Source organism: Anopheles marshallii, chromosome X (genome assembly GCF_943734725.1).
Source record: "Anopheles marshallii chromosome X, idAnoMarsDA_429_01, whole genome shotgun sequence".
Lineage (NCBI taxonomy): Eukaryota > Metazoa > Arthropoda > Insecta > Diptera > Culicidae > Anopheles > Anopheles marshallii.
In genome coordinates, this window is record NC_071325.1 from 5,620,442 (window position 1) to 5,684,153 (window position 63,712).

Consider the following 63,712-nt stretch of genomic DNA (forward strand, 5'->3'; position numbering starts at 1 on the left):
TACACATAAAACCCAAAAATAGGAATCAGCAAAGTTTCCTCACTGCACAGTATTTGTAATCGTATGCGTGTTAGCACACAAAGAAAAAGAGTACACCAGTAAAACAAACGATACCAGCACCGGTGAATTCTTGCAAAAAGCTCATTTACATATTCTGCCAGATGGGACATTTGCTCTCCTAGAAATGTGCCATTTGGAAGCTTTTGGTAAATAAAAACACTCCTCCCATTCCCTCCTCCTCCTCTTCCCTTCCCTTTTGCTACCGCCCCATAACTGCCACCGGAATGGTTTGCAACAGTTCGCAGGAAACTGAAACCACCAATCAATCCAATAACGTTTGCGTGATGTGTTTTCGGTCGGCAACAAACAAACCCACAGCGTAATGATTAGTTTGTTTGTTTGGCTTTCGCCGAAATTATCGGCTACAAATTTTAAACCAGATCGCAGGCAGGCAGGCAGCAGGCAAAGTGGCGCAGGGTGCACAATTAGCAGTTAGCGAGAGTTGTTAAACACAATTGATTTTAATTTAATTGCTATGATAGCGCTGTAATCTATTCCGGCAGGCTGTGTATAGTGGTGCTTTTATTTCCTTTTTCGATTGATTATTGATTCATTATTAGTTTGATTGCCTGCACGTGACCATACGGTTCGGTCGATCGCACGCTCATTTGTTATTTCACTCAAACGGTTAAGCGCGTGCCATTGCAATATAAACAGCACAAATCGCCCTTGGGCACAAACACGGGAGCTGCTTTTTGCTGGTAGCAATAAACCGTAAAGATCAATGCAGCGCCAGTATATGACCAGCACCAACTGCTTTAAAGCAATATTATGCATGACATTATAATCCACATCACTTGCATGCGTACTCAGCATCAAATGCACTCCGCAGGCACAGTGTACAGTAGCGTCCCCTGGATGTTTGAAGCGAAATGCATTTTATTGCAAAAACCGCTCCCCGGTTTTGGGTGCATTTAAAAGTCACTGCTGGAAAGCACTGCTTGATGAAATTAAATACAAAAAAGAGTGTTTAGAAAACAATTATATCAATTTTGCTTTTCTTTGCATACGCCTAAATGTATGCAATGCACATTGCAAAAAGTGATTACTTACTTAGCAGCACACGGAAAAACCTAATTCAATCTACGTTCGGTAGTAAATTGATTATAAAAAGAATAACCCACTTTTCTCGCTACGGTTCGACCGGGCGTACTGTTCCAGAAGGGTGGGAAACCCTGACGGGACTAACTTCAAACGAACCAGTAACTATAGTTTGACAAGGTGTTAATGCTGTACCGTTCGTCTGCCGCTCTCAACGCACATGCCTGCCTGCTGACGCTAGTTTGATCATGTTCTGCTGCGTTTGAAAATTGCCCTTCGGCTTTTCCACCCCCACCAAAACACACCAAAACCTAACACGTTCACCCACACGCATACACGGGGGTGTCGTGGTGTGATGATTTATAATTTAATTATCGCTGAATTCGAACGCAACTAAATCATGCGACGGGAGATTTGTGCGGCTGCGAAGCTGAATCAAAACAAAAAAAAAGGAACATTGAAGCACCGAAAGCAACAAACAAAAAACCAACCCCGCATGCTCACGCGGGGTGGGAAATAAGCTGGGGGGTTTTTTCTCTTTTGTGTTGAATTGTCGACGAAAGGGGTGGCAAATGGCATTTCTGTCCCTTCACACCCCGCACAGTGGGTGCAAAAGCAATCGGAAAGGTGTCACTTTTTTACGCGCTTTCAACTTTTCCAACCACGCGCACCGCTAGCGGGTGGGACGGACGGTTTTGGGGGGCCGATTCGAGATGATTAGTGACTTTTATGAGCTTTGCTTTTGCTGTCCCAGGTTCCGGCAGCTGAAGGAAAGATAATAGGATAGCATTCGCAAACAGCGCAACGGAGCAAAAAGCCAACATTCTTCGGCCCGTTGTGCGAATGTATGTTTTACAGGATGCTCAACGGTGTCGTTGTGGTGTACCGGGGCCGATGTGTGTACCGGTGCCGTCGCCAGAAGGTGGAAGAAAGACGCCGTAAAAGGATATGTTCCGTGCTACGAGGTGCACTTCATTAGAGCGACCGCCGAGCCGTCGCCCGCGTGCCCGCGTGCAACGGCCGGCACAAGCCCCGCGAAACGAGCGTGCGAATGTCGTTGAGAGTAATTATCAATTATTCAGAGAAAATGGTGTTTTTGTGTGTGTCTGTGTGTGGGTTTTGCTGGGTCGGGTGCGACCGTACACTATTGGTGCGGGGATGCTTCAACCGGGAATTGAAGTAGCTGCTGCAAGAAAGCAACCACGACCCACCAGTACCCTGATGGGCGGATAAATGAACAAAACCATAATGAAACAGCCCCGGCTGTGGGCAAGAATGAAGCGGAGACGCCGGGACAGGTGAGGAGAAAGAAGCAGAAGGAAAGCCCGGTGTGAACGATGATAATGATCATGATGGTTTCTGCTCGGGTTGTGCTGGATGGTGTCCGGTACACGCGCGGTACCGCCGATTGTTCCGAGGCGCTCGAGTTTTAATGGGAATTGTTTGTAAAGATGATTACCAGAAGCCTTGCGGCCGTTCATTCCCCTTTTTTGTTCGGCACAACCCTTCAGAAAAGGACAGCTCGGTGTCTTGTCCTTTCTTCCACCTTTCCCCCTCCCCTCCCCCCCCCCCCTCCCCTTATGCCACTACCGCTCAATCCTTTATCAATATCTACTGCGAGCAAGTTGAAGTAATGAAGCGCACCGAAAACCTTTCTTAAAAACATCACGACGTAAATAGGGAGGCCAAGGTTTTTGGTGTTGGTATCGGAAACAGCAAAACAAAAAACTAAAGCAAAAGCGTGTGTTCGGGCAGCCTTCCTGTTCTGGTTGGACACTGCCAGATGCTCTTATACGCAAATATAAGAAAGCAACACACAAAAAAAAACAACAACTACAAACAAACCTCGAGAAAAGTTAGCGTGCTGAGATAAGAGGAAGTGTTTTACTCATCGTTTTCTCCATCCCTTGTTTTTCATTTGTTTCTATCCAGCCTACTTTTGCTTCCCTTTGACATTCTGAACAGCTGCGCGCATTGTGGGAGGGAGGGCGACTTGGAGGTGATCAGAAAATCACTGTTGGCGAAGGCTTTGATTGGAAACAGCTACTGAGCTGGATGGAAATTTCATTTGCACTCACACCCACCCCAAAACAACCCCTTCGCGAGTGATACTTGTTACCTTAGTGGCGTTTCTCGCCATTGCCGTACGGGCAGAGGGATAAGAATTTCCGATGAATTTTGTTGCGCAGCAGGTTGTTTGCGTTTTCGGGGTAGAAGGTAAAGATGTTTCCATCCCACCATTTGCCGACCGCTTCCGTTCGTTGCGTCTACTAGAGCAGCAGACGGTAGCGAGACCAATAAAAAAAACGCAACAACCCGAGTGGCAACATGTCAAATTATTAATTTTCGTCCGAGACGTATGATGCCATTAGCGCGCACGGCAGTTGCTTCCATTATGGGGCGAGAAAATTAAATCAGTATCACCATTTCCTTTCGACCTGCTAGCGCCATTCTACCATGACATGTCAAGTAGATCGACATCCGATCTTTCGTGGTTATGTTTTTTTTTTGTTTATGTTAATTGGTCCAAAAATAGCAACCCGTCGTGGTACCCAGTACAAAAACGTAATGGAATACAAACCGTATACCGTGTTGCCCTGTTTGCGACCTAATGGGTTCGGTGTGTTCGTGTGTGGGAGGAGACCCGTAATAGATGGCAGCATCCAGCAGAACCAGCGTCCTAAATGACGTTAACGTGTAGTGCGAATAGCCTATTTTCAGGCGCACTGTAATAATATTACCTAAAATGCTCTGGCGCTGCATATATTTAGGCGCCACCACATTAGCTTATGAAATAATTTTCCAACGAACGCTTGCTGCGGGGGGAAAGTGCCATACCTGTGTCACACCTTTAAAGTTAGTTCAATGGTATTGAAAGGTTTGGGCAAATAGTTTACCCTTAACCAGGCAGATGAACTTACCAAGATTGAGAGCTTTAAAGACAATCCACTCTCCACCTACCCCCCTCCCCAGAATCTGTAAAGGAAAACAAACACACACACAATAACATACACAAACAGATCCACACTTTTCAACATGTCACCTAGCGCCCTTTCGGATGTTTCAGTACCACTGTCGGTACTCATCAGCGCACCGGCATCATCAGCCCTGGCCTGATACCGAGAAGATGGCCACTTTTGTGCCACTCCCGGTGCCTTGCCGCGTTCCGACTCCCCCCGAACGCAACAGCTGCCCGGGCACATTTCTTGACAACTTGTTGAAGCACCCGCCATTGCGAGGCTAACGCCGGTTTGGTGCCCCGGGGGCGCAACAGAAACGGGGCGGCCCGGTACGCGGTAGGAGATAATAGTGTAAATATTTGCACAAGCTCGATCCATTTATGTATGGCAACGGTTCTCGGTCCCTTTTTCTAAGGTTGTAACGCGCGCACAAGACGGCAAAAACTCGAGCTCCCATCATCGCTACCCCTTACCCACCCCCAACCATCGAAAACGCCCACCCCCAACCATCGAAACGCGAAACAGAACGTAGGCAGTAGGTAGTTACAATGGTGGGTAGGCTAAATTTATTCATTCGTATTTTGTTCCATCTCCCAGATCCGCTCCCACCATCCACCCTTCAAACAATCCCACCTCGGTATTTTGCTTTGTCTTTTTCGAGGCTTACGGTTCTTGGTTTTGTGTATTTCTTTCGCCTTCTTTTTATGTTTTCGCTCACCGCACGGAACGCAACCGGTACTTCCATCAAACGTGCCCCATCGGGGTGATTTTAAAGTTTGGCGCGTCCCCCCTTCCCTCGCCCCCTTCCCCCCTTCGCGATAAGGGCCCGCTCGGCTCATCTCCTGGCCCGGCCACCCAAACACACACACCGCTCGGGGGTGGCGTTCGGTGAACCTGGCCCTCCGCTAAACAACCCGGGCAAGTAGCAAATCGCCGACTTTCATTCTAACTTCATAATGTAAGGTGGTTGGCAAAAGTCAGCCTTGGCAGGCCGGATTTTCCACTTTATAAACCATGGTTCATGCGCTAGCAGACGAAAAAAAGGGTATAAAACGAAACGACAAATTTGAATGGTAAGATTAACATATTTATTTTTAATTTCCGCTGCTGTCTGGTAATATGACAAAAAAAACGAAAGAACAGTGGCTAAACGCTACATTTCCTACATTTTCGCACTGTAAAGAAGATTTTCACGCAGTGTCTTGGGAGTTGCCTAAATTTAGGAGCGCAAGTTCATCTGTGTTCAGATTGGTTCACAAAGGCGCCTGCAAGTAGGCAATCAGCCGCGCTAAATCATTTTCTTATCATGCGGCAGTACGCTAACCGTCCACGGTAAATTAAATTAATGTTTTCATAGTTTTCGTGTGTTTGTTAAAATTTGGTTCCAGCAAACCTTGTTAAATATTCAACTCGTAATTGGAAGGTAAATAATTGGACGACACGCGGTTTAATTTTATATCGCGCCATCCCCATCCCGGTGGCAATTAAGTTGAAAATGGTCGTTTAAAAAATTACCGCACGGTACGGTCTTTAAATTATCATTCCCCAACGTAAGCATAAAGAACCAATTTTAAAGACGGGACCGGTGTGTATAAAAAAGGGTTAGTATTTCAGGATTAGCCAAAAAGCCCGTCGTACCGACCGTTTGCCGGACGGCGTGCCCGCGCGCTAAACGTATTAATTTTCATTTGCAGTCGATCGCACACTCAACGGAATTAAATTAAAAAAAAAAGAAAAACGCGCCACAAAATTAAGTGGATTTCGGCACGGTCCAGAACGCGAAGGTTCTGGACCCCGGGAGGGGTAGGAGGAGACCCGGTGAAAGGTAGTCAGAAAACCCGGTCGCGACTAATTCCGCTCACCTAACGCTTTGTCCGGATTTTTGGAGGAAGGAAAATTAATCGAGTTTTCCGACGCGTCGCACCGCAACAAGTAAGTTGTTGAGCTTTCCCGGTTGGATCGGTTGGTCGAACGGAGTACCGCACGTTAGACAACAAGTGCTGCATGAGAACCATATCGCCACGGTTTTGCCACAAACCATCCCAAAGACACACGCATACATATAATCTTTCTTATTGCATCTCTTTCATTCCCTTCCCTTTCCCTTTCGCTTCCCATCTAAACGTTCCCCCAAACCCGGTCGCCCATTAGGGCGAAAGATCGATGAAAAGTAAGGCAACCCATCCCGTTTCGCTGACCCTGGCTGCCTGTAAATGAGAAAACTTTGCATAATCCGTACCATCATTCGACCCTCATAGATCTACTGAGTGTATTATAAGACACTGCTCGCCGTGAATGGTGGATCGGATGCTTTTCCTTCTTATTTTGGTTTTCTCGCACGCGTCTCCTTCTATTCTTCTTGCTTGATTGTGTGCCACCATTGTGCGGCAAAATAAAGTTTCTGCACCGAAGCATTGCTTCGCTAGTATCGGCTGTTGCGCGCTAATGTTTACGTGGCTTTCACCACCAAGCAGGAAAATCCGCTCCATTTGACCGTTTTCACACGCCACCGCGCAAATATGTGTGTGTGTGTGTGTGTGTTTATGTTTGTGTAAGTCTCTCATACATCTTTTACCATTTAGCCTTGCGTTTTTTTTTTCTTCTCCTTGCTATTACGACAATGAACCGTCCAGCCACTGATGAAAAGCTTCAGGCACACGAGAAAAAACACATTTTTCGGTCAAAATTTCCCCCGACAATGGGCTGCTGCGTGAATGGAGGGGAGAGGGGGAGGGAGGAGAAAGAGAAAAAAAACTCTAACAACAGCAGCAGCTTTTCTACTCTCGTCTATTTTACCGCCTCTTAGTGTGCTGTCCTCCCCCACTACCCAACCCCCTCTCCCCCTTTCATCCGCTTCCCATCCCTCCGCATCCTTTTATCTTCCTGGCGGCATCATCACTCCGGTCGATCACTTGTTGTTTGGTTGAAGAGAAAATCAAGAAATATATCTTTCCACTTGAGCGCCTCACTGAAAGGCGGTACGATGTGCTGGTTGGGTTTGGGAGCCTCGGGCTGAAGCCCAGTAAACAACGCACGTGCTTCGGCCGGGTGAAGCAAAAAAAACAGAAACACAGTGTTTACTCATTGACAGTGTGCTCTTTTCCTCGTCCGCAACATTATCCGCCGCTACCCTTTCGTAGCGTTTTCCTAACTGGTTTTTCCCTTTCTCCACCTCCTGCCGTACCACACCAATCCCCGCCCTACCCCCCTTCTACCGCAAACCAATCGATTATTGTGATAAATGGAAAGTTTCTATGCCTTCGAGTGTCAATTTCGGATGCTTCCTTATCTCTCGAACGTGAACAAGCGGCTTTTCGAACCCGTGGCGCTTGGGAAAAGTGTGCTTCAACCAGCAACCTTTCACTTATCCTTATACCCCTTCCCCCTCCAGCAAACACACCGGATGCTTACAATTCCGATTCCAGGTTTCGGTTCGTTTGATTTGAAATTAGTTCTGTTTGTACGGTACGGCTGTGTGGGATAGTGCTTTTCCGAAACGAAATTCAAGCAGCGACACCCGGGCGGTGGCTGTGCTGCGGATTGCCACCCTGTCCAGGCGCAGCACGCAGCCGAACGCACCGTTTCTGGGTGAGCCGCGTCAAAAACCGCGTCAGCGGCACGAATCTCGCCCAACCAGGCGCGCGTGTGCCTTGTTTTGCTTTCGATCCCACCTGGTGCGCACACCGCACGATTTTCCGACCAATTGTGCAGAGACAACTCTGCCCACGGCCCCCGTGTTTACTCCACACTCAAGCCCGTGTCGACAGTACCTTAATTCCGGTATCAAAACGCATCACGGTCGCGTCATGAGTGACTTTTTTGTTTTGGTTTGTGTGTGTGTATATTTGTTTTTTTTTGTTTTCACCCAACACAACAGGTTAGATCTAGCGTATGTTGATGTGTTGATGTTTACGTTGAAATTTGGTCTGCTATAAGGGAATGAATGGGGAAATCTATCCGAGCTTCGGTGCAATGAATATAGATGATGTAAACCAGAATAGCGAGCGATTTTTTACCATCTCTCCTGCCTATTGCTGTCATTCAAATCCGATTTTCAAACATTTAAACTTAAGCGCCTAAATGTATACTTTTTTTTAATTTAATAAAACCCCTTAAAGTATGCAATCCGCACAACAAATTCGTCGTTTCTAGTATAATTCTGTACTTGAAACAGATAGACCCAGATAGAGACCCATTTCATTAATTTTTACCAAGTTTTTCGTTGTATTAGCATTGAATTCACAGTAAATTAATTCGCACGCTCGCTCTCTCTCTCTTTTGCTTACCTCACGATCAAATATTTACCTATTCGAACAAATTTACTAGTAACACTTCAAAGCGAATTCAATATGCATCGCTTACTGTTTGTCAGTGTAATAGACACTGTTTCGGAATAGAAAAGCAGCGCTGGGTTTTGCGTTTGCGCTGGTTATGAGCAGTAGATGTAAAACCTTGGTAACGACCTCGGTTGGTCAAACCGAATCCAAAACCGCAATGTTCGACCAAAGAAACACAATTACCTCAATTAAACCAGAGGGCGTCCGAATCGTTTGCTTTAACTGTTGCTGTAGATGGGGTTTCTGTTCATACCGCATCCAAAGTTTGAAACAATTGTATTACAACGCTGTGGTAATTGTCTTTTTTTTTTGTTGCTGCAAAGGATAAGAAAATAGATCAACTTCTTACACGCGCTTTGATGTTAAGGGTGGCTACCGAACGAATCGTTCTCAGCAAAAATTGTAACTAATTCATTACGCTTCAAATTGCATACTCATTAGGCGCTGTTTTTTTCCCCCGAAACTCGATTTTCAAAGCCGCTCGAATTCGCTCTCCCGTCCCGAAGCGCGGGCTGCGAGCGGGTTTCAAATTGAAACCATCAACACACCGTTCCGTTGCCCGCTATACACCAAACCATTGTTTGCGTGACTGATTTCATTTGCGCTTCCAGTTTTCCGATCCGTTCTGGGGGTTGCGTTGCGCGTCATAAAACAATCACCCATTTCGGGTGCAAAGCATTCGTGGCGAGACAATTCATGCACCTTTCCCTGCTCAACCGGCTGCTCTCGCACACACGCACACTTCGCAAACACACACAAAAAAATGAAATCAACACACTTTAACGTGTAATTTGCAGCAAACAATACCACGACAAAACACGTGTTTGTTTAGTAACGTCGAGTGCAGCACACAGCCAATGGGAGGCGATTTTTTGTGTTGCTTTCTGGCTGTGTGTCAAACTTTCATAAGCTTAACTTTTCTGAGGTGTTGTAATTGACATTACAGCTCGTGCAAATGTTCCGATGGTTTTTTTTCTTGGTTCGTGGAAATAAAACTTAAATGAAATTCTACACACCATTGCTTTTCGCGCTATTTCATACATGCTCTTGACCAATCATTCATGGATACGATTAACTTCTCATCAACTATTTAGGGTACATGCTAATAGAAAAGCAATCATTTTTGTTCTAACTTTAAATCGCCATTTCAATTTCCAACTATGCTCTCCATCCAAAGCATCCCCATCTCAACCGCCTACAAATGCGTTTCGATTAACGGCGGCATACCACTTAGCCGGTGAAGTATTTGCCTAAAAATTACCGTCATGGAAGTTCATTGCAGCCAAGGCATTTGAAACCAGATACGAACAGCACTGCTACACTCTCGCCAGCCTTGTAAAAGCACGCGTTTGGGAATAGTATTTGGGAATTATTAGCAGTGTGCGTACGGGAGTTGTACACCGCCGACAACGTTTATTGGAAGTGGGAATACGATGATTGAGGTTAAGGTTGTTTGTTGTTGTCGTTGTTTCCTTTTTTTTGTTGCTGTTTTCGCTGGCGTCGCTCTCGGGAAATTCTTACCGATGTCTGTCGATAAGAACACCGGGGTTTGCACGGTGTACGAAACTTCGTTAACATGTACGTCTAATCATCATCGCACTTCCAGTAACGGTGCCGGTACACTCACATCCACTCACAACCGTCTAGGGTCTAGCGTACGCCTCAAGGTTGCGACGAAAGTTGAAAAGTTCCATTCGCATAATCCCTACGTCAATACACTGTCAGTTGATTGACAGTTACAACGAAAGAGCAACTTTAAGGGGTGGGGAAGGAGGAGGGAAAAAACGGAAGCATTGTTTTCGGTACGCAGTACATGTTTTGATTGAGTTTTGTTTTCTTTTTTTAGCACCCTTTCTTTTGTTTGTGTCGATTCCGTATTGTTCTGCTGATAAAGAAAGCCTTCCGCAATTATTTATTCAATCGATCACTTCCCAAAGGCAGATAGACAAACAAGCTTTTCACACGGTCATAAAAATACATTTTTGCCACGTGTGTTGCATAAGTTTAGGCGCTTTGTTGTGCGCATTGCCATCATTCGAGGCGGCTTAACTTCAACGCCAGTAAAGTAGGCAATCTGCACGCAATGGTGCTAGAAGAAAATACTCTTTGTTTTTGGTTCTTGCTGACTTATTATTATTCATAATTTGGTTTTCGGCGTAATCTTTAGCTTGTTTTACAGTATTACTTTCGTTTGTTTTGCGAGCACAAAATTTCATGCGCATCTCCACAATGGGGTTAAAAATTAAAACAAAATAAACAGCAGCTTCGCTAACAATCTTACTGCTTCATTCATACACTGCGCTCTATTAAGCATCCGCAGTACTGTAGCTCTATTTGGCAGAAAAGTTGCTTTGAAAAGTAACCCACCCACGGCACTAACCTATATTCTCATTTACACCCCTCCCATCCCCCCTTTTCTACCGCCTTTCCTTTATCCCCCCAGAAGCACATCTGATCTGCCGTGATTAAAAATTCCTTCTTCAAGAAATTACCGATTATCATACCGAAACCATCCGCAACAATGGCTGCAAACACGAACGCAACGAATTCACCTTCTGACCGCAGGTCATTTTCATTTCATTTTTCCTTGCTCCGGTTTACCGCCGCTAGCACGGCTGTTCCGACCCTTGTTCACCGCCCCCCTCCCTTCCTTCACTTTCCTAGCCGAAGGGGAACAATTTTCGCTCCACAGCAGACGCAGAAAACTCTGAGACCCCCATGTCCCGGAAGAGCGCCCAAGACCGAAAAGTTTTTAATTAGGAATGCCAACATCCAGGCACGCTGGGCTCGGAGCAAAACTTGCCCGGCACCATTCGGGGCACTAACTTGCCCCGTTGCGCCAACCCCTTGCCCACGATATCCCTCCCACCGATCCATGGCTTTTTTGGTGGGTTTCATAATTTCAAGCCCCAAGCACTAATTGAGTGATAATTGCCGATAATGTGAAATACTTTCCCGAACTTGAGAACGAAGCAGCCGGGTACCGGTCGAGCGAATGCTGCCGAAAACCTTTTCTCGCACCGGGTTTTCACTGGGTGCCGGGACACTTTGCTACGAGCGAAGGCCTCCGCTGAGAGTGTGACAGTTTAGACTTCCTTTCTTTTTGTGTCCTTGCCTTAATTACGATGATCCCCCGGCGCTTGTTGTGGCAGTTTATAGGCCTCGATCGATTTATGACCGTGCCGAACCGTTCCGTCACAAACACCGTGCCGGGGGAAGCGAAGATGGGAAAACCACCACCGTGTCCGTAGAAGCTGTCATCTTTTCTTCGGCATCGCGGCAAACTTGGGATTGAGCACAGTATTGTTGCACCTGGATCGAAGTAGCACACCCGCCAACGGTTAATGAAATTCTCGCTCGAATGGCACATTCCACTTCGGCCGTTCATCCCCGGCCGAAAAGGGAGGATATTGTATTTATGCTGCAATATTGGTCGGGTCAGGTTTTTGGGGCCTTTCTTAACACTCGAGTTAAGGGCTTCCGATGTATCCTTGGGGTTGGCTTCAAACGTCCGCATCTGAAGAGGGTATTGCTTCAAGCTCGTTTGAGTGTTAGAAGGGGAAAACTTCGCCTTCGTGCTGTTATGTCGGTGAAAGTGACACAACCGAAGAAACGTTACAATTTTAGGACTAAAGCTGCAAGAGTGTTAAGGCACGTAATGGTTTCGAGTTAACACCAGCAACAAAAACAAAAATGTCGTATGAAGTTTTCAAAGCATTTAGCAGATTATTAAATGTCTAATAAAAGTCATGCTTTAATTTGTGAGAAAAGTTCCAAAACTGAGCCATTTTTTAACCAAGTTTCGGTACTACTTCAAACGTATCAATTTAATACGCCAAAGTTATGCAATGTTTATTTAAAGCATTTGCCATAAATTAAAGTTCCCTTCACGTCGGTATTGCATAACTTTGTGTCTTGGGCATATAGGCCTGAAAGTATGCAATACAATAGTTTTTTTCATCACTTTCTAACATTTACAAAACACACATCTAAAACATTTACACCCTATTTGCGCCTAAAAGTATGCATCGTGCACCACAAAAATGTCTCTTTAAGACTAAAACTTAAGTTTTCTTTCCTTCCGCAGTGTGAATGAAACTGATCTGAAGCTCCAGCTGATGTTTTTCCCCCTTTTCGCAGCCTTACCTTCCTTTAGTCCTTCCTGTCATTTTCTTTATGCAGCAAAGTTACATCGATTCTCGTCCTCTGCTCCGTGATCACTGCTTTGACCATTTCCTTCACTATGGCTCTCTAAACCCGCTTCGAGACTAATTGAAATCGTGATCCGGGCTTTCACTTACCAGCGCACCAATCCCACCAAAAATCCACCCCCGGAGGGAACAGCAACAAAAAGCTGCCCACCCGCACATGTTGCTCGTTGGGCAACCTTCCGGCCAACGGTTTCCAATTATTAGCCCGCCCAACCCCCGCCGGGGCGGCAGATTGCTTTTGGTGAAAGCGAAAGGGATCGAGGGTTTATATCGACGATGGTTCACACCGAGGCGCGCACAATGAAGCTGCTGGCTGGCGCCCGCTCGGTGTTTGACTGTCCAGGCAGGCGCAAACACCCGTGAAAGTGAATTTTTGCCCGCACAAAAAAAAACAATACCGTACCCGTTCCACGTGCCCGATGGCAATGGTTGTGGCATGAGTACTAAAACCACGTCGATGACGGTACGACGGTACGATGGTGGCAGATAACGCTGCGACGGTTCAATGGTTTGTAAGGCGTTCGGATAATAATCGCACTTATAGGGTGGACCGGTTGTGTTGAAGAGGGGGCGGATACCCTAGATACGGCTACGGGAGCCGATAAGGGCAAAAAGTTGTGGCGTTGCATAAACAGGTGGCATTGCCTTCGGTACTAGGACGCCGGACTCCGGATGGACGGTATCGGCAGCGAGGGGGGGTGGAAATAAATGGCTTTCTGATGCAGTTGCAGCACACTTTGCCCACTCAAGATGGGATCTTTTTTGTGTGTGGTCTTCTCCCCGTGGCTTACTGTAGTTCAGAAACATGCGACCATGGGTTGCTCAGTTGTCTAGTTACTCCGATGGCAGTATCAGGTTCCGTCCCATCGATTAAACAACACACTATGATACACCCTTAAACAGGCGGTAAAAAAAAAGATAAAAAAGCTCCCCTTCACTCCCTCCCCATGACTACCTCTGCCCCTCTTCCCCAATCACTACCTTCCTTATCCCACCTGCCACGATCCCTGGAGCATCCCACCGACCCGTTTCGCATAATGGCGGCGATAAACGGAACCAAAGTACTCGGAACACACACACACACCCCCCACCACACCGCACCGCACTGCAGGCACACTTACAAGCCGGAGTATAACGTGGGAAAGTTGTGTAGAATTACGATTTTTATTTCCCCACCGGCGACAACTTCCCAACAAAATCCTGAATGCGCTGTGGGTTAGCAGGAAATATGGCAGGAAGCTGGTGGCCCGCACAAATGTTACCAGCACCCGGCCCAACTTCAACTCCTTTTTGGAGTTGGGAGTTGGGGGGAAACAAAAAACTCTCCCTACACACAAACACAACATTCTTTACACGATCTTAACGAACCTGCTCCACCGTGTGTGGGCGCAAGGTAAGGGAGGTTTTTTTTTGTTTGCGGGTTAGCTTTTCACGGGTTTTTCCTCTTCTAACCTCCACGCTCTGTGTGTGTGTGTGTGTGTGTCGGGATTTACCATTGCTGCCATCCTGATGGGTTTGGTGGAGTAAAACAACACGAGCAACAAAAAATGCCACAACACGAGAAACATCAATTGAGACGAAATGGAAAAAATATCACACTCTGCGTTTTCCCTTCTCCGGTTTTCCAGTCCAAAAAAAAAAAAAAAACCTCCCCCGAAATGCAAACGTGGAAAAGTGGAAAAGTTTCCCACATATGTGTATGTATGTTTTGTTTTCTACTTTTTCTGCTTTTTTTTGTGTTTTGTGGTGGATTCTACCTGGGTGAATTATTTTCTCCACTGTTCATTTCCCTCCAACTACCCTTACATTCGTTTTTCGAATCGCAGCTCTCTGTCTTTTTCCCATCGTCTAGGTCCTTCTTTCGACTTGTTTCTTTTAGAATTATCCCTTTTCTGCCTCCTCGTTTCGGTTTGCTCGCCGTTGTAACTGCCGAGATTTTGTTTTGCTGCTCAGTTGCTATCAGTTTTGGTGGGTGAAAGGTGTGGGAGGGGGTGGGGGGAGGATCAAAAGGAAGAAGAAGAAGATCGTTTTTACTCCCTGTTTTTTTCGTTTTATCTTGTTGTGCCATTTTTCCTGCCCACGCTTTTCAATGTTTTTTTTTTGTTGTATTTTCCAACATCAAGTCGACAGCTGCCCGGGTCCTCGTGTCGTGCCCCAAAAGTTGAATAGTTTCAGTCTCATTAGGTTCACCCGCCCCTCCCCAACCCCATTTGCTACCGTTCGCCACCAACGCATGGGACACTTTTGCTTTACTGTGGCACGGCAAACCATTTTCCGAAAGCCGTGTGTCGATAACACCCTGCCGACACGGTAGACTTGTGTGGACAAACTTTACAGACTTGTTTTGCCACGTTTTTCTTTCCACCGCGTTTAGCCCCCTGCCTCCCCGTTACGATGCTGGGAAACTATTTCGCAAACTCGCAACCGGCTTTGCCCTCGCCCTGGAAGGATTGATAATTTGACGCACCGTACAACGTGCGCATCGCACAGCAAAGCAGCGAACGTGCTGGAGCGGTTGGCACAGGTACATTGACACAGCACATCCCCACAGAAGAATAGTTTAATATCGCTTCGATTCGGTGAAACATCGTGCTGTGGGGAGCAAACAGGGTGAAGCCGAAGGGACGTCGGCGGCCATTTTACAAACCAGGTCGAACACGAAATGATCAAAGTGGCATAGTTTGGACATGCCGTTTAGTTGGTCGCCGCGCAAACCCATTTGTGGTTTTGCCTGGGAATCCCCCCCCCTCGGGAAGCTGTCGAGCACACGTTTGATGATAATTCCGCACCAACAATCAATGACACACACACACACACCAACGCTGCTCGTTGTGCGAGTGTGTGGTGCCTTTTTTGCGGTGTGCTCCATTTACCTTTTGCTCAGTTTTGGGCGGTGGTGCACGTGACTCACCAACTCGTTCACTCAATTTGTCAAGATACACCCAGCGATACGTCAGCTAGGCGAGTAGAATTGTTTTGCCGTACCGTTTGCCTCTTTTTTTTGTCACTGAGAAACTGCCCGAATGCATGTTGTCGAGTCGAGCTTTTAACGAATTTCTACATGAATATTAGAAATCATCCGGAGTTAAATGAACCGCATCGCACAACCACGTCGCACCGAAAAAAAACCCCCCTGAATAACCTGGACAATCAATAAAGAGACGTATCCTTGGCAGAACGTGGAAGGACGACTTTTGCACCTTTGCTGTGGAAGCATCATAATAGAGTAATGATACACACTGGTCAGGATGTCTGGCACTTACGTAAAGCTGCTGCTAAGCGGTTTAAGAGTTAGGTAGACGACCAAATGTTGAAGATTAACAAGAAACTTCTTGCGTCGTTCGACTTCATTTGGTTCGTCTCTTTTGATGGACTTTTTGTTAGGTTAGGTTTTCTCGCTATAAACATTGTTTAACGCTGGGTTTTTGGTGATGTCTTCTTGGAAAGGGTGCGTGGTGAGACTTTTGTTGGGCGTAGCTTAAGCAGTCCACCAAGAGGTGTTGGAACACTTCCAAAAGATGTTAGATCCACAGATATTACCGAAGACAGGATATGGATAGGGTGTTTTGTCTGGAGGTTATCTTGGTACATTGTATAAGACACTGTCAGACAGTGAGTAATAAGACTAAAGCCAAGTCTCTGAGAGATCCATCCCTGTGAGAGGTATTGGATGTAACCTTGATACTATGAGATACGTTAAGAATTCCATTACTTCTGGGTCAGGAGTTTACAGATACCCTTTCCTCCAAAAAGACATTAAAATCTCAGATTTATTATCATTTATTTTTCTTTGAGATCAGTTCCTGATCTTTTGATGTTGTATTCTTATTAGGATCTTTGAGATTTTGAGCAATTTGAGCTCATAGATCACATGATATACAACCTTAGTCCTTGGGCTAAATCTTTATAGGCATTCAAATAAGTAAACTGAAGTCCGTGAGTTACATATCGCAAGAAGCGCACGCAATCGTCAGTATTAATTTCAATTTCACCTCACTAAATCTGGCTCTTTTGCATCACTCCACCTTCACTAAACATCACAGACACCGTACGGCGCAGAGCGATATTCTGAAGAGTTGATGTAACTGTCCGTTGAAAAGTTGATTCTCCAAACAAAAAAAAGGAAAGCAACATAAATACTTGATATGCCTCGTTCAATTAAGCTACTCCTTGAATTTAGCTCTACGTTTACCTTTACCGGTTACCAGCGTACACAGCTCACGGGCTGTGCAAACTTACCCAAAGAAAACAGTCGCTTCAAAACAGTGAGGAAAAACACCCATCCTCAAGGAACATTAGCAGAAATCCCAGTCAAGTTGTAAATCTACTCTTCCCGGTAGCGGTACAAACCGCTCCGACAAGTTGTAGCTCTTCTATAACCTTCACTTAAAAGTTGGACGTATTACGCCAAGATGTACATAAACCAAAGCGCACAAGGCGGGAGAGGAACCAAAAAAACGGCGAAAGCAAAAAGACAATCTCCCACAGCAGTGGTAACTTAGCAAGTGGAACTAAAATGCTATAACTACCCATTGCAAAATGCATTCCCGTGAGTCGAATCACATTGGGTGTCATTTATTTCTCCCTTTTGCTTTCTATTTCCTTACAGCCGCCCGCCGCGTCTACCCGCAATCTCAGCAACCGCGCACCAGGGATTGGCTCGGGCGCTCCGGGAGGTGCGAGGGTAAATCGTTAGAAACCGTACCGTTACGGAAGTCGGTATGCCGGGAGGCGTGCCAGGGATGGGTAATAATTGTTTATTGCTATGTGGTTCGTACATTTCACTTTGCTGGCTGGGAAATCGAAAAATATTGCTTATTTGGGTAGGACCTTTAAACCCCCGGACTCGCAAAAAGCGAACGTCACACACACCATCACACGTGCAATCTGCGGGCGCACCCTGGTGGCTGATGCCCCAAACAAAAAAAAACCCCGTGGCAGCCACCGTGAGGGGGTGAAAAATAAAAATAAATCTCAAGTGGAGAAATTTTACGCGAAAGTAATGGCATCACATCACCGCCGAAAACAATCGGAAATGGGCCGCTTTTGTCGAAATGCTGCCCCGTGGAGAATTGGCCAGAGTTACCGTGCACATCCCGCACGCGTGTGCGTGGATATCCCGAAGCTCCCGTCCGCCTCGGCTGCGCTCGGGCGAAAGTAAATCCAAGTGCCCAAGAAATGAAACTCAACGCTATATCAAATTAATATTAGGCAGTTGAAGGGAACCGAACGGACCGGGGGCGAAGAGAAGGGGACCGGAGTACTAGGTAGATACCGTACCGTGCGTACCGCAAAACGAACATAACTCCCTACCATCCCCTTCAACCTCTCCCTTCCCGGCCAACCAAAACCCATCGCCCACGTACGGGTACCAACCCCCCACGGGGGTCGGGTCCCCGGAGGGTGGTTGGAGTTGATAAAAAACGAGCCAAATTAAATTACTGCTCATCTAAGCATTAAGATTTATGGCCCCAGCAAGGGTTTTGAAGCGTTTGGAGCGATTTCATACAAGCGTGGGCAAGGGCAAAGGGATACCTTTCGCTTTATTTTTTGCACCACCCCACCACCCCTTTTTCCTAAACCCACCATGTTCGACTGCTTCGTTTCATTTCACTTTACTTGTTGTTGTTTTTTTTTATGCTTCCTTTGGCTGTATTTTGGTTTGGTTTTAGACCATCCGTATATAACCGCCACCGGACGATAAGATGCCCCAAATCGCACTATACCCCTGCAAATAGCAGATGGTGATCGTTTGGTTCGAAACAGCGAGAGAAAAACAAGGGGTAGCAACAAACAAAAAAAAACCAGCCCGGTAGAGGTGGTGCCAGAAGGCGGTAGTGGAAAATCCTACCTTTCATTACCCGTGCGCACAAAACAAAGCGAAATATAATTCACCTTGTCTGTGGCTACTTCCTGGCCCGGTTTCGCAGTGCGTTCGGTCCAATAAAGCGGAACGTACTAAATAAATGAATTTTAGCCTTCCATCTGTTTGGCTCGGTCCGGGTGAACGGTCGGTGCGCTACAATGATTGATGGTCACGAGCATCGGCTTCGGACGTAAAGGGGGGTGAGAAATCGTCAAGGGAAGATGGTGGCGAGAGCCCTCACTGATTAATTTCCAATCAGACTAATCTCCTCCAAACGCGGGAGTTGGGGTCTCAAAACACACCAAGTAAAAAAAAAGCTCCCCTTCGTCGTTACCATCATTCACTACTACTAGGAAAAAAACACACACACAGAGCATCAACGTAGAGGAGGTCCTTCCAACGCTTCAACCAAATTAATCTTTCCTTCACTTCGCACACCTTCTGCTCAGTGTGCTCGGTCTTGGTGGGGAAGAAAATTGGAGCAGTGAAACCGCGCGATAATAGCTTAACTCCCCCAACCCCCCGATTTTTCCGTACCGAACCGATAATATACGCACCCGAAGGATTCGCCCGCCTTTCGGATGGTTGGGGGCGTTGAAGCGTCGGAGAATTAGTTTGCGGTGCGAAAGAACTCACCCGCACCCGGTTTCAGAACTCCGGCAAGTTTTTCGGTTCCCACACTCCCTCCTAATGTTGGAGGTTTTTCCTTGCGAGGCGGCGGTGACGGAGCCACCGGTCTCCATTAATCAGGGTGTACTTCATCACCGGGGGGCCCCCAAAATGGGAGTCGATTTTGCAGACTGCTTCCGGAATATTCAGCCTCCGGATCGGACGATCTGCTGCCAGATAGATTTCTGTGGATTAGCAAGGTTATTGACTCTCACCGGGTAGAAGTCGCTTCGTTCGCTTCCGTAACGGTAGAGTAAACAGCACTGATTTTTGTTTTTTCCAGCAGAATTACCATTCGAGCAGAAAATTATCATTGAGCAATAAAAAAAGATTCGTGCTTGAAATTGTTATATTTCTGAATTTGAATTGTTGATTTGAGGAAAAACGCTACCAAGCAAAAGAAAACCAAAGCATTCTAGCACGAATTGCATATCTTCAAACTTATTACACCGTAGATTGCATACCTTCAGGCTACTTTTCTCCCGCAGCACCTAAATGTATGCAATGTTCGTTACAAAAGCGAACCTTTTTTGTTTATTAATGTATGCATGCTTTACACGCAAGCTGTTTTTGTTTTTCACCCCCTTCCAGCGCTGTGACGGTGGCAATGCTGATGCCAGACGACAGAACAACTGCTACGTGCGCCAGTTTCCGGCCACAAGACCGCAATGAATTATATTGCAACCTGCTGCTGTTGACAAGTTGCTGACATGGTTTGCACTCATCAACCGCCCCGCTCGCTGCCAGTACCGCCTTCCGGCCGGGTATGCAACTTGCACAGCCCGTAAACGCATGTCTGGTTGGACGTGACAGCGCCATCTGGTGGTAGTTACCGTTTTGGGAGGTTTTTTTTTTGTAGTGTTGCTCTTACACTGCGAAACTTGCACATCTCCTGCCCGATTAGTACCCAATCGATCAGAGCCGGATGTCTGCTAGCGAAAGTGCAGTGGACCGGAACCATCGATACGACCCCCCCCCCCCTCCTCTTTCCCCTAGCCTTCATTTTCTTATGTTCCAAAAAACCCGGGCTAAATGGTGCGCAGCGAATGAAACTGCACGCACTTCCTTAAGCGGAGGGTTAAAGAAAGCGACCGTCTGCCAACCCACGGTATAGACCCCGGCCCCGCAAGGTTGAGGATGATGAATATTCCACCCGCTTTACCTTCCCGGTCCGGCGTTGGGGTTTTCCTTGAAGTTGAATGAGCTTGAGTAGGGTCGTCGCAAAGTCATTGTTCACTGGAAGCCGCTGCTGCTACAGTTTTGGGCCTGTGCGGAAGATGAGTTCAGTATTCCGAAGGTGCTCCAGCGTTTCGAGGTGGGAGGATTTCGTTTCCCAATTTCGACATCCATATTCACTCACACCGAACGCCGCATCCTTAAACGGAGGGAACGAACTGTTAAAGTTTTTTTTGTTGGCTTCTTCATTCGGTCGGCCAGTATTCTTCTTCGAAGAGCGTTGGCAACGAACCTTCCAGTTCGGATGGTCCGGTGTAGATCTCCTGATGGAAACCAATTTTGAGGATTAGTATCAGCATGCTCTGAATTGGAAATTTATCTCCCGGAAAAGGATCCACGCATACGCCGCCAGGCCACCCTGGAAACTCCGACATTTTACGGCAAAGATTGGGTTACCCCGCCCACGCCCACTTCATGCGCCACTTAGACTTTGCATATATTCCCAATTTTCGCACAGCTTCACACACATACACACTTCCCCTTTCGATCCCCATTGGAACCGTTGGAACGTCGGACGCATTCCGATCCCGCCCGGGGTTTGGACACTGTTTTCGCACAAAACTTCACACAGACGCAACCAGGCCAGTGACAAACATCAAACTAGCTGGCGTTGATATTCCTTTTTTTAAAATGTCACCCCGTAAATTTGATTTAGAAAGTTTTACCCAACGACACGGCAGTGTGGAAACGACCGTACCGCGTACCCGGGATCGGGGAGGTATTGTCCGGACCGGTGCGGGACCGTGTCAGTTACTTCTCGGAATCTCAGAATGACAATGGGACTTTTTGGAGAGGTTAAAAGGCGGTGCGCAACAGGCCAGCCGGACGGTACCGGGCGACGGCTTGGAAGTGGAATAAGAAAGTTTCAACGCCACAACCACCACAAACTTTGCCCACCGTCTGCCCGGAATGCCATCGCGGGCAGACGCTTCTGTTGTTTGTTGCGCCCAGTAGAGGGCGCCCGTCTGCGGCGGCTCACTGCCTACATGCAGGCGCGACACAAAGATGACATTTTTGCGGAATGGTTGAGCGATAGTCGTAGCCCGGTGTGGGAAGTGAAGTCATTTGGCCAACAGCCATCCGGCGGTCATGTAACGGGCGTTGATGGATTGGAAAAGGCAATGACATTTGCTTATGGAATAAATTTTCCACCCCAAACCAAACGCTGCTTGCGGGCACCGTAACTTACCCAACGCTGGTCGCTGGTTGCGGTGCCGCCGGCTGCCATTAATTCACCGTTCGCGTCAAATCACGGTCACCGGTGACGTATGTTTCTTTTTCTACACCCCCCCCCCCCCCCCCTCCCTCTCCCTCTCCCCTCCCCTGCCGGCGGGCGTGTGCACGTGGCAACGAAACGGACCCACATAAATTTACTCGCCGACTATATATCTTCCAATCGACCGCCACAGAAACCCCGAGGCTCATCCTTCATGAACCGTCGTCTGACAGACGTCCGATGAGGTTGCTGCTTTAGCGAACGGCTCCCCCTGCAGGCGAACACCTCAAACACCATCTCGCAACGAGAAGAAAAAAAAACGGCAGCGTTTGTATCTTATAGTATGGCTGGGCAAATACGCCCACACAAACATAGCACCCAATACCGGGAATACTCCACTACCGAACGGCAAAACACAGTATCGAAGGGCGAAAAGGTCCCGGAGGCGATGGTGAAGATATGCTGCCGAACGCCTCGAGGTGGAAGCTGTTGCCGGGTTGAACGCAATAAGGAGACCATCTTCCAGGGACAGCACCCCTACACCAGCCCGGCACCGAACGGAGTGGGGTGTTCGAAATCTCACACACCACTCCATCGAGCATCGGAGCATCCCCATGGCGGGCGGGTCGAATTTCATTGATTTCGATATTGCCGGATGTCCATTTGCTGTCATCGGAATTCGTTTCCGTCCGAGGGTACGTACGACAACCCCCGAAACCCATTTTCCAAAATCGACCCGAGCGAGAGAGAGAGAGATGGAAAAGCACACCGGATGACTAGGCGCTTCACACGACCAACCCTTCTTGGCGTTAGAATGCACTTTTGCCGTGTTCGCTTACCCGTCGCAGCGCAAAACACTCGACTGGAACTGGAAAAATCTTTTGCTACGATTTTGGGGCACCAGCAGCACTCGAAAAAAGAAAGCAGCGCCTCACTGTGAGCTTGGTATGCAAACAGGATTAAATGGTGGCTTACCATGGACTTACCGTTTTTTCCACTATTTTCCACTAGCGAAATTCTTCAAGAGTTCTTTCTTTTCCCTTTCAATAAATTCTTGCTACAATGTGTGAGTGTTTTTTTTTATAGAAAACATAATAGCCTTATCATGGCTCGATTTTTATTTGTAGTTTTTCTCTCTGGATAGCACACACCCATGCATCTCACAAGTGCGCGATGGAGGTCGAGGAAAGGGGAATGAAATGGGGTGGCTCTTTAGTTCTTCTATATATGTGTTTTGGTTTTATATTTTTACATGTAAACTCATAACGCTTCGTTTGGTTTCCTTCTGCTTGCGCTTACATTCTATTCCTCCATCTTACCTACTACTGGCCGTATCCTTTGGATCGGCCAATTGCTCTCACCCCTGAAATACACCGTTTCATCTACACCTCACTCTCCGTTACTAACATTATGTTATTAGTTATTAATTTATTCTAATTTGCTATACTACAGTACGTGGCACAGGAAAACAAAACATACCGAACCTCACTCTATTTCATGAATATTTATCCATTTTTTCGATTGGCGATTAAAAAAAAGGATAACAGATTTAAGCTGAAGTGAAAGTATCCTGTCAATTATCGAAATGATGCTTTTGTTTCGTAGTATTACATGAATCCATGCATGAAGACTCATATGCTCCTGCAGGTATGCAATACTGCAACATTATCCTGCCGGCATTCTCCAAGAAGATTCTCCAAATGACTTTTGCATACCTTCAGGCGCTGCAACTCTATTACAAACATAGTGCATCCTTCCGGGCGCATGCACAGCAAATGCGTACCATACCGATTGCATACCCCTAAAGGTAGGCAACCCGCAGAGCACAATGCCATTATTATAGTTCCGCTTGTTCTGCACATAAGCAAACAGCATTAGCAGTGGCAAAGAGTTTGGTTTGCCAAAAAATTGATTGATTTCATCCAACGCTGCGGAACGCTCGCATAACTCGGAAACGGAATGGATCGGTTTAAAGTTGCCACATACTGTACCTGGTATCTGTCCTCATCTTCGTTGCTTACATTACTTCGTTTCGTCGTTTTGCTTTATTTTTTTTTCTATTGCCAGATTGGGAAAATCACGGTAAGGGAATCCGCTTTATACAAATGCAGCACCAAACCCTCCCGCAGATATAATACGAGGGGAGGGGGGGGGGGATTAGAGCGAAAGAGAAAATAAAGGGAAGGTGAGCGACAGACCGTGAAGAGGTTGGAGCGATTTAGTTGCATTTTGCTAACATTATTTAAATTACAACATGATTCCGAAACGGGGAGCTCTTTCTAACACGGACGCGTGCGTGTCTTACCCAGCACATGCACACATCCTTCCCCACCCGCACACACACAGGCTCACTCATACTCAACAAAACAAAACCCAACACACTCAGTCGCTTGGGAGGGGAGGCGGGCGGTGGGGTTGGGCTAGTGGTGGTGGAAAGTGGGCAATATGAATTTAATTTATGTTTCTCCGCTCGTACGCTCGGGTTTTCCTCCCCTAGCGGAAGCAACGGGAAAAGCTTTCGCTTGCTTGCTGTTTTATCGCTCGATTTAATATTTTACCTTCCAGGACCGTTTTGCTGTGTCACGGTGCGGCATCATTTTGGGGGGGAGGGAGGGGTGGGAATATAGGATTCGGACGAAAAACCCTCCCGGTACCGGAACTAATTGCTTCGAACGAGCCTGAAACGTCGAACATGAATCACACGAACCAGCCAGTCGATAACGAGTAGTATACACACTAAATAATGTTCGCCGACGACCTGGGCTAGCGTCTTCCTTGGCAAACAAGCCTCGCCTTGCCTTGCTTGCCCCGATCTTCCCGCACTCGTTTCACTCGCTGCGCTTTTATCCTCTCGCCTGGGTGTGCATTTGGTGTGTCACATGACATTCGGGGCGGGATTAGGGTAACGATTCAGCTAGACAAGAATTGGGCATCACTGTTCACTTCGCCGTGGGGGTTTTTGGGCCATTGCGGCGAGGCTGGGAAAGCAGCTGGGCAGAACCGTTCGGGAGCTGGTACACTACACACTAGCTAACACGGTAGCATTATACACTGTTGCACGACCAAGCCCTACCGTTTTGGGGTGCGAATAAATTCGTTCAGCAATTCGTTGGCAAACTTTGGCATGATTTCTGGCCTTTTTCTTCTGATGAGCAAAGGATCTCTGGAACGGGATGGGAGAGGGTGGATGGAGCGGGGTGGGGGCGGCGGGTGGAATGGTAATGATGAAAGCATAAACGTCAACACCGGGACGTACGGGCATGCAAAGAGCACGCTACTTCAGTGTCTACGGAGAAGTCAAGTGACGAACTGCCCTAAAAGAACCACAGTGTGCTGAACCAGCCAACGCCCATCAGCAGTGCGTACGAGACGATGCGACCGATCGGGTCCAATCCGTGCCGCTGTCCAGTGTCCACAACCGCTATCGAGTCACCGTGCACCGTCTTCGTGTTGAGTGGTAGCGTGCCAAACAGCCATTCACCGGCAGCGCCGACTAATCGCACCAATGTCCCTGGTTGAAACGCCACCAGCGTACGTGAGGAAGCCGAAGATGATGCTATCGGGAGGAGAGCAGATGAGAGAGAAAAACGTAGAGCGAAGCAAACATATTAGACGTTATTGAATTCTGTTTGGCGAAAAAAACTAAAATCACCCGGCGCAAGTTGGGTTTTGCCAAATTGGCAGATTTTGGCAAAAAGAAACACTCGCAATGCTAATGAGATAACCGGTGGACATTGATGAGACTCATAAGCATCCGGGGTCGGGTTACACAGTGCACCTGATGCCTGCACTGGACCACCCGAACGAACCGGCCCTGGCACAATCCATCCCAAAATCCATGGCACACCATCCATTAGCCGCCCGCTGCTCGTGCGCCCGAACGGTAGGCACAACGCATCGCATCACAATCTTCCGCTTCGCCCGGTGTGATGCGATGTGTGTTGCGGTCGCTTCGCTGCTAGCTTCAGGTGGGAATTCGTCAGCTGAGAAACCTGGCATCCTGTTTCAAATCGAATCGAACGGCAACCCAAGCTCAAAAGCCCTCCACACGCAAACACACAGACCACGTGTTATTGCAGGGCGCAAAAGGATAATAATAACATCCTCGATGATGGATGATGGAAACTGGCAACCCCGGCACCACCCAGCTTACCTTCGTCCTTGTCGCTCATGAAGGAAAAGTGTACACCATTATCGCTGTTGGAAAGCACGCGCACCTGGGGATAGTTCTCGTCCGCCATCGCCACCGTCGACTGCCGGTACAGGTCGAAGATATGGGCAGCACACTCCACCTAAAATAATCATGCAAACACACACACGCACAAACACGCAAAGAGAAACAAAACAAACACGTTAGTATGGATGGTGTGATGTACGGTACACTTTAAACAGCGTCTTGCAGGGAATGTTTTGAATGTTGCCGGATGGATGCAACGTTGCCCAGCTTAAGCCTCATGGTACAATGGTGCTTAGTGGTGCGGCCCGGTATAAGTGCCACCAATTATCGATATATCGATGGGCTTATTGCTCTCCTGTGTGCGCTTCCATCGTACCCGGTGTTAGCCGGAAGGCGTGATTAGCAATCCATCAAATCAATAATGCACGTTCGATACACACGCGCCCCATGCACGTCCTGCGTTGAAGGTGTTATAAACTGTTCACCTTAGCAATGGAGTAAAGTGGCACTTTAGTGCGAGGGATAACTACTTCTAACCACAGCAAGCGGTTAGAATTCTCATCTTCATTTCAATCCAATAATTAAAATATGATATTTGCCTACATCCAGGCGCTTTTAAATTAAAACAGCAAACTGGCACACTTCAAGCGCCCCTAAATGTATGCAAGCCCCTAATAACCCTAATAATGTTGTCAATTCTAATTCTTACATCGTGATATCTGCATTTTGATGCCTTTTAAAAATGATAATGAAAGTATCACACAGACAACTAATAAAGCGCCTAAATGTATGCTACTCTTCACACAATTTGGTTAGTTAAGCGGACACATTTATCATACATGTTGATAGTTGCTATTTATTCACTGTTAGCATGTCCGATGAGCGAAAAATTAGTTATCGATCCATTTCCAACCGGGTTTGAAAAATATATCTTTTTTTTTATGTTTCCTCAAACAAGCAATAAACTATCATCCCTATTTCACCGCAACGGGAACAAAATTTAATCTCGCAGCTGCAGCGGTTCAGCCTGCCCAATACAGTGCGTGCATACGGCGTCGAAACAGAGCTTTGCCGCTTGCATATGGCTTGTAATAAATTCAAACCCAAATCCTACCCATTCGGTTTTTGACAGAAAATCGAATACCGACCTTCATCGGCAGCGAGATGGTTACATACAGCCCCGGGCTTCTTTTGTATCTTGTCGGAAGCGGATCGGGCAAAGCAACCGAATGATGGCCAACAAAAAACCTACCATCAACAACAACATCACCGCTAAGTGTGCTGAAACTTTCACCCCCGCAGGGGTGCCATGGCACGAGGAAAGAGTCAATGAAAGTGTGCCGAACGAAACTGGCAGCCTCGCGGCTCGTCATCTGCTATACAATTGACAGTAATTTCCGGTGGTGCTTCAGCACACGGAACCACCGTATCGAACCGATGCAAAATCTACTCGCTGCCGAAAAATTCAAATCACACCCAGTCCCATCCACCGCTCCATTCGTCGGTACGGCAACGGGGTTTTGTATCAACCTTTTCGCGAAAAAGAAGCTTCCGTCCGGCGGGCTTTATTATCAAAACGTCACTTGTCGTTTCCCGATGTTCACCATGCTCGACTTTTTGCTAACTTTTTCCACCATTTCCTTATCGCTTGCACACGCTCTCTGTCTCTCTCTCTCTCTCTCTCTCTCTCTCTCTCACTCTATCTAACTCTCACTCTTTCTCTCTCCCTTATTCTCCATTGCAGTTTTGTGCTGCGGTGAACCTTTTTCCGGCGGTGCGACAAAAGCAATGCGGTGTGCATGTATGCAGGCGGCATTGAAGGGACAAAAAAGCTTTTCCGTGTTCCCGGCACTACCCAACTTCACCGGTTTCAATAACAAAACCCGCCACGAATTGCGATGCTTTGTGTGTAAAAACGGAATCGATCAAAATGTGTGACCTACAGCGGCCACCACCACCACTGCGCACCCGTTTGCTTCGCCTATTTATTTTTTCCACCGTTAGCCTTACCGTGACCGCACGATGGCATTCAGCGCCTGCATCTCTGCAACGCGCTCGGGGCTTCCGAGCACACGGACTTGTTGATGGAAGAAGCGTTCTTGCTCGACCAATCACCCACACCTCCACTACTCCCTTCTCCCTCCATCCTCCCACTCCCCCTCCCCCTCGCTTTTTTACCCGTCACCTCTCCCCCCGTCTCCTCCATCACCTCTGCTTCCTCTTTCCATTTATACACGACGATGCAGCAATGCTTCGACATGCTTGTTTTTCGTCCCACTTGCTTCCACCTTCTACCCCTCACCTTTCCACACCACTCCCCATTCACCGGAGACGTGCACCTGCATAAAGCCAGATCTCGTCGACAGCACGATTCCCATGCTCACTCATCCGCCCCCAACACACAACCCCCCACGCAAACCTTCATTTATTGTTATTTTTGCCCTTTGTTAGCCCTCCCGCGTCTAGCAATTGCCCCCCGTTCTCCGGATCTCCTCCACCTCCTCGTAGTTCTTGTTTACTAGTCACATCTTCCCGCCGCACCAGACATGGAACTGGCACGACAATGAATGGTATTGCGGGCCGGCTGCACACGGCTTAGGCCGGGTAGCAAAATCCATCCCGAAGCCACACGCCGGAAAACTCGGAAAACTCGGGATTGGAAACTTTTATTCTGTACTATTCCACCTTCATACCACCGCGCAGTGCCACCGTCTATCCAAATCGAAAACTCGAAACAATTCTGATTGATCGAACCGCCACCGCTTCGGTTCCTCACCGCACACCGGTTGGTGTGCGCCTGGCCGGGTAGGCAATGCCGCACCGCACCGGCTGTATAAAGCTGGGTAACGCACAGTGTCGATCGGGCGAAACAGCGAAACAAACACACAAACACACACAGACAAATCCATCGGTACGCATTTTGCTGAATGATTTTCAAATAAAATTCCAATAATTCATTTCCTGTTGATCAACCACACGGCACAGAAGGAACCGTTGGACCAAAAAGGGGGAAACAGTGGAGTTTCTTTCGGTTTTTTTTTTGTTTTGTTGTTTCTTCCCCCGTACACATTCCGTAGTCCTCCATATCTATATGGTCAGGCCGTGGCCGCAGGATAAAAAGCAAACAGTAGGAACAGTTTTGTGAAAATGTTTGCAACTCGCTTCGGTGCACATTTATAGAAATAAATTTTCATCCTCCCAACCTCCCTCCCCCCCCCACTTCCATGCCTCTTTTCACACCCGTTCCCCGTGCCGCATAGCAGGAAAGACCCCTTGGAACAAACAAGGTAGAAGAATGCCAATAAAAGCGAGAAAAGAAAAAAAATATGGCACCACGGGAAAACTAGCCGTGGAAAACCTTAGCACAGGTGGGCTGGAAAGGAAAGCAGTGTTTCGTTTTTTTTTTTTTGTGTTTGCTCTCCTTTTGGTTTGATACAGAGCCGTACCACCACCATCAGTGGTCCGACCCCGGCTGCTTCCATCACTTCCGGGACCGTTTCACGCACACGGATCTAACTTTATTCGCTTTTCGCCTCCCGTGTATTGCTTTTTTTTTGTTTCCTCCGCCATTTTTCTTCTTCTTCTAGTTCAAAATTTTATCCCTACTTTCTCGCCATGTTTATGCTCGCTTTTCCAATCAAAGAAAACATACCTCTCACACTGCCAACCCCAATGGCAAAAGGAAGGGAAGCGGGGAGGGGGAACTAGACGGGGGGAGGTAGGAAACGCTTTCGGCTCATAAATCATTCATGCGTCCGATGTTGCTTGAGTGCGCTTATTCCTCTTCGCATTGCTGCGCTGCGCGAATTTTTCCTTCCCGTTCCTGTTTTCAGTTTTTAGAACGAAGTATTTTATGTTTCCCTTTCTTCGCTTTGTTTTGTTTCGGTTTTTATTTTGTGATTTAATTTACTTTTCGAGCTAGTGCTCCTGCTTTATTGCACTACACTACTCCGGTAATGTGTTCAAACACACATTAGCACATCACCCACGTGACATTATTTTCGTTTTGTTCACTTTGCAGATTAGCGAAACGTCGACAGCATCCGAATATAGTAATTTTGTCTCGCGGAATTGCATACCTTCTAGCGCTCACGTCGCTAGAAGCAACGCTGTCAGATCAGAGCAAACGCGCCTAAAGTTATACGATGCGCATCGCACAACGAATAGAAAAAAAGCAGTACTAAACGCTCTTACTAACCTTGTCAACAGCTTGTTTATCGCCTTTTTTCGCATTGGCTGTCGCCTGTGGAACCGTTCCCACCATTCACCAGCACGCCGTGGCGTTCTTTCGCAGCGCAGCGGTGTCATCTGGCCGTCCGTCCGGGCACCGCGAAATCACGAACGTGCTAAACATGATAATTTTAGCCGGAAACCCACGGAAAGGGGCCGCGTAACACCACGCCACGGCGGAAAGTTAGTGATGAAATTAATGCATTTAATTTTCGGATAACAAGACATCAATCAGCCACCGGGACACCGGGAACGCTCGTGACCGTGGGCGGGCCTTTAAGCGTGCCCGTGGCACGAGCGAGACAAACCAGTGTACCGGAGTGGCCCGATAAACGCGACGAGCATAAAACCAGGGCTCGGCCATACGGCTCACACCCCAAAAACGGAACGCGTCCATCAGTGGAGGCGGCGGCCAGTAAATAAAACATTTCGCTTTAATCAAGAAAATATCCCGGCGCACGAAGCGCACCGGTTAGGGATGCGAACGGCAGAATGTTTAGTTTTTCGATGAAAAATATCCAATTAGTGAATGCGAAAACATCCAATTAGCCAGAGAGGGAGAAAAAGATAAATCGAACGCCTAACTTCATACCTAGCATACATTTAGGCGCCGTCGCTTAAGAAGAACGTTTTATGCTTGTTTAGTGTGCTCCTCTTTTTTGTTTGACTTACTTCAGTGCATGCGTGAGAGACTTTCCGGCTGGAAAGTTTTGGCCGTTTACAAGCGTTTTTGCTAATTCAAATTCAACAAGCAGTGTCCCCAAATATGTCACCAGCAGGCCGTCTTCGGCCTCGGCAGTACTGCGCCCTTTTAGTACTGCGTTTATACTTCGAGATCGACCACCTGCCTTTGCAATGCTGATGAGCAATTCGAGCAGGCTAATGAATGCCCTAGGGCAGCAACAAGAGCAAACAAAACCGGAAGACGCTCAACTTTGCTTACGGCACGTGTATCAATTATTTATCCACTGCCTTAAGAAACTATTTATCCCGTGCCTGCCACAACCCACGGTTGTTGAAATCAGTTTGAAGTAGCAATTTTTATAAAGCAACGCTTAAATCTTGAACCATGTACACAAGCATCCGCTTCCGTTTTGTGCAAAACCACCATCGGCGACGACGATGATACTGGCGCAACGCGAAAAAAAAAAATCCGGAGTAAATAATGATGATCCCCAGAAGAAGGGGGACGGGGAGGTGGGAATAACAAACGGAAGGCGTCTTGGGAAAAAAAAAGCTTGCACCGGAACCTACCAAGAACAGAGACACGAAGAATAAGTATAAAAACAAACGAAAAGAAAACAACAGCAACAACAAAAAATCCGAAGCATCACAAAATTCCCACTTCCGGTTGCGCGAGGCCCACTGAAAAGAATAGCTCCCGGAAAATACCTCACCATTCCTGCCCCCTTCCCCACTCTTCCCCCTCTTACCTTGAGCTTGCCGTTGCGGAAGTGTCCGTGCTCGAGCAGCAACTTCAACCGGGACACGGAGAGCTCGTACCGACTGTTGGCGGCGCCTTTCCGGTGCTCACCGGATGTACTGCTGTTGGCCGTCGGTTCCTGGGTGGTGCTAACGGCCGCTGGCGGTGGCCGGTTGATGGGGGACGTGCCCGGACCCGCGCCAGTGCGCACCGTGCCCTCCTCCAGATCGTTTTCGTGCGACTCCAGCTCGGAGATCGTCGGACCGGTCGGTGCGTGCTGTGGCAAGGAAGACTTGGCTGATTGTTTTTTCCTACTGCTACGGTTGCTAGGTTTGCTACTGCTGGCGATGCTGGCGGTACCGGACAGGGCCCAGGGTTGGGTCGCATACTCCAACCGTGAGGGTAGCTGCAGCGGTTGCCGGAGCGGCAGATCGTTCACGTACCATTCCAGCTTCGGTGCCGGCAGGGACGGTCCGGCACGGCATTCAACCTCCAGGAATTCCTCCGCACCGTAGTACGACTTCATGTCTACGATCAGAGGCTCACCGGTCGGCAGATCGACCACGTTCATCGAGCGCGTGGCTATCTTCGTGTGGAAGGATGGTGCCGCCTCCGTTATCTCGCAGCTGTACTTGCCACTGCTCTGCGGCTCCACGTTCACCAGCACCAGATGGCTCGCATTCGAAAGATTCACCTATCGGAGGAGAGAGCGCACATCTTTACGTACTGGAACACATCGCATCTGTACTGAAGATACTTACATTTACACTGATGCCCGCCTTTGGGAAGATTTTAATCGACGGTATCTCTTTGGAGGTGTAGCGAAAAAACTCGTGCTTGCCTTTGTACCACTTGACCGAGTAGAGGTCCTCGTCCGGCAGATCGCACTCGCAGATAAGCGTTGCACTCGTGCCGACCAGTACCGCCACCGGTACCTGTATGTGTACACTCTCCAGCCCGAGCACGCTGTGAGACACTGTGTGGAAGAGACAAAAGTAGTATAAAGAGAGAGTGCGAGATAGACAGAGAGAGAGCGATAAGAACAGAGGAATGAAATAGTGGCAAAATGGACACGATTAGTATCTTAGCTATCTCCCGCTAACCTCACCCATACTGCTACGCAGTCAGGCAGCTCGATTACGATTTAACTGGGTTTTGCGGGCTTAAACAAGAACCTTATTTGATTAGCATAAACAATGGGCCCAAGCTATTCCTTGGTGCAAACGATTCGGACCGTACGGGCCGAACACCCCACACCCCAAACCCAGCCGTCACTGTGCACAGAACCCGGGATTTCCCGAACCGATCTTAGCCTCCCGGGAGCCTCCCACACTGCGAAATATTTGAACTCTGCTCTCTGTGTGCGCTACGCTACCGGGCGGCGGCGAAACGTAGCCTTTTCGTACATCTTCATTGTTAAATATTAACCAATGCCACCACCGCACCGAACGGCAGACAAATTTTACCGCCCGGCGTTTTACCAACACCCGGAAACCACTTCTGATAATCTAATTCTCTCTCCGCACACACCACCACCACCACGCAGCAGTTGGTGGTGTACACGTACGGGAGGAGACCCATTTTTAATCAATAACGAAACAGCTACCGTACGTTATCGCCTATGAGTTGCAATTTTCTACCACTCACGCCTATTGTCCGCCCGGATGTGTTGGTACGGTTTGTGGGTGTGCTGGAAAGTATTGGTGTAAACATTCCCCGCCTGGTAGCGTTACAAACTTTGCTAATGTTTTCATTAGTTGTTGTGCCATTTTATACCACTTAGTTCGGCAAGCACAACCATCGTACGGTGACGGTAAACGTGTCGTCACTTATTGAATATATTAAAAGTTTCGAAGCGTTATGTGTGTCGGTTGGAATGTGATTGGGGCCGCGCCTAAAGTTAGGCACGAGCTTTAAACGTTATACCCCTGAATGTATACTATTTCGCAACTCAAAGGAGAATTTTTTTAGCATTGCAAAAACAGACTGCAGCTAAGCTGAATTAATATAACAATAAAACTGTTTGAAATCAACTGGTACTTTAATATTTCAAATAGAAATAACACCAAAGCACGTTGGATATGCTCATACTTTCCGATACACCCACTATTCTATCTCTGCATCGGTTTCAGCTAACAGACAACATCTGGCAGACCGCCTAGAGCACCATCAAGCGCCATGACCGGAAAGATTTCCTAACTCCAGCATAATCCCAACACAACATTATGGTGCAGTTCGCGGGGACGAGGTTTGGTCTGCGGACGACACCCGCAAGCATTCTATTAAGCTCTGTGAGCCCACCAAAACCCACCGCACCACGGAACGGCTCTCACGCGCCGGAATGAGATGAGAAATAATCCCGACAAAATCAATCATCCTCCAGAAAAGCATAGCGCACGGGACATCCCTGCCTGCCGGGGGATCCATTTTGGGTTCATTAAAACGAGTGCACGGGCCCGGTGCTGCAAAACGGTTACATCATCACGCGCACGTTGATTGTTAATTACGTTACAATTAATTTTAATATAAGCCTCCGGAATCGGGTCCGAGCCGAGGGGACCAGATCAAACCGCCCGGTGGAGCTGGCGAATATCCATCATTAGCACCGGTACAGAGCGGCCCAAGAATGTGGAGATGGTTGATGGATGCCGAATTGAAGCGAATGTCTGAGGTGCTGGAAGAATGGTGATGGGATGTTTCCGATATTCTACGCCGCATCCGGAGAGCGATAGGAGATGGAAGAAATGTACAGTACGGCGCAGTACACCTGCCAACATCCCGTAGCTCCCAATAGTCTAATAAGCCTCATTAGCGTACTCGCCACCGTACGGTTGCACTCGTCCGAGGTAAATCGAGTACGCGTTCAAGTGACTAGTGCGCTCTACCGCCACTTCAGCCAAGTACGTACGAACTGCCCGGCAGTCATCCGGCAATTCACACGCTCGCGGGCTGTTCGGGCTGTCTGTCGGCAACCCGGTGGAGTAGTTTTCTTTCTGGCCACTATTTCCCGCGAAGCGCCCTCGAGTGAAGATGGCTCCCGCATCTCACGACCCCGACTCCCCCCGCCCATCCCGCTCAAGAAGCTGGTGGGAGTGAACCACCGACACTGCTTCGTTCCCGACCGCTAAATATGTCGCCCCGCGTGGCACGGTGCATGTTGTGCATGCCGAACGAGGTGTACATTGCCGCTAACGACGTCGAAACGATGATAGGCATGTAGCATCAACACCTCGCACGGTGTAAAAACCGGTGGAAACCCCGCCACGCTGGGGGAAGTTTGTGCGCGTTCTTTTATTCTCGCACTGTACCACCCCACGCCCGCCCAGACGGTGGCTGGTGGGAAAATAATACTCGCAATGACAGCTTCTTGCCGGCAGCCACAACGGCTGCACGGCTAACGAGGCTTCACCCGTACGTCCGCGTCCGATCGGGAGTTCGGTTTTTGGCGTGGTTGTCTTTCTAGCCCCGGGTTTCGGAAAACCTCGCGCACGGCCACAGTGGCGGAAAGCGCGCGGGAACGCAGAATGTTAATTCGGTATATTATTACAATATTTTCCCTCCCCCGTCCGTGTTCGCAACCGGCACGAGACTTTCGTTGCAGATTGCTGCCTTGTTTTTTAGCACAACTGTGTATCTTCCCTCATGCCGGGGTATCTTCCGTCGTTGGCACTCACTACCCGTCAGCAAACTGTCGAAATGGTATGGGCAAATGCAAACAACGCGGCCATATTCGTACCATTACGTACAGGCAGCTTACACGGCAAATACGGCCGACTCAGCATGGGAACATTCTACCATCGCACGGCGCACACTGTTTGGGAAGCAAATACGGACCCAAACCGGCAACAACAACATCGGGAAGTAAAACAGCAAAAAAAAAACCACACACACACTCGGATGAAGAACACGTACTGCTGCCGGGCTGACTGTGCTCGTACCGGTTGCTCCGTGTGGTTTTTTTCTTTCTTTCGGAACGACCTGATTGCACCACTCGTGCCGCCGTGGTGGGTGAAGTGGGCGTCATGAGTCAAACTTTTTTTTTTACTCCGCCTGGTGAGTTATATTACTATTGAAGCTTGTGCAGGGAGATGTTATTCAATTACGATCTAATTACTGTGTTTTAGATTCGCTTTCCTGCTGTACCGTGCCGAAAATAACCCGGCAGTGTTGAGCTTCAAAACTTGCGAAACAAGCGTGCGGTGTACATGTACGAATTTGAATATCAGAGGGAGTTGAAATTGGCGCGCAACGTGCTTAAAGTTGACTTTCGTGGGGAGATCTTTAATGTCTAACTTTGTACTAAAAAATCCAATTCTGAACAAATTTTCCAAGCAATTACTCTACTATTAAAAGCGTTGCATTAATAGCATTAAAGAGATCAGATCGTCACAATAATGAGTGGTTCCGCTCCTTTTAATCAATTTATATGTTTAGCTTAATATTAGCAATTAATTCGTCAAGAGCTTACGAAGCTCATTTGCAGATAACTCCTATTGACAGCTATATCTCATCGAACCTAGCAGTACCTAAGCCTATATAAATCATTCTCACACAAATAGTGGCGAAGGAGCTAAATTAAGGACTTTTAATCCATCCTACAACTGTCACCCTCCTCACACTCCTGCCACGGGGTGTGATTTACTCGGGAAAGTCTATTGTAAGGAAAAGCCCTCAAGAGCCTCCTGATAAAACGGCCACAAAAACAAAGTTAAAACAGAGAAGCGATCTGAATAAAATTAACAAAACACTACAGGATTGCAATGTTCTTTTTCAAAATTGTTCTTTATTCGTCGAATAATGTCTTGAAAACTCTGACCATCCTAGTACCTTCAGGCGGTCTAAGCCGAGTGCAATTAATTAATTGTTTCCAGGATAAATCCAACAGGCATCTAACCTCACTGTATGATTGATACGAGCACAGACACCTTCACAAACCCTCACCACTGTGTTAATGCGGAAAAAGCAATCCAATATTACAACTATCCCTGGCTTGATCTCAGTTTAATCTCACACATCATCTAAATTGTAGTATAAGCGCCTAAAGCTATGCAAATAGAGCACAACTATTTAAAGTAAGTGAAGATTTGTAGCATACTGGGATAATTTTAAGCAAGGAAGCTGGTAGATGTCACTCACACGTCAGCATCGGTACAACCGGAGCATTTCCCTGTAACACTGACTCACTGCTGACTACAAGGTAAAAGTCAATTCTAATAAGCCAGCACCAAACAGAGCACTCCTATCAGATCGTCACACCAAGAAGAAATTGCGTTAAAACCTGAGACGAAATAGGAAATCACACAAAGAACAGTAAGGCATTTCATACAGCCCAGAAATTCCACTCCTGTGCAAAGAGTTTCGCGACATATATCCTTCTGTGCAATTTCCAAAAGCAACACCAAAGCTCAGGAACTCTTCGAATATAAAAAAAAGAAGAAATATCAAATTCAAAATCACCAGTCACAGCAAATAAGACCGCACACCGCACCAGTCAATCACACACCACCGTAATGAATAGCCATTTCGATTCGTATCATTGTCGGGCGAAACTATTGTTTCCATACTGCAGGGATGGAGTGAAAAGCAAAACTTCGCCCAGCACGGACCTCGTCGCAAACCGGACATCGGGGGTAATGTACACCGGGGCAGCAGCTCGTACACATTGATCTTTACCAGCACGAACACTCAGCGGTGCTGGGAATCGTGCAGAGCAAGTTAAACTCCGGCAAAACTTCACATTCCGAAAGTTCGTGCCGGCGTACCTTTCGGCAGCAGCAACATCATTCCGAAACAAAACACAACCAGCAGAAGAGCAAAAAAAAACAAAACAAAAGGCAGCTCTGATGCACTCGCAATCGAAAAGTGACAGTCGGGTGTTTCGAGAATTTTCGCCTTCTTCAGACGATGGTGGAAGATCCCGGTACCCAAACGGTCCCCGAATCGAGTCCGAAAACGATGGCCTAATAAATCGAGAACGATGTGCAATGTGCAGCACAAAAAAACGCATCGGAACAAGCAACGAGCAGAAGGGAGAGAGAGCGAAGAAAAAAAACCATCCGATGCAACCCGATTTGCGTCAGTCATATCTGTGTTTGGCGTGGTATTGCAGAAGCAAAATCGTACATCCCTTCCAGCACAAGAAAAAAAAAGCTCCCTCACGAGTGGGACCATTTGCTGGCCACCATCCAGCACTTACCTTTCATTGCCAGCAGCTGTATAAGGCAGAGGACGATTTTAAACCGAGCGCATAACATTTTCACTTCTGCTCACGTCGCGCCGTGTGTCCGTTGTAATAGGTATGCGCTCACAGCACGGAATATGATGGGTTTTGTTGTTGTTATTGCTAGATCGTTTCTACCGCTACTGGTGTCCACGTGCCTTAGTTTCAATCACTTGCCACCAGTGTGCCTGGGACGGTGTTTCGGCACCAACTTCACAGCGGCGCACCACTTAATGCATGTTCACTGTAGATGGTCTGGTCCGGCGCTAGTGCTCTTTTTGCCTGTCCGTTTCGTTGCTTCGTGATCGACGCGCTGACCCTTGCCGAGTCGCCCGTCCCGGGCATGGTGTGCGTTCTCCGGGTGCGGCTGCTACGTGCCGGTCCCTAGCAGCACGAACCGTCGCAAACTGTTTCCGCTTTTTGGTGCGAGTTCCGGTGCGAGAACACAACGCCCGAATTGCTGCAAACCCGCCCGACAGAATGCCCTAATGTACGGAACACCAACCACACACACACACACTAAAGCGCTCGGGGTCGCAGGCGAAGGGTAAATATTTGTTCTTGTCCTCTAGATGATAGAAACACTTTCACCACCGCTACCACCACCATCACCATGCGCTGATTTTCCAACCCCGTGCCTGATGGGGCAATGGGGCGTGTGGGGTGGCACTCATTGCCACCATCCGGTTGCACATCTACATACAGGACGTCCCGGTTCTCGGACACTACGGGAAACGCTCGCCCGAGCGCAAGCCAACGCAACGACTCAACAGTTTACCACCGATTTTCCGAAACCGAACCATACCGTGTACCTACACAGTACACATGTTTGTGGTGGTGTATCTGTGTGGGAGAGATTTTTGTTGCTTTTTTTGGTTCTGTGTGTGTGTGTGCTTTTCCTGGTCTGTTTTTTTTTTTGTTAACACTTCAGTTTGTCGTCCAATTTTGCGAGCTCGGAGAAACAGCTTCACGACTGCCCTTTCCGGAGCGGAGGTCATAACAGACCGGACGGTCGACCCTAGCCGATGCAGGCCGGTACCAGGCGTTGTCCACCGTACGCCAAGCTTTGATCCTGCAAAAGTAGAACACAAACAGTAGCCGAGGGGCGTATGTAAGTAACGTACAGTGCCGACTGCTTTACCGGGGCACTCATCATGCACCGACACCTTCATCTGGGCTGGTTATGAATAAAATCAAAGGCTTTATAAATAATGAATCCCATGAATCACTCGTCGCACTCTCTTTCCGAAACACACACAAACACACACTGTTGTACACTAACGGAAGGTGGTTGTACATCGATGTGATTGTGCATATTGATTTTTTGCTACAAATCGGGGTGAAAAACCTTACCCTGTGTGAGGGAGAACCGCACACTGGTGGGTAAAAATTAAAAGTTCACTTCTAAAATTACTTGCCTGGTGGACCTATCTCTTCCACTAATAATAACCTCCCCCCCCCCCTCCCCCCCCTTCTCCTCCTCTTCAATTCCACCCCTAAAAAAATGACATCCCTTGTGATTCGTGACCCTTACTCGATACCCTTGCTTGGGAACGGCGTGATGGAGAAGCGCTTAACTTAAACGCCAGACAAAACCCGGGGAAGAACTCATCCAGCACGCCAGTTGCGCCCCAAAATCGGCCAACGGACTGTAAACAAAAAAAACGGAACACATCCCGGCTTTGGGTTGTGTTTTGCCCAGCAGCTGGCATGAATAATGAATTGCGCCAGTGTTGGGAGAGAACAACAAAAAAACACACTCACACACACCCGAAACCCCACACCCACAACTCTCCCACAAACTGTAGAATCAAATGAAACTCTTGATAATTAATTTGATCTTAATTGAACTACGGCTCGCTGGACGTGCTGGACCGGCGGGACCCGTGCAGTGGTGGCAGGTCGAACTGTGTTTTTATTGGATTGGAGCCAACCGTTTGGCTGTGTTTGGTAGTGGCGTGAGGATAGTTGGGAAGGATGCGTATGGGCGGGGTAAATATGAATGTAAGGTGAGTAAGTGGAGAATAAACATGTGCTAACCAAACAGCAACAACAACAAAAAAATACACACACACACGCAAAACAAAAATGAAACGATTAATTGGCTAGTTGTTGAACCTAACCGAGTCATTGCTGGTGTTCGGCTGTGACCCCTACGTGTGTGTGTCGAAGTGATGTTTTGAGGTTTGTTCTGAATTAAATTGAAGCTGATAGGCTGTAATTAAGTTTCTTTTTTTTTGTGTAGTGACCCCGTACTTACTCGTTACAGTATCTAATTTCAATATTTTAATTAATGTAAACAAAGGTGTCGTATACGAGTTGCACGCTGCGATAGTGTGCTGTCGAAACTATAACGAGTGATCAAGGGTCGGGACTCTAGTTGCTCCTAGATGTCGCTTTTGGCACGAAGAATTACCCGTACGAAGGAGCTTGTCAACAGATTAATCTGCAGTGACGAGTCATTCGAAGAGTTGACGCATCTCAAAATATGCTTGAATGTCTGACGAATCAAGATCCTCTGAAATGTGAAGAATCTCTGAAGATATTTGAAACTCCAAAGATTCGAGATCCTCCGAAAATTCACGAATCATGAAAAATCTCTTTAGAAAAGTTGAAATATTGCAAATCTCTAAGGGTTCTTGATCTTAGAATTGTTTCACCTTCAGCAATTAAACTTCAATCAACTCTCCAAAACATGCACGAATGTCTGAAGATTCAAGAATCTATGATGACTAACAGACTTCCAAAATTTCGAGATCCTCCGGAAATTCACGAGCCTTGAAAAATCTCTGGCGACTAGCTGAAGCCTCAAGAATCTCTAGAGTTTCTTGATTTTACAGTTGAATTAGCTTCTGCAATTAAACTTTGTGTAAAGATCTTCCAAAAAGTTGGAATAATTATATACTGTTAGACTGAGATTTCGAAGTCCAATTAAGTCGAGGGTAGTAAATCCAAAAATTAACAGATACTCATGAATAATAAAAGCTAATAAGAGTCGCATATCTTTAAAGTAGAGATTCAAAGTCATTCATTTGTTTCCTGTATTCTTTGTGACTGATGAATCATTCTACACTAGATCTGTCGGATAACAGATGTTAAATTTCCAACTCAAGTTCAGTAGAGAACCTCACCGCATTAACACAACAATGCTTATCCTAACCTAATATTTAACAGGTATTACGGGTATTCCAACACACCAGCTTGCAGCAAGACGACAGCAGAACAGTGAGCAGCAGGTATGTGCAGCGAAAACTTTCCACTTGATGTGCAGCTGAACTGTCGTTCAACACGTAAGGCGACGGTGTGTGCGCGGTGTGCTAGAAAGAATCACAACAAATCACTTTTCCCCGCTTGGCGAATGTCTTTTATTGCTGAACCGTACAAAAGGTAGCGAAGACATTCGTTGATTCGTAAGCTGCATTGGACTCTGGCAATAAACTGGTTTGCCTCTCCAAAACCTCCGTAAAAAGAAGCATCTTCAAAACCGAGCGATTGCACTGTCAAGTCTAGCCGAACAGCACCGAACAATTCGAAACGCCCAGGCCGCTACACACGCCAACGATGCTGTGCGCTGTGGTGCGATACAGATCGGCAGACTCGGAGAAGTACAGAAATTACTCAGAATCCCTATTAGTGACCATCGTTAGGTGGCCACCTCTAGCACTGTGCCTTGCGTGGCCATAACAACACACAAGCGCACATTGATACGTTCCGAGAATCATTTGTCCCGTTTCGGTGTCGTTTAGCTTGGTGCTGTTTCCGCGCTGTCCCCGTGTAGGTGTACCGCGTCCGGCGTCTTCGTTGCGTCTGCCACCATCATCCTCATTGCCCGGAGTGATCCAATTAAGTGCTGCAAAGTCCCGCACAGCTTTCCATTAGCTCTAATTTAACAATTTGAGCAGTTTATGCGCTCGCTTAAGCGCAGGTTAAGTGGTGACCGAGTTTCCGGTTCGCCGTCTACGCTTTCGCGTAACGCGAATTTTCCTCCCTGGTTTGCCCTGGCTGACGTCTCCATTTGGGCGATGTTTAGTTTGGACAGCGGACTGGGCCCAAAAGTTGCCGCGGTCCAGGCGGTTTGGGGATTTAATTTGTCCACAGGCCGCTCCGCGCATTCGGTGCGCTCACGCCTTCACCGGTGAGGGGAGAAAAAAAAATGAAGCAATTTGGACGAACGCGAGTCGCCCGGTGGGGGGAGGGGTTTTTTTGCTGTATTTTCATTCTAATGTCACCATGTCGGGGCGCTGTTTTCGCAAATCGGCTGGCTTCCACCCGGGGTTTTGCTGCGACAGTGTGGAAACCAAGTTGCATAAGGCACACGGCCGGGACAGTCGGCACCATTTCTTCGAATCCCTTCGACCCTCATGCATATGCGAACGGAGAAGGGGGGGTGGGGGGTGGGGGGGATGGAAAGAATATTACACACCAGCTGTATTTGCCGAGACTATCCGGGAATACCTCGCATGGTTGCGAATCGCTTTTCGATACGGTATTTGCATTACAACACCACGCGACCGTGTATCCTTTTGCAAGCACCGCACCACGCTGGGCGAGGACATGTGGATGCTTTTTTGCAAAACAAAACCACCCCGCCGTAGAACCCCACGGGCGGGACACACACACACTGCCCGCACGGGTGCGCCCGTGGGAGCCAAGTAGCGGTGCAAAGCAGATGAATTTCCATCGGAATGGCACAGCGAATGCATACATCAGCGAGCAGCTAGCAGTGTGTAGCCAGTATCTTCGCCGTGCCAGGAGTTGGGGGTGGATGGGGCGTACTCGGGCCCGTTTCCCTTCCCATTTTCTTCGCTTTGTTCTATCCTTTTTTGCCAGCATTATACTTTTCTGCCAAGCGCAGCGAGAAAACCAGCATCAGCACCGTCGTCCATTCGGAACGGATGAATAAATAAAAGCGTGCAGGAGACAAAGCCCGGGACCGACTGACAGGCAGCGATACAATTTGCCCTAAGTGAATTATTGATGTGCCCGTACCATCTGAAGTTCGTAAACATGTCGGCAGAGGTCGGTCATCTTCTTGCACTTGCACACCGAACCACACCCCGTACCGCCTACCCAACCCCGCCCTTCCGCTCCCATCGCTTCAGCGGTGCTGGTGGTTCATCTGCATACATGCAGGGGCTAACAAACATGATGACAGTCGCACGAAAAATAGGGAATGGAATCGGTGTCCGGAGACCGGTTCGCCCCCAAAAACCGGTCATCCATCAAATGGACTCGTTTGACAGTTATTGAAATCATTTTGCACAAATCAACAACCCCGCAACGCCCACACACCCCCCCACCCAGCACCGAATCGAAACGTATCGATCGTATCGGCCAGTTTTGCCTTACTGCCGTTTTCGATTTGCTCGAGAGCCCCCCGGGGTCGTCCGCTTCATTTGACAAATATATGGACGGCATCCAGCCGGGCCATGCCGCCCCAGTCACCCACACGCACACACACACACACACCTGCCAACGACGGCATGGGTTTACACTAACCTAGCCTACAAATCAATCATCCACAGACGGTACGGCGGGTACCTGTGCGCGTAGGGTGATGGAGAAGCTTTTCCTGGAGAAATGTGTGTGTGTTTTTTTTTTTTGTTGGACTACACTCCAGAGCTTCCAAATGCCCGAGTGTTTGACTCGAAGTATTTCGCACAAAAGCTTAATAGGAAAATCAATCAATGCCCCGCCTGACGGTAGGCAATCTCAGCTCGACGATAAGCGACCGGCCTCGAATCGAATCGGGTAGACAGTAAATCCGCTAACTAGCAGTCATTTTTATCTCGCCCGTTACTGACAGATCATTTTGTTTGCCCGTCACCTGTCAGCGTGCATTTAATATCTGTTGCATGTTTGCAAAGCAACAGCACGGTGTAAAAATGCCTTTCAATTGAAAGCGTTTTCGTCGAATATGTCTTAACGAGGGTATATTGCGCTGCGCACAGCATAACTTTAGGCGATTGTTTAACACGTAACGCATCGTTGTGAAGTTTGCTACACATCATTGTAAAAAAAAACACAAATCGAATGTGGCCATGCGTGTTGCATAACCTTAGGCGCTTAAACGCAACCCTTTTATGTGAACTATTTGTTTACAAACGCCCTAAATTATGCTATCCGCGTAACGAAACGTGTATGCTGTTACGGTGTTGGTTCAATTTTAATGATTTTCTAGGTTATTTATTACAAAAATTGATGTTCTTTTATATATTTAAATATATTTAAATGCCGTTGAATCCCAGCCAAGATGTATGCAATTGCCTATTTACGGGGATGCTTCCCCATGTTTGGCAGTTTTGTTTTCACGCATGTCAATCAGGAATTTTAGGATTTTTTTATAAACATAAAAAAATTCCCCAAACGAGTAATAATGAAAATAATTAATTAAATTAATTAAAATGGAAATTATGGGAAATTTTAGTTGATTCTTTTTCATGCGGAAAATAATATTGCCGCCTACCAGCAATTTCACAATTTTCAAACCTTTCGCTAGACAGTTGTTTGTGAAAAACTTTGCAAATTCGAAGAAAGCAAGCTTTCATGCATTAAGTATGGCAGATTCCTCATCAAGGTAACGCATACAATCTTCTAAGAAGCACTGGCTACCAGGACCGGACCAAACTCTCCCTGCACTGCCTTTGCTCGAATTTATGCTTCTTTCCCAGGTGGAAGGTGTGTTTTTTTATGCTGTGTAGTCCACACTCCTTTCTTTCCAACCACATCAACCCTCTCGTTCACCTTCCCTTTCCCCATCGTCTTCCCAACATTCTTCACACTGTACCTATCTTTTCTAACATAAAATACCGCAAACCATCTCAGGGGAACTGTACACGGCACTCCACCGCACTCCTATCATCCCTGCCATTCCCTACTTCCCGCTGCCCCCTTTGCCCCCTTGCTTGGGCGGACGCTTTTCCGGTGGTACAGGTTGGGCACGGTAGGGTTTCCCATAATTGGCGACGGGCTGCTTTTGGCTGGTTTTTGCTGGTCACAGTGTTTTTACGACCGTGTGTAATCGATAAATCGATCCACTGAGTAGCTTAGTAACATCTCCGAGATTGTCAGGCGACGGTCAAACCGAACACGGCAAACAGCCGGTACAGGGTTTTTTGTTTTGTTTTTCCCTCTTTCACCTTTTTCTACCTTTGCGCTCTCTACGCTCACCCCTTGCCCGATTACCGCAGCCAGGACATCCCACGGTACGGCAGCGGCGTAACATCCCGACCACTTGTTTGCCATTATCGCCGTTGGAAAAATCGGGTCGTTCCCAATAAAGCACATCCGGGGCAATTAGGGACAGAGTCGAGTCCTCCAGGCAGGCTGGATCGAATATCCGGTGCCGGGTTTTACCTTTTTTTTTTATTTCCTCGCCGAATGCTTTCCCGAAATGATGTTGTTTTTTGCTTGCGTTCAATTTTTACCTTTTGCCTTGCTTTTCTTCTGGCGTTTTTTTTTCCTTTTCCCACCGACCGATTGCATCACGCCCTTCGGGCGATTAGATCATGCCCTTGCCTCTTAAGATTTTATCGCTCCATCGAACTCGTGTATGTATGTGCAGTACGTGCCATTCCCATTCCCCGTCCGGCTGTATCACACCGTACTGGGCGGATTTCAGGATTTCCACAATTGCCCCCCCCCCCCCCCCTCCTCCTCTTAAACCATCCACTCTACCTTCCCCACTGGCACGAAAACATTTCCATGCGTCCCGGGGCCGGTGCCGCGTGCCACATCCGGTGCTGGCGGATGAACGAACAATAAAAAAAAGCGATGCAATAAAGCAGCTCAGCCCAAGCTTACGACGATGGAGCGGATTTCGCTAAGCCGTAGCAGTGCGTTACGCGGAACAGGCGTAAGGTACAGGTAAGGCATTTAAAAAGCCAGCCAGTCACGCGGGAAACCTCGCGGGATGTGGGATGTAAAGCGACCGCGTTAGGATTCCGCTCACGCTCAGCGTTCTGCATACTTGCCAACCCACCCACCCACACACATACACACATTGGCACAGTAGCCCACGAGCACACCGGATTGCGGTTGCTGGGCGGGGTGACTTCAAACGCTACTCATATACAAAACGGCGTCCGGAAGCTTCGAAATGTTGCTAATGGCAGCGTTATTAATCCCATTTCTTTTGCAGGCATTAATCATTATCAATTCCGATTGGATCACGCGGGCGCGCACGGACGGCGAGGTTAATGCCTGCTGGTGTTCTTGCGAAAATTCTCATTTTAATCCACACGGTGGAAAAGCGCGCGACGCTCGCACCCGCCGACGCGTTGCCGGGTTTGGACGTTTTCGCAAGAAACCGTCACTGGATGTCGATTATAGATAGATTATCGAATGATTTCGCACCTTGCTATGGGGTATGTGTTAATTTTTCTTCTCCTTACGTAATTCAAATGTACGAAGAAAGTAAATCTCTTTCAAAAACGACAATTTGACAAACCGGTTGCATACTTCTAGGCGCGAAAGAACTAACAGTCAGTTTGTTTGTCTAAATAATTAGACTACCGACAAAATTTTCACCTTGTTGCAGTAAGTTTGTTGATTTTCCTCTCCAATAGTCGATCTTAATATACAAGAACGATAAATCTCTTCAGAAAATAGCAAACCGTCAAGCTTATTGCATACTTTTAGGCGCTTTGCATCGCTTTGATAGATAAATGACATTTTTTATGTTTTTTTTTTAATTTGGTAACATTTTTCAACAAAATACAAAATTTCTTTTTTAATATTCGATTAAAATTCGAGCAATTTCTAAAAATGCGATCAAACGTAAATATTAAAAATGTATCTAACAATAATAATTTTTCAAATTGTTGCTGTCGTCCCATACTGCATACCAGTATTGATCGGCAGTGTATAGTATTGCATAATTTTCAATCAGAACTTCATCGAACACCTAATACCGCTGTTTCAACGGTTTCCTCCCACGAAATCAGCATCGCAGCACGAAGCAAACAGCATTCGTAGATTTTTCCACCAAACTCTAGCGATTTGCGGTTGCAGCAGCCATCGTAATACTGTTGCCAAGCGCTTAACGCTATCCGCCAGAATACGCCCTTCCACCCATTGTGTGTGTGTGTGCTTTTTCGGTAGACTCCAATTTTGTACCTCGTAAAAAGCGAAACCTCCGTTGATGATGATTAGTTTCCATTTGAATAAAAATTTAGGAGACTATAAAAGCATCAAAATGGAAGATTGATGACTGCTCGGCGTGGGGTTTTGTTCTTTGCCCAACACGACGGTGTGCGTGTGCGTCGGTGTGTAGATCCTTCTTTTTTTTTTAGCTGTTGTTGCGCGCAGGCAAATACGCTCCACCACTCCAGCCAATCGGACCAATCGAACATTTATGACGCTTGGCGATAGCGTTCGGTACAGCTAGCCCATCCCAAGCGCCGTTCGTGAACGGTTCGCACTGATTGCTGCAGCGGACAAATCAAATCATGCCGTCGGGTTGCGGTGCGGTGGTTTTTACTGATATGTCTCAACGATTCTTTTACGGCTTTTCGCACAGTAAAATGGGCAACCGTGGTTAGAAGATCTCCTGGTTTTTCGTTTCGTTTTATTTCTTTGCCATAATCTAGCAGTTTTCGGTGTAAAATATGTCGGGCGAGACTTTCACACATTTGTTTTTTTTTTCTCCTCCTTTTCAACCATAATCCATCAAATCAACAATTTCGCTTGTTAACATGTATGATTTGTACGGATGCGGAACATTCCATTGGTGTGGTGATAATTTTATGGAAATGATTTACCATTCCCTGTGTGGGCGATGGATGCAAGGGCAGGAAGGAGATCACACACATAAAAAAAAAAGCAATTTCCCTTGCCAATTGGTGGTAAACAAGATATTCTAATGATTCAAACCTCCCACATCAAAGTAAACGCCACCCAAACGGTTTGTCATCGGTTGTTTAAAAACAATTATCACATCCAACCCAGCAGCAAATACTGCCCCGTGCCGACTAATAAAGTAGATGCTTTTATAGCTCAATTCCGATGATTGAACGGTCCAGCCGATACATAAAGTTATTTTATTCATTAAAAACTGTGTCCCAGTTTGCAATTTTATCTCATCCATTTGCTGCCGTTGCGCTCGTTTCCATTACGAGGTGTTCGATGGGTTGCAGCCATTCGTCCTTAGTGGGCATGGGAAACGCATCAAATGGATCATTTCCAAACCTGTGCAATGCAATAGCACAACATTGCATATTAATATAATCCGCCTAATAGTATGCAATTTGCGAGACCATCATTATTTACCATCCACGTTGCCCGGTTCGCTTACCGGTTGCGTGATCACGCTGGGGTTTTTTTTTTTTTTAATGTCCGCCCTCGGCATTAAAATGATTGATAAAAACGTGTTGCCCCATATTTGTTGCCCTCTAGACAATATGATGCTAAATGTGTTCGACAGAAGAAAAAATTTACTTGTATTAACTAGATGTGACCACAAAAAAAAAACAAGGATGCCCCTAGAGCATGAAATGTTCCCATGTGACAGTTCTGGTACCAGACATTTTCGCTATTGCAGATTGCATAATTAGACAAACAACGCAAGCAAACCGAATGTCAAAACGCAAAAAAACACACAATATGCACGATAAGATCGCCCCTTGTTAAAAAAAAACGGTACAAATGTGTTATTCCCTTCGGTGGAATTTTGCTGCGCACAGCGCCTAAATGTATGCTGTCACTAGTTTTTACATTCCGTTTTCTGATGCTCTTCCGATGTATTGTCAGACCCGTTTTTCTGGAGCCCATCAACGGTAACTCCGGTAGACGACAAACCCTGAACGAGTGACGGGGTAGATAAAAAAATATATATATTACATACATTCAGGCGTAGCGCATCCAGCGATGAGAAGTGTAAAGGGAAGAGTTGGAACCAGCAAAGGGTTTTTGCTTTATTTAAAAAAAAAGGGAAATTCTTTTGTGCTCAACAGCGCAATTGTGAGTACTGTATGTTATCATTTCAAAAGTTGAAGCTATTGACATCGTTCTGAAAATTATAAATGGCATTTTGCAAATATCTTGCATACCTTCAGGCGCTTGTTTGAATAACTCTAGCAAAACGCCTAAAGTTATGAATTCACCATGACATTATCAACAAATGGAAATAGTCAGTGGTCGATTCAAGCTTAAGGTTACATTTTATAAACTTCTAATCGTTATTTTTATGATTTTTCCATAAAAATTGAATAGTTTTCTATTTTGTGCAAATAAAGCTGAACCGCTAGTGAAAGCAAACCGCCATCAACGTAGCATGTTAGCATCGTACCGAGCAGGACCGCATCCAGCTTCATTACAAACCCATTGCAGCTAGTTTGTGGTGTGCTCGCAAACACTGTACGACACGCAGCCACGCAATCTCGTGCGCAGCTTCAAACCGCGGCATCATCCATCGACGAACAAATCGTACGCTACACAGCAAAGCGCATCGGGAAGAAAATTTGCCCCTGGTTCCGAAAGCATCAAAACTAATAACGTCATTTAGATTCGGCAATCAAACCACATCCCGCGTCAAAAGGGGGGCCGCGGTGGAACGCTAGCGGCAGCCCCACCGTAGCACGGCCCCGTGCAAAAGTCGTGACAAACCGGGCCAAACTGTGTCAAGTAACGCGACACGGTTGTCTAACCGCGCACATTCGGTTTTTGCTACATTTTTGATTCATAATTGAAGTTCGCTTTGAATTTCGTAGTTGCTCACCGAGTGCTTGTTACGTGCAATTAAGACAGTCGGTGCGAGGCGGATAAAATAAATGTGCATTAATTAGCACTAAAAGACACGGCGCGACTGGCACGGTGTACTTTACAGAACCGGGATAGAATGTGTGCCGATGTGTGGTGAGCAGAGCGGGATCTTAACTTTGAATTCTTAATAACTCGTTAACGAATGAGTTCGCTATGTCAAGATAAAAATAATAATTAAAACATCTATGCAGACATGTTCCACCAGCGCATCACTATCAGGCAGGGGACCGCTCAAAGGTCATTGAAGTCACATCAGCTTAAAGTTTCAACACATCGGAATCCGAAAATTGCAAACCATAGGCAAACCGGCAACCTGTAAGTAAATTCCGAAATCTAACTAATAATCGTAAATAACTAAATGCTGGTGATTAAAGATTTACACGCTTCGGGGGCTGAAGTATTGGATAAAGTTCGCCATCCCCTTTGCGCCAACCCGTGCCGGGCTGCGGAGCATCCCATCTACGGTAAAGGTAAAGTGATACTCAGTAATAATCAGCCAGCTTACAGACCGATACACGCTAAAAGCCGATCCCAGGCAAAACGCGAATGCGAAGAGCTCCCAAGGAGCCAAACTGTTACACGACGCCCCTCCTCGAAAAAGGCATCCTCCGGGCGCTTCTACGGCTATCAAGCATCCGTTACGGTCCGTTTGGAGCGTGGATGTGTAATGTGTGTGTGTGTGCGCTTTTTTGGAAAATGCTTTGAAACTGGCGATGCAATCAAATGGTGCCGGGAGAAGAACTAAAAGCCCTTCTTCGCCACGAGGATAGCAGCAGCAACAAAAAAAAACCGGGGGAGGGATTCACAGTTTACCACGGTTGATTGCGGGCTTGATTTGATTGATTGCGGAGCCGTGTAAGTCGTGTTTCGATCCAATCCGAACCTTCGCTTCGGATGCCACGGGTGCGTGGGATTCTGCAGCGTTCGCGTGATGCTCCGTTTGGAGCTGAGCGGCACACACTAGCGCCAGGAAGGGCCGGGCTGTGTACGGTGCTGGGTGGTATTGCAAATAGTCAATCAGATCCAGCTGGTGGGATGTGAGCACCGCTGTGTGTAGCTGCACTGCACAAAAGTTACTAGACGGAAGTGCAGTAATAGTTCTCCTTCCCGTTTGCTAAGAATTGGAGGATTTATTCTTTTTCGGCTTTTTTGAGATTCCAGTTGTAATCGAACACTTTCACTAGACCAGAACCATTTTCCGACGTGAAACGGAGCACATTAACACAAGACACATTTTAGAACCTTCCTTTTTTTGTTGGTTAAATATCGACAAAACTATTGATTGTTGCTCATCTTAAAGACACAAACACTAGACGCGCAATTGCTGAAGATCTTCCGATTCGTTCGTGACGGGGGAAAAAAACGCAATCCATCACTGATCGTCGTGTGGAGCTTGATTGATCGCAGCTAGATCATGATCATGACTCACATTCCACTTCGCTCCACAGGACGCTAATCTTCACAGGCATCACCAACAACCTTCGTTTCAGCACAGCACACCCTTCCCTTACATTCCGCACCGCACACACTTGCGAACGGTCGTTGGGGACACCACCGAGAAGATACGTACAATATCAACCGCAGCAGCGGTGGATAAAACAAACAAACCGCCACGCGCGGTCACCAAGCAAAACCGTCGTTGGCGACCGTCGGATATCGACTGACGAGTAGTACGTGAGCTTCGTGCCGTGCTTTCTTTATTTCAGCGGCTGGCAAAACACAGCAGTCGGCGAAGCGGCAACCGTTCTGTACGAGCCGCCGGAGCACTATGCTGCCAGTGCCTGGTGTACCGTACAGCCTCCATGCACTGCCAGTGGCCGACGCGGGCACGATGGTGACGCATGCGCCCATCGTGCAACCCGAACAGCCGTACAGCGGCAAGCCACTGTTGCCGAAACAGTTGTTTGGCGGGAGAATTGCACGACGAGGTACAGCGTTCCCTTGTGTGGTTGAAGCGTCCCAAAAACCCGGCTGGGCGAGGATGGATGTTGGGGACATGCAGAAGATCTTGAGATATTCCCGATTCTTGACCTTGCCTGCGCCGGAATCCAAACCATCGGGAAGAACGCTTTCCTCGAGGGGAAGGGGCGCTGTGTAGCTGGAAAGAATAAAGAATATTAAGATGCATCTTGCTCCCTGGTGACATCAACCGTGCACTCGCATAGGGAAATCCCACTGTAGCTACGATCTCCAAATGATGTCCTCTTCCAATAAAAAAAAACATATTGTTGTTCGTCTAACCAGACCCAACGTGCAGTTATTGCTGCATGTAATAAACATTTCCAGAACTTCATCACAATACCAATTGTTGCTTGCAGCTGCTGTTCTGATTTATTCGCAACAAGTCTTCGGCGCGACTAGGTAACTCTCACGCCACTGTAGTACCGAATGCTTTCATCCTCTCCATTTCAAGTCTTCCTTTGCATCATCTGCAGTGTAACAATATCTGCTAAGATTCACCAATAAAACCCCACTACGAAGGAAGACCTCCCCCCAAATGTCCCAAAGTCTAATCAATCAAAGCCGTAACGCTTCGATAACGATAGCTCGTTGGACATTCGCAGATAAACGTCGAATACTTTCCTAGTTCCAAAAAAAAAACACACGAAACGGCTCCAAACAGCTGGAACACATCCTTGTCACCGGTAAGACAATTATGCTTAGCATACCAATTCAAGTTTGGTCAATCAAATCGACCAAGCTCCAATCGACGACCGGCCGCGCTGGCAACACTGCCACGCGCCCAAACGCCGCTCGTCTAGTAGCCGATATTTGCCATTGTGCAGCTAGCCGTGTTGTAACCTCCCCTTTAGGGGGGGTTTTTTTTTCCTCTGTTCAAATCAATTTGATTTTTCCCCTCGCTCTTTATACTTCCCACTCCCCTGCATGCCACACTCGCAACCTGGGCTGGTACGGAGCGTTCCGGAGCATACGAAGCAAAGCGGCGTACAAGAAACGTGCAGCGAAAGGACAAACCAATTGCTTGCCGGCCAACAACCAGCATCCCGGCTGCCCTGCCGCAGATGTGGGCCACCAAAACTGGCCGTCGTTAAGCGGGGGTGCCAGCAGGACCTTAAGGGAGTGGGCAAATTGATTCCCGAGTTTCCCGAGACTCGCCTTTTTAGCTTCACTGTAAAACCACTCTCCGGTCCGTACGTGGAGCACACCAATTGAAACCAGGGTTGTTCTTTCATTTGCTTGTATTTGGTTCCTTCATTCGCACGATTCTCCCAACCTCGGCTTACACACCCGGGAACCTACCGTCCGACGGTCCGTTCGTTGTCAATTTGCCAATGGCGAATGATTCCAACTGCTCTGGAATTCGTATGTGTGTGTTTGTGTGTCCTGACTATTTCTACACCAACTACAGCATAAAACCAGAATTCCAGCATGGGGAACGTTTTGCGGTCTCAATGTGTTCCAGACGTTGGCCACACCAGGCCAGAAGGATTATTGTCCACCCTGGTGCGCCAATTCCTTGCCGCCCCTTCGCTTGCCGGTAAAAGAAACCGATATCGAACCGTACCAGATTTGCTGATCCACAAATTTCCAACCAGGAACGGTCGGAACTTTCCGGGCCCTCCTCACCATTGTTTCGGTCTAAGGTTCCAATGGCCGTCCCACCGCACCCACCAGCATATGTGTATGGTAAAACGGCTTTACCAATCCCGTTTCCATGGGGTTTTCCACTACCACTGCACGATAAAAAGTGGCAATAAAGGTCCGTGTGTCCATTCTGTTCCTTGGTTCATTAATGGGCTTTCGCCGACTGGACGAGCGAATGCAGCCGGGCTGGGTACGGTAGCCGTGGTCCCGGCTGGTCCCAATCCTGAACCGGCCGAAAGCACTCAACCTAACCGGAAGTAAAACACTCAAACCACGGTGGGTGAAGCTGAAATGAGGATTAAAACGGCAACCCCATGTACTTGCGCTCGGGGCGAACGGATGCATTGATCTGAAATGTGTCCCCTCGGGCGTAAAGAAGCACAAAGACAACCCCATGCTTGACCGTGGCCAAGCATCTGGTTGGATGCCGGCACAGGCTTATCTTACACCATCCATGTACGGTGCACACACTTCCTTGGCCGCACCACATTCGGCCAAAGGATTAACAATTAAATCTCGTCGCGTGTGTGTGTGTGGGTGTCCCAAACCTAAACCGAATGGTGGTTTTCGTTTGTAATCTTTCGGTTTGGATTTTTTCCACGGGCACGTAGCAGGTACCCAAGTGGCAAAGTTTGCGACGTTGCAAGAAGTTTTGTATGAAAGCAACATAACCATTTTTATCACCAAATCTCTCACCCATAGCAGCAAAAATGGTTATATCGCCGTGACGTGTCGCGTGAGTTCGTGTTGTCTTATACCCTCTCTCCCACTCCCTTACTTCTAGGTTTTCGGATGGTACGAATAAAATACATGCACACATTTCCTAATGCTCACTCTCATTATTTATTTGTACTCACCCGATACCTCACACATGATTCGCTATGTCTTCCTGAGCCGCTGGTAGGTAGTTCTCCTTCCTCGTTACGCTCTACCTTACTGCTTCTAACTTCACCGCATCTTTCGATCGGGGGGATCAACCGCGTGCGCCTAGCCGTTCACGCTCCCTCTCACCGCGCATACGTCCTTCTTAAACACATGCATGGCTTTCTGCGGAATAGCGGTGTACGGTGTTAGCGGCGTCCATCGAAAAACTGTAGGGTGATGAGAAACAAAACTTGTTTAGTGCACACTTTACATCTTATTTATGATCATTGCAAGCTTACCTCAACTTTAGACAGTCAAAAGTTCTAACTGAATTCACCGACCGGCTGATGATTACTAACGGCCTCTCCGTCTCGGATGCTGCTGTTCGTTGCGGCTGAATGTGCGGCGGCTGATGGCTCGAATGCGAAAAATAATAGATGATAAAATTTTAATTCACTTCACTTCAGTTCACTTCAGAAGCACTTAAATTCAAATAAACTATTAAAACTTACCCTTCATGGCATGTTCCGGCTACTGTACATCCCATTCGGCCCGGGTTTGGCTTGCTGCCTCTCCGCGCAACGTATATTTCCACACGTTGAATTTGTACAGCGGTTAAGTTTAAGAAGCTGAACAGTTAGTTTGCCGTTCTTAACACATTTATTCGGACACTTAATAGAAAATTAACTCACTTATATCATTCAATATTTATGCCTGCACAAAGAACGGAACTTCTACCGCAAACTGATTGTCTTTACTGAACAATATTTTCGAACGCGCAAACACTCACTTTCTCTTAGCAAATAACCTACGGAACTATGGGGCACCACGAATAAAGGGGTCATATTTTTGCCGCATATATTATCGGAAAAAGGCATACTTAAAAGTTCCCTCAAATGAATGGTAAAAAGGTGACAAGAACTAAAAAATAATTAAAGCTTTTATTTATTAATGCCTCGTAATTTAAGTTATAAAAAAGCATCGAAATGTCCGTTGCTTTTGCACATCTGTAACAAATTATGATCCATGCCAATTCCCCATAGTGCCACTCTCCGCGATAAGACGCCATCACTGGATCGAAAATTCTCTAACACCTAATCGATCAGAGCGCAGCGTGTATGTATGTATTGCGATCCATCGAAAACAGACTCTCTGTCGCATGCCCAATAATGACCATGCCCGCGATGATCGAGAGGGAATAAAATTAGCTGCGGGTGAGAGTGGGATGCGCATAGCTTGCAACCGATGACCATCGCCGCGACAACCGAGTTCGTGGAGGCGGTGTCGGTCTCAGGGCTGGAGGAAGGCTTGAAACGGGGTGAAAATCGTGCAACTTTCGGGTTTTGTCGCAAACTTTGCCGCTTGGGTAGGTGGGAAAGATTTGTTTTACTGGAAGCTACAAATTGCAAACGCAACAATTCTCCGACCCAACACTGTGTAATGACGTGACGTGACACGGCGGTCAAGCTTGATAGGCAAGTGTGACCGGTAACGCTAGTGTAAAACCTCACACACATCATGTAACATCATGTACACCAGAAAGCGAGCGAGAAGGAAAGCGAAATAATACATGTGCGTGTGCAAAAGCAGAAGTACAACGCAAGCAGAGTAACGACACCGAAAGAGAATAAAATGGCTTTGCTGATGGTGCTTAACGCTGCCACTATCTCACACCAGGTGTGATAACTACCTGCGTTGAACAGTTGTCACCGTTGCCGGTGCACCCGCAACACACACATAGCAACTCGTAAAAGGCAAGCGTAAAAAGGCATTGACAATGATCGTTCGACACATTCGTGCCAAGCACCTTCGGTAAGTAAGTCGTCTGTCAGGGTTTTTTTTTCTTCTTTTATCAGCACTATTACTCGGATGAGATATGTAATGGGGAGATCTCGATAGCGGAAGCGGACACTTACCTATTGGAGGGATTTGAATTGCATCATTGAAGAAGGGGTACGTCAATGCTCAAATCTCAACCGTGGCCTGACCCAGTTCTGGCCGTTCCGCGGTGTCTGATTTTAGATTGAGCAAACCGGCACGGGTCAAGATACCGGACGTCCTGTACGCCTGGTATCGATAATCGACCGTATCGACAATACTGCTAGGTTGCTGGGGTTCGAACACTCGCATGAAATGTACACTCCCGGTGGAGGTGAAAACAAAAAAAAAATCTAGCGAAACTCCCCAGAATCCTCCGAGAATCACACAAATCCGCAAACGTCATCGGAGGCTTCGCCTCGCCTATTACCTTATATTTCCTCTTCCCCTTTCGTATATACGTACAGACATGTGTGTTTAACCGACATTTGCCACCGAACAAGCCTCCGAACCGCCGGCGGGCGTAAATGGAACGTGAAAGTTTTTCAATTTCCCTTGATAGGAAAATAATATCCACATAACCCACCCGCAGCACACACCCAAAAAAAAAAGCCCCTTCTGACCCGCGCGTTTCGCGTCCGCCCGCTAGCGACCCTTGGGGTGTACTCGCTCACGCCCCAACCCTGTCCATCGGATGCGGATGTGTGGGTCGGTGGCCCGTTTCTGTCGGTGTGTTTTTTTTTTTTTTGCAATCGCTCTCGGATTGATGACCAGGCCCCCACCACTCACATACACTGCCAATTCTCGCCCCGTGGTTGGTGCGGGCCGTCCGCTTTTGTATCACCCTTTGCTGGGACGTTCATTTCCAAAGGCCTTACCCCAACAATTACCTCGAACCTTCGGCGGCCGGCGCTGCCGGTGTTCGAAGCGAGAAAAAAAAAACCGGAAAGGGATTGAACTTTTCGTCCGCAGCACACAAAACTCCCGCGCCATCCCCGCCACCATGCTGGTCAACAATATGCGGTCCCCTCTACGCGCCACTATGTAGTTTCGGTGCTCGTATTTCAAACAAATAGCATCGATTCTATCGCAGTCCAATAAAAGTACTATATATTTATATTCCTTTCTTTTTTCAATCTTTCATTGCGAACATTAAACCGCCTGCGGAGTTAAAGAACGGGACGAATTGCAGGGTAAGGCAGGGCGATTTAAGGAGGTATGGGGCACAGGCCATCGCTGCCCTCCACATTCCCACAGCTCTTTAAAACTCTTCCACTAGTTCTAATCATCGAATGAGAGAAATGAACAACCGGGTTTGTGTCAGGGATGGTGAACGTTGGTGTGAAAAATGTCAAAAATAGCCATACACACACACACACACCATCCGGCTGCACTGTTCGGCAATGGCTGATTGGGTTCTCCAGCCTACCCGCCCGCGCAAGGAAAGCCACCCTGCCTTCGAGGGGTTCCAAATTCTGCTTGGGGTTTGGTTCGTTTCCAACCGAGCAGGAGCTGCGAGCAGCCGCCGCCGCACCAAAGTGCCCTTGGTGGTTTTGTTTTGCTCGCACCCGCCAAGGATATTATGATACCAGGTCAAACCAACCAACCGGGGTCCAGAAGACGTCACGGAAAAATCAAACATGCGGTTGGTTAATAAAAAAAAATATATAACACCACCAGCCAGCACCACCTACAGAGCTTCCGTTCAACTTCCGACAGAAAACCGCAGCCGAATTCCGTTGCATGAGTGTAATTTCGAAAGTTAGTCTTCTACGCTCGTTGATCGAAACACCGGTTTTGCGTGATTCGACGTACCAGACTCTAAAGCGATCCCCTCGTGTGCCCATCCACTGCACTGCTATATTGATTGCATCAGCTGGTGTACCGACCGGTACACGATACACCGACCCGCCGGGTGCTACTCAACGGTGCGTTTCGGCAGGGAGCACTAATAAGCTCTCCAATGTTTGCCAGCCTTTATCGAAAACATATGAGTTTTGATTCGCCGAGCAGCTGGGCAGGTAAGTTGGGCGAGAACTCTGCATGCGTGGGAGCTGGATGTTGGATTATTTTTCGAAGCACGTTACACGGCATCCTTACCGATAGGATACTGATTCACGTAATCCAACTCTAGATATATTGTAACAGATATGGATATATTACATCGAACAGCTATTAGCAACTTTTATTGCTTCTCTTTGCGGACACTTGAGTTCTTACGGAGCTACTTCATCAAGTTGAACTCCCTTAAATGTCTAGCGGCTAAACGAGTTTCAAACAGTAACGAGAAATAAACACCATCCAGTTATAAGTGGATGCAAACTTACAAAATGAAATTAAACTTTGAGAATTTTTGAACTCTCGTAGGGTGATGTACAGGACGTAGGCATTGTTTAACGTTTTATTGATTTGCTATTTAGCTCTTTTTTCTAGCAGCGAAGATCTCTATACAGTTTGGAGTTATTTACGATCAATCTTAAACGAGGAATTATGTAACTCCCGGTCTCACTCTATTTATAAAGATTGGAAGAAGGCTCTTTATAAACATGTGCAAGACTTTGATTTGCATAGGTCTTTAAACAAAAAGAGCTCCTCCAGTGAGACCTTTAGTTAAATAATATTAATGACTTCTTGGAGCAGCAGGCCACTCAATATGTCAACATTGAGGAGCGACCTAGAAATACATGCCTCGACGAAGTCATCACCACTAAAACCATCTCAGGCTCAGTCTAGCAGTTGTATCCAGTGATAGTTTCTGATCTTGCTGAATAACTTCTGGAACTCCTTTCCAGAATTGAGTTTTGAGCCATACAAAGGTGGCATTCCTACGAAGAACACATCGATGGTGAAGTAGCGAACGAAAGCGATAGCCCATTTCTAAGAAATCCTGATCTGCTATCTACGGGGATACATTCCTGTTCGCAGTTCATGTCTTCACACCCAGTTCAAGTCTTGAGTAGAAGATCCTTCTTCTTTATCGACACAACAAGGTTTGGTCTGCCATTTTCGGCTTTAATCGACTTTATTTATTTGTAGACGGATAGTTAGTCCTGCGTATGGAGGTTTGGACCGGTCCTGCCGTGTGAAGACTGACGTATATGTAGAAGATCCTGGTATATCTCAATTTATTTTTAACAAAACCTTGCATACCTATCAGGCGCAGATTGCTCTTAAACCGTAAAGACCCCACCTCCAAACAACAAATGCGTGAACTTTTGATATATTGAATAATTTGTTTTATATGAACCCCTCTATGGTTTTGAAATACAGAGCTAGTTTATTGTTTTCAAGTTGGGCACTAATCCGCGCGTGAAGAATTACATGTGCGACGCTCCGCCGACTGAAAAATTCACAATCCTACTTTCTGGAAAACCTCACGCTTTAATCCAAACGCCCAACATGTTCCGCCGGTGGCACCATCAAAACAGCTTTTAGATTGTATCTTTAGATCATTTACGCTGAATCTTCGGGGTGGGATGCTTTTCCAGCACACATCTAGCGGGTGCGCTTCCAGCGTACGGCATTAAAAAGTTTGTACCAATCCTCGTTAAGCTGATTAAGATTCTTCACTTTGGGAGGAAAGCTTTTTGCTTTATCCCAACCATTGACACACACTTGGCGTACGGAGTCCATTACGATCTCGGTGCCATCGTGTACGGAATTGACGAATCATTTCACAGCCGCGCGATATGCATCGGACAAACGGGCGCGAAAGGGAGGGAACGATCTTATGGAAGCTGAGCACGTGGGTGAGTGGTGACATTTTTCAGTGAAGTTAATTTATTTGATTTCTCGCTTTGCCGTACTTTCGCCGGGATGAAGCACACTTAAACACACACCGACATATGCGGCCACTGTCCGAAAGATGCGGATCCCTTGGATAAAACGCACCGTGCTACGATAGTGCTTTCATCGAGACGAATGGACGTGTGTATGGTTTTTCATCATGTTGCAGCACACCTCCGCCCCGGGTACGTGACCAATGATTCACCATTTTGCCCATGCAAGCGGGTCGTAAAGATTGTACAACTCTTGAGCACTTGACCGAGAGTGTACCCCGGTTTGCGAATGGCCGGATGTAGGTGCAGGAAAATGAAAGTCATTAACTGACCCGTGTTAACGGCTTGGGGAGTGGGGGGGGGGGAGGGCTTTGTTTGTTTAAGGATATTCTAACGCCGGTACGCACAAGGGCAGTTAAGAGACAATCTTTTATAGGCATAGTTGACTAACCGAGAACATCAAGAAAAAAACGCTCATCTAAAGTTGAGTTCACATTTAACCCAATAACCCATATATGATACCATAAATGAGAAAAAAAGCTATAATAAGTGTGGTTCCCTGAAATATAAGTGCGAAACAAAATTATAAACGATTTCAAAAGTAAATTAGAAGATAACAAAATAAGCAAAACGTACAAGTAAATGCGCAAAACAAACAAAACAAATGCGATATATTTCATCAGTCTCTATGAATCTTTTAACTGAATAATTGACTTAGAATCTCTATTCAGAAAATTTATGAATCCTCCAAGATTTACGAATCCTCAAAGATAAGCATGATGATAATTCTACTTCCTCATACATTCATTAATCCACAACAATGCTCAAAAGTATCGTGAAATCCTATCGTCCAAAGAGTTTCAATAACTATAACCTTAAAAATACGATTCTTAGAGACTCATGACTCTTCGATGATTCAATCATGTATGGGAACTCATTCATCTTTGAGAATTCAAGAATCCTGCGAATCCAGGAAACTCTTAGCATTCAATAGCCTTTGCGGATTTCGGAATCCTCAAGGATTTTTGGAAACTTCATGAATCTTTTGAGAGTTTTATCGTGGTTTTAACGACTCCTCGAGGAAGATTCATTTGAATGACTCTTCTCAAAACCCTCATTAAGCACAACATTCCCCCCCTCGCCTCCACACAGTTTCTTCCCCTCCTACTCTTCTCCTTTCATACACGTGGAAGGCAATTGATTGGAAATTAATGCTCGCTTCATGACTAGTTTGTTTTTGTCGTTGTGGTGGAAAAAAAAAACACTTTGGATTACTTTTTTCCCTCCATTCCAACTAAAACGTGGTGCATCCCTTCACCCGACCGGCAGATACATGATAGGAAAAGCTGACGAGCATGAGTCGCTCGAGTTAGAATCGTAATGATAATAAATACAAACAAAAGCAAAAGACTCCACCGCGGTCAGAGTAGCGTCAGCAGGCATATGGTTATTGGATTTTCTTTGCGTTGCTTCGTGGGTGGGGGCGCCAGTCTAAACCGTGCGATGGAGGAAATGGAGCAGCAAAACTTTAGAGCTTGAACACCACGAGTGGAAGGGAGCCTGAGAAGCGTATACTGGGTGCAATTGGAAAGAACTCTTGAGGAACCGATTCACCACGTCATGGTTTCTGTACATGTCGAAATTGTTTTTTTTTCTTATTTACCATTTATTCCAGGCTTTGCCTACTGTCGGAAGATTACATCAAAATCGTTTAGTGAATTTATTTACAATCAAAGCTTTGCCTCCTTTTAAAGAAAAGATGTTTATTAATAATTTAATTTACAAATAAATAATTTTTAAAATTGTTCCTACAAGTTCCAAGAGTTGATAAAATAATTATATTACAATCATAAATACAAAAAAGTATAACATATAAAATTTTAGGGTCAAAAATACATTTGGACAGATGGAAATGAAACCAAAAACCGGATAAACAAGAACGAAACTAGGAAATTAATGAAAGAATTCAACAGTCAATTCAAATTTGACCGCCCGTACCGATTGACGTTTCATGTTCGTGTGCTTGCACAACAAACGGCTTTATAAATATTGGCACATGCTCTATAAGCACCAACCACATGCTTGCTTGACGGTTAGCAGGTCCATTATTTGGAGGTAACAAAAATCACAAAATCATAGACAATTAAACTATTTCATTTACTTTCAACTCATTTACTTATAAATTTAAGTGTTAGAGAATGCATTTTAATCCAAAATTACATACCTAACATTACATAACCAATGCTTTATTTTAAAAACACGCGTGTCGCTTCAGCTTTACGCTTCGTGACAACCGTACCGAAGGGCACGTCGTGACAGTTGATGTTCGGAGCCAAACAAAACGCGGATGTTGTTTTTCTTTTAGTTAGGAATTTTATTTTGTCTCGAATACGTAACAGCGTCGCGCCTTTTTTTTAACAGGCAAAGAATGCGGTAGGCAAGGCAAATTTGCAACCAACGATGTTCAATTATAGATGGACGCGTTTTCTTTTCTTCGCCTGCGCTTGAAAACTGTAGAGCCTGCAGTCACGTGATCAATGTTTAAAGGTTTTTTTGACTACCTTTGTTAATTTGCCTAGTTAGTTCTTAACTACTCATACTTGCTCGTTATTTAGAGAATCTAAAGTCACGCTAGCACAATCCTTTTTTCATAAAATCTTAATAATTCCAAACTGTTGGACTATTTAATGGTGGAGTTCTTTGGTTAATATATTTATGAAAAGTTCACAACTATATTATACGGTGTAAATATTATTATTATTGAGATTTTATTGTTTATTTCAAGGAATTAATAATCTTATGTTAACAAATCACTAGAAGTATATAAATTATAAAAGTTAAGTATTTTAGCATACATATTATCATATTATCAATACTATTGTTCACAATATACGACCTTTCCATTCTGTAGTGAGTAAAGAAAACTAAGCTACTCTTTTCTACTTTGATCTAGTAACAAATTGTTAAAAGTCATTTGGTTTTGGAAATTGATACCTTCTACACCTATGCATTGAGCTATAGCTATATAATAAGCTATGCTAAGTTGCGTAACGTAGAAGAAACATTTTATGAAGTAATTTAAAATAAAGTTACAAACAGCTTATTAAAGGCTCTCATTTTTCTACAGTATTACCTTTATAAACGATAATATTAACTCAATATCCAATCTCTAATCCATTATCCAACGTAAGGAAATTCAATCTGAATCGATTCCTCAAACAACGTCAGTTGCATTTTACTTGCATACGACTGCTTTAAATCGTATGCAAGGTTTTCTACACGCGATTCTTTCACGCCATGCAGCCGGTGTTGTTTGAAACGGTTAGAATTGCATTCCCTGTATCTCTTTTGTCTATCTGTTCGATCTGTTCCATACTTCCATTATGTAACGAACGTTCGAATTGGCATATTCCCATGCCAACTGGAACAAATACACATGACGAACGGTACAACTCACATCGGCATTGGCATTGTTCGGCACTATTGAACCAAACAAGCAGGTAAATGCACTTTTTTCGTCCATGTTTATCTAAGACAACCGGTTAAAGCTCAAAGAAAACAACCGGCTACATAACTCTCCGGCATAGCTAAAATAGCTCTACGAAAACAAGTTTTGCACACATGTTTCAATATTTTCACTCATATTCGTCTTGTAAATTCAATGTATTTTAAGCGGTTTAGGTTAAACTCTTTTTGCGCAACGAAAAGAATCAATTTTCAATGACGTAATGCACGTTTTCACTGACGTTTATTCAACCTCCGGTTTTGTTCCGTTTATAGCTAGCTGGCGGAAAAGTTCAACCGATCAGCTTCATAGCAAAACAACATCTCGTTTGCGTTTTCATATGTTTATGCTACATTTTTGTGGGCATTAATGAAACTCTTTAGAGTTGTGAAAGATTCTCACGTTAGAGCAATACTGCTGGGCGGTTAATTTGTCCGGTATATCATTATTTAAAAATATTACGCATGCTGTCAGTATATTTGCATGCTGTCAGTTAGAAAAATAACTTTGCGCTAAATTCCTTCATTCATTTCTTACCCTTACTGATGAAACTTTCTTCATATTCTTTGCTTAACAACCTATTCTTCTTTATCGGCACAATAACCTAATAACCTCAAGTGGTCTAGGCTTGCCACATTTTTGGCTTTCTTTGACTTTATTCACCCGTAATGGGATAGTCAGTCTTGCGTACGGGAGATGTATCCCAATTAGATTTTGGATTGGTCTCTGTTTGG

The 63,712-nt window shown here is 46.5% G+C and overlaps 1 protein-coding gene across 1 annotated transcript; it reads right to left on the reverse strand.

Moving 5' to 3' along the window:
- Positions 1-24,910: 24,910 nt before the first annotated feature.
- On the reverse strand, positions 24,911-37,680 carry LOC128712240 (uncharacterized). Its single transcript, XM_053807139.1, has 5 exons — positions 37,623-37,680; positions 32,188-32,402; positions 31,437-32,120; positions 25,750-25,888; positions 24,911-25,152 (listed from the first exon to the last, which is right to left on the reverse strand). The coding sequence occupies exons 1-5, from the start codon at positions 37,678-37,680 to the stop codon at positions 24,911-24,913; spliced, it is 1,338 nt and encodes a 445-aa protein (XP_053663114.1).
- Positions 37,681-63,712: the final 26,032 nt, after the last annotated feature.

Bases quoted from the DNA above. Each gene is read 5' to 3' on its own strand.
- LOC128712240 (XM_053807139.1), bottom strand. From the start codon at position 37,680: ATGTTATGCGCTCGGTTTAAAATCGTCCTCTGCCTTATACAGCTGCTG. The intron at 32,121-32,187 runs GTAAGTATCTTC...CTCCTCCGATAG, and splicing joins AGGCGGGCATCAGTGTAAAT to GTGAATCTTTCGAATGCGAG. The intron at 25,153-25,749 runs GTAAGCTGGGTG...TCCTCCCGATAG, and splicing joins CATGAGCGACAAGGACGAAG to CATCATCTTCGGCTTCCTCA.